The sequence below is a fragment of the Nicotiana tabacum genome, chromosome 14 (genome assembly GCF_000715075.1).
Source record: "Nicotiana tabacum cultivar K326 chromosome 14, ASM71507v2, whole genome shotgun sequence".
Lineage (NCBI taxonomy): Eukaryota > Viridiplantae > Streptophyta > Magnoliopsida > Solanales > Solanaceae > Nicotiana > Nicotiana tabacum.
The window spans coordinates 36596100-36668188 of NC_134093.1; the positions used below are offsets into that span (position 1 = coordinate 36596100).

Genomic DNA, 72089 nt, shown 5'->3' on the forward strand with positions numbered 1-72089 from the left:
GAGCATATTGACAATAAGGGATAGAGCATGTGACAACAACATCAAGTAAAGCATGTAAGCGAAATTTAACAATGGAAGATATAACATGATATTAAAATTGCTAATTAAATGCATGAAAGAGTCTAAGAGTCTAAACAGGTCAAAATACCACATATAAGAGAAATCTAACGCGTCGTTCGATAGTTTGAGGCCTTGAGAAGTTTCACTTCAGGTATTATGACTTGTACGTGTGGTTGGAATTGAATTCTGGGAAGTTCGGAGTTGATTTGGAGAGAAAATTCTAATTTCAGAAGCTTTAAGTTGGAAGAGTTGGCTAAGGTTTGATTTTTGAGTAAACGACCTCGGAATCGGGATTAGAAGGTTCCAACAGGTTCGTATGATGATTTTGGACTTGAGCGTATGTCCGGATCGGGTTTTGGATGACCCGAGAGTATTTCAGTGCCTATTGTGGAAAGTTGGCGTTTTGGAAGAATTTCATAAATTTGGGTTGAAGTGTATTTTAATGTTATCGATGTCCGCTTGGGATTTCGAGTCTGAAAATAGCTCTGCATGATAATCTTGGTCTAGAAGCGTGTCTGGATGTGGATTCAGAGGTCCGTAGATCATTTTGGGGTCTTTCGGCGAAAGTTGGAATTTGAAGGTTTTTGGAAAGTTTGACCGGAAGTGGACTTTTTGATATCGGGATCGGATTCTGATTCTGGAAGTTGGAGTAGGTCCGTAATGTTGAGTGTGACTTGTGTGCGAAATTTGAGGTCAATCAGACGTGACTTGATAGGTTTCGGCATCGATTGTAGAAATTTGAAGTTTCAAAGTTTATTAGATTTGAATTGGAGGGTGATTCGTAGTTTTGATGTTGTTTGGCATGATTTGAGGTCTCGACTAAGTTCGTAATGTGTTTTGGGACATGTTGGTATATTTGGTTGAGGTCCCGAGGGCCTCGGGTGGATTCTGGATGGTTAACAGATCGAGTTTGGACTTGGAAGGAAAGCTGAAGCATCTGTCTTCTGGTGTAACCGCACCTGCGATGTTTTGGCCGCAGGTGCGGAGCCGCAGAAGCGGTCGAGTTTCGCAGAAGCGGGGCCGCACCTGCACATGCGGAGCCGCAGAAACGAAGGCGCGAAAGCGCGTATGGGGCCGCAAATGCGGAGTTGAGGGGCCTGAAGGAGGACTGCAGAAGCAGTATTTCGGTCGCACCTGCGGGACCGTAGAAGCGGTCAAGTGACCGCAGGTGCAAGAGGTCGCTGGGTAGTGTGCTCTTTTAAGAACGGAATTTGGCCCATTTTCTTTCATTCCCTCTTGGTTTGGGCGATTCTTGGAGAGGTTCAAGTGGACGTTTTTATCATCAATGGCAAGGTAAGTTATCCCCATCTATTTTGAGTTAAATACATGATTTTTGTATGGATTCAAGCATGGAAACTAGTAGAAATTGTGGGATTATTTTGGGTAGAAAACCTTGAATTGGTATTTTGGATTTTGACCACGAATTTGGGCATGAAATTAGAAATAAATTATATATTTGGGTTTGTGAGGTTATGGGTAATGGTTATCTTCGAAAATTTTCGGAATCCGGGCACGTGGGCCCGAGTGTGATTTTATCGACTTTTCGAGCGGAGTTGGAAATTTGTCTAAATTGATTTGTTATAAGTATTAGAGTATATTTTTATTGGTTTGCACATTGTTTGACTAGTTTTGGAGCAACGAGCACCAGTTTGAGGTGTTAGAGCGGCGTTGGAGCCGGTTACGGAACTTTGGAGCGAGATTAGTCTCATGTCTAACTCTGTGAGGGGAAAACTACCCCTAGGTGATATATTTAATATGTGTAACTTGTTGCGGGGACTACGTATGCACGAGGTGACGAGAGCCCGTACATAGTTAGATTCATGTTATTGTCCGGGTAGACTTAGGGTTGTCATCATGTTGTACTTGTACTGCAGGGGTTATCCTTGCTCGTCTAATTCTTTTATTTCGTATTATGACTTGAGACTAGACATGCGTAGAGTGATGGACTTGCTATTGTAGAGTTTTCGCGAGTTTTATGATTTGCCACGGATTAATAGTGTTCCTCTTACGGATTTCTCGCGTGTTATGCGTTGTCATCGAATAATTTTTCTTAAAAATTATAACTCACATGTTCATTCTTGAGTAGGGGGTCAAGGACCCGTTTAAACTTCTTATTCTAATAGGATCGGGCCATTCGCCTCGGCAGGATTTATGTACCACACTCTCATGGGAGCGGGTCGTTCGCCTCGGCAGTTTAATAGATGTATCTATGGTTCGTGTCGTTCGACCCTCGGCAGTGCATGGTTTAATATTTATGTTGGATCGGGCCATACGCTTCAGCATTCCTATAAAAATATCCTCATGGAATCGTGCGCAATATTTGGCAAGAAGCCAGAGTATCTGTGAGATTTTCCCTGATTGGAATTATAACAATCTATTTGGTAGGTCCATTATACACACACACACACACACACACACACACACACACACACACACACACACATATATATATATATATATATATATATATATATATATATATATATATATATATATATATATATATATATATATATGCTCCGATTGAGGAGGAATTTTCTAATTAAGAGCTTGAGTTTATTGTAAGGAGGATAATTGTACCACATATTTACACTTGTTTATTTTATTTATTTACTCTGCCTCATAATTGTTCACTTCCTTACTGTACCTGATATTATTGGACCACTAGTGAGTGTCGATGTCGACCCCTCGTCACTACTCCTCCGGAGCTAGGCTAGATACTTACTGGGTACCCGTAAATTTACGTACTCATACTATACTTGCTACACATTTTGTGCAGGTACTTTTATGTCTGGTGGCCCTTTGGGCACGGAGGCACGGATGATGCGGAGAATTGCCGTGAGCTGCATTTCAGGCTACGATTCGCAACCAGCAGAGTCTCCTCCAGAGTTATTTGTATTTTTTCTGTCTAATTTATATTCCGGACAGATGCTGTATTTTAGTTACTTCCTAGTAGATGATCATGCATTCGTGACACCGGGTTTTGGGAATGATTTTGGGTTGTTCTGTATTAAAGTTGTAAAAATATTACCATTTGCTTTGTAAATTTTATCTCTTACTATTTAATTGAAGGAAATTTAGGATTTCAAAAATACATAAAATGAGTAATTAAGTTAAACTTTTATTGTTGGCTTGCCTGACAGTGGTATTAGGCGCTATCATGGCCTTTAATGGATTTTGGGTCGTGACATATAATCTCGTGTAGACATTTGTCACCTCACGTACACGTCTTTCACATAATCCAAATAACAAAAATCAACCCAAGTCCTAAGAGGTAGTTCCCCCACACAAAGTTAGGCAAGATACTTACCCCAAACAAGCTAAATATATCCACTAATAAGCCTTTCCCGCATAAATCCAACTCTAAACGGCTCGTATCTTGCCAAAATAACTTAATAACATAAATACAAACCACATGAAGCAATTCCAGATGATAAAGTTTCAATCTTTAATGAAAATTAAAAAGTCAACCCTGGGCTCGCACCTCGGAACCCGGTCAAACTTACAAAATCCGAATACTCATTCCGATACGAGTCCAAACATACCAAAATTATCCAATTCCGACTTCAAATCCTCAATTTATGGTTTAATAAAGTTTTTACAAAATTCTCTAATTTTTCCAACTCTAATCACTAATTAAATATTTTAAACAATGATGGAATCATGAATAATAAATAAATTCGAGTCAAAACTTATCCCGATCTAATCCTTCAAAAACTCTCCTCCAAAATCACCCAAAACCGAGCTCTCTAACTCAAAATGTGGTGAATGAAATAAAACCCTTGAAGAATTTATTTCTGCCCAGCGATTTCTACATCTGCGATCATTTAGTTACATCTACGACTACGCATCTACGAAAGAAACATCGCATATGCGGCTCCTACTCAAGCCTAGGAATTCTGCTTCTGCGGCCAAAAATAGCGCGCATGCGCTTACGCTTCTGCAGACCAAGGGCGCATCTATGCGTTCGCTTCTACACAAAAATCACTGCATCTGCGGAGAATAGTTCACTTCTGCAGTTGTGCACCTGCGCCCAAGTATCCTCGCGTGCGACTTTCTCCTGGCCAGCCTCAATTTGCTTCTGCGATTACCCAGCCGCAGATGCGATGACACCAGAACTCAAATTTCTTCAGCAGCCTTCTTAAGTCCAAAATGAATCCGAATTCGATCCGAATCACACCCGGGGTCCCCCGGAACCCCGTCCAAACATACCATCATGTCCCAAAACACAACACGAACCTACTCTAGGCTTTTATTTCACTGTATTTGCTCATATATTGGTTTTTGCCTTATTTTATTAAATCTTCTACTCCTTATTTTCTTAATAAATAAAATTCAACTACTTTGAAATTATTAAAAGGAACAACTACATGGTTAGATCATCGTTGACTTGCCTAGCGGTGACGTTGAACGCCATTACGGCCTATAGAAAAAATTGGGTATTTTAGCCCTATTCTCTATTTGTTGCCTCCTTTATGTTTAATTGTGGTTATGTAACTTGTCGGGGGTGGTTGGTTTGGGTTCGGGTGAATTTCGGAGTTAATTGGGACACTTAGTCCCAATGTTAGGAGCTTAAGTTGAAAGAGTTCACAGGAGTTTGACTTTTATGTAGACGACTCCGAAATAGAGTTTTGATGGTTCTAATAGCTTCTTATGGTGATTTTGGATTTAGGCGTATGTCCAGATATTGATTTGGAGGTCCATAAGTTGATTTGGTATTTTTTGGCAAAAGTTGGAAGTTGATAGGTTTGACCGAGGGTTGACTTTAGTGATATCGGGTCCGGATTGTGATTGACCAAGGGTATAGGTCTATTGTGTCATTTGGGACCTCCATGCAAAATTTGAGCTCATTTGAAGTTGGTTTGATAATATTCGGCGTTAGTTTTAGAAGTTGAATGTTCATTGGTTCAAAAGGCTTGAATTAGGTTGCGATTCGTAGATTTGATGTGAGCCCAAAAACCATAAAGTCTACCAGCATGTGTTCCAAAACCTGGTATCACAAGTGTATGAGAAACTAGTAGAATATACAAAAGTCTACACTACTGTCTGAAATAGAGTAGACAGAAAATAAATGCAAAAGAGAAACTCCGGGTGCTACAGAACGGACTAAGAAGAGCATCTCACCACTAGGCCTCGGGGTAACGGGGTGCGCACCGGAATGACTGTCAGATGCACCTGCCTCAGAACCTGTACGATTAGTACAGAAGTGTAGTGTGAGTACATAAACAACATGTACCCAGTAAGTATCCAGTCTAACCTCGAAGAAGTAGTGATGAGGGATCGACATCGACACTTACTATGGGCTAACAATAAAATACCGAAATGCTAAACAAGCATAGAATATGTGAATAATAATAATAACACAATGGCAGCGGTGATTAAATGATTCTTTAACTAACAATAAATTCCAAAAAAAGTCTTTCACTAACCCATACTAATTCCAAATAAATTCCGAATAAATAAATAAATTTTAACCTCTCAATTCATGAAAATAATATCATGTGTATTCGGGCTTCAAGCATTAACACGCACGATTTATGCCGAGATCGTATGGCCCGATCCAAAATAATATGTACACTGCCGAGGGTCGAGCAGCACGAACCATAGATGCATCTATTATACTGCTGAGGCGTTCGGCCCACTCCACAAGAAGAGAGATTACTTTATGAACATCCGATTTAAAAGCTATTATAAGGCTAATACACAAAGAAGCACAATCTCTATTAACTGTCAAGTGACCCGCCAAAACTCAAGTAAGTGAAATTCGGTCTTTACAAATCCTTTAACAAGTTTCAATATAACTTAAGCACTTTAATGAATGAGTAGGGTGCAAACATCACAAGTATTTCATAATTTAGGTCCTAAACTACCCGGACTTAAGCATAATTAGTAGCTACGCATGGACTCTCGTCACCTCGTGCGTACGTAGCCCCCACAATTAGAATCAAATAGCAATTTAAATCACCTATGGGGTAAATTCCCTCTTACAAGGTTAGGCAAGAGACTTGCCTCGTCTCAAAGCTCACTTTCCGGCCATAAATTTACTCTAAGGATCCAACTTGGTGCCGAACAAATCCGAAGATAGCCAAATGTCATATAAAATAATCAATATACGTTCAAAAGTTAATAATTTAGCTATTAGAGTAATTACCCAATCCAAATTGAAAGATTCCTAAAATTTACCCCAGGGCCCACATGCCCGGATTCCGAAAATTTTTGAAGATAATTGTTACCCATAACCTCATGAACTCAAATATATAATTTTCACCCAATTCCATAATCATTTTCGTGGTTAAATCTTATTTTTATCAAAACCTAGATTTTTTAACTAAACCCATAATTTTCATAATTTTACATGTTAAAATCTACCCATAATCTATGTATTTAATTTACATTGGATAGAAATCACTTACCTTCAATAGCTAGGTGAAAACCATGCTGCTTCACCCTTTCCTTCAAGCCCAAATTTGATCCGCGCATTGCATGAATAGCACCTGAGGCCCCCGGGGCCTCTCCCGAACATACCAACAAGTTCGTAAACATAAAACGGACTCACTCGAACCCTCGGAATGCGTAAAATAATATCAAAATTAAGAATCACACTCCAAACCAAATCGAATCAACTTATGAACTTCAAATTCTTCCAACTTGCTCCGAACGCGCCAAATCATACTTAAACTACTCGGAATGACACCAAATTTTGCGTGCAAGTCTTAAATTATCATACAAAACTATTCTCGGGCAAAATCCCAAACGGACCTCGATATCACTAAAACCTACTTCAAACCAAATTTAAAGAACTTTAAGACCTTCAATGCGCCAACTTTTAACTTTATGCGTCGAAACGCTCCTGGGTCATCCAAAACCCGATCCGAACCTACGCCCAAGTCCAAAATCATTATATGGACCTATTGGGACCGTCAAATCCAAGTTTCGAGGCCGTTTACGATAAATGTTAACCCAAGTCAAACTTAACCCTTTTAAGCCAATGTTAAGGAACTAAGTGTTTCGATTTCGATCCGAACCCTCCCAAGCCCGAATTAACCGTCCCCACAATTCATAAAACAGTAAAAGCACATACGAAAAATTTTAATTAGGGGAACGAGGATCTAGAAAGCAAAACGACCGGTATAAAAATTATTTAATTTAAGTAAGGCAATAACTTCAAATTGATTACTATTTTATAATTTAATTAGTTAAGTTATCATTTTTTTTATAATTAAACTTTCAACAAGAACACCTAACCCTTGAATATTTAAGATTTTGTTTTTATTTTTTAGACAGCTATTAATTCTTAAGTTTATTGTGAAGACACAAATCAGATATGACGTTTTTTCTATCTCGCAAGGAAAATACAAGTGTTTTATTTCTTTAATTAATAAAAAAAAAATACAATAGGAATTGTTAGGAAAGAATAAATCATTATCGCAAAGATAAAATAATGCATCTTTGAATATTGGACCAGATTGATACATGGTCGATGTGAAATTCAAGAACAGTCACGATGCATAAATCGTCACTAGTAAGGAATTTAAAATAAAGCTACTGAATATCAATTAATACCTAGCTCTAGATAAGTCTTCGATATTTTTCCTTTGCGTTCTTTGATCTTTTACTATATTAACTTCTCTTAGCTTAGAAAATAATAATAATAATTTGCGCATGAGACTACATCATGCAAAGAATAAATTGAGAAATAGTAATTGAATGTCTGCGTCCAACTCAATCTCTTTTACCAAAATCATCAGCCATTATAGATTTTTTACATAGAGATAAATACATGAAATTTTCCTTTGAAAAAGGGTTCATGCAATGAAGTAAATATAATTAATTACCTCTGGCAAGATTGACATCCCTCTGTGCGGCAATAGTTGATAAACCCAATCATTAAGAATAAATAGAATATGATATTTGACACTTTTTTTTATTTTTCAGATATACTGCTAAGCCTTTAGTGTTTAGATTTTAACTTGGACACCCCATTGCTTAGTATTTGTTCTAAATCAAAACCTGAATAAATTATCGAACAAATCACAAAATTACAAGATGAAAGTGAGGGAAACAGTCTTGCAATTGCACGTTGTAGGGCAAAAAAAATATTTATGGTCTAAATGTCTAGCCATTCTGCTAGAGTTTTCTATGGGTCCGTTTGACGATCTAGCTCAAGAGTCCAGAAGAGCTAGTTGTACATATTTTACATATGGTTAAATATAATTTTTTCTTTTGACCAAAAACCAATACTTGGTAAAAGTTTAATGATGAAGAATATGGAATAATGACTTCTTTTATAGGAGTATTTGGCTTTATTATATATTATACAAATAAGAAAAGACTTTAACTAATAAAATCATGTATACCTCAACTATAGAAAAAAAGAAAAGAAGTAGCCGACATTATTTGTAGTTTTATTTTTTATGCTTTAATTCAGTAATCGACTTTATTTGTTGTTGCTTACGATTTATATAAATAAAATAATTAAATTATGAGCATAACACAGAAACTCCTAAAACCTAGAGCAACAAATCTCAATGACGGTAGAATGAAATTAATTTTTCAGATTTCGTTTAAAGAATTTCCGCGGGTCCTTCTTTCATAATAATTGTTAAGTTATAAGTTTAAATTAAAAATAATTTACATAAGGTCAAATTTGAATTTATTTAATGAAAATAATTTAATGACTATTCCTAAATAGTAGGAAATTAATTAAATAAATATTCCTAAATAGTAGAAAATTAATTAAATGACTATTCCTAAATATTAGAAAATAATCAAATGACTATTTTATCCAGTGTGAACTCTATTTTTAAATGGTAAAACAGACGAACGATATTTCGCTAAAACCTTCTTGATTTTAATATAGTACTAGTTTTTTGTATACGTGCGTTGCACGCGTGCCTCGCGCTTATTAATAAAAAATTTATATAACAGGCATAAATTGTAATGACCCAACCAGTCATTTTTACTTTTAGAACTCCGTTCCCCTAAATAAAACTTTTCTAATGTATTTTTATTAATTTATGACTTGCGGGGATGGTTGGTTCAAAATTTGAAAGTGATCGGGTTGAAATCGAAACAATTGGTTTCTTAGTTTGGCTTTAAAAGGTCAAGTTTGACTTCGTTCAATATTTTAAGAAAACGACCCTGGAATCAGGATTTGACGGTTCCAATAGGTTCGTATGATGATTTCGGACTTGGGCGTATGTTCGAATCGGGTTTTGGATAACCCATGAGCGTTTTAGCGCTTAATAGTGAAAAATAACTATTTGAAGGTTTAAAGTTCTTTAAATTTGGTTTGGAGTAGGTTTTGGAATAATCGAGGTCTGTTTGAAATTTCTAGTTTGGGAATAGCTCCGTATAGTGATTTAAGACTTGCACGAAAAAATTGGTGTCATTCCGAGTAGTATAAGTATATTTCGGTGAGTTCGGAGTATGTTTGAACAATTTGAAATTTTTAAGTTGAATCAATTTGGTTTGGGGTATGATTCTTAGATTTGATGTTGATTTACACGTTCCAAGATCTCGAGCGAGTCCGTTTTGTGATTTCAAACTTGTTGGTATATTCGGGCGGGCCCCCGGGGGCCCCGAGTGTTAAACGGACGAGGCTCGAACCAATTTTGGAATTTTGAAGAAGAGCTGAAGCCTTCTGCTTCTGGTACGTTCGCACCTGCGCTTGGACAGCCGCAGGTGCGATCCTCGCAGATGCGAGTTTTGTGCGCAGAAGCGGAAAAGGGAAGGAGAGGCCATCGCCGCAGATGCAGAATTTTGGCGCACATGCGAACGCGCAGGTGCGAAGCAGTGTGCGCAGATGCGAGCTTGGCCCAGGCTAGTGAGACTCGCACCTGCGAGGAATTTCCGCAGGTGCGAAGCCGCAGGTGCGATCAATCCCTTCGCAGGTGTGAAAAACCTGCTTGGACAGAACCTTAAAAACGGACGAAGCTCAGTCTATTTTTGTCCGTTTTTCTTCCATGTTTGGGCGATTTCGGAGCTTTTTGAGAGGGAATTTCAACTAACAACTTGGAGGTAAGTTAATTCTACACATCTTGAGTTAAATACATAGATTATGGGTAGATTATAACCGGTAAATCTTAGAAATCAAGGGTTTAGATGAAAAACCTAGATTCTTATAAAAATGAGATTTTAACCACGAAAATGGTTCCGAAATTTGATAGAAATTATATATTTGAGTTCTTGAGATTATGGGCAACGTTTTCATCCGAAAATTTTCGGAATATGGGCACGTGGGCCCGGGGTAAATTTTAGAAATTTTACCGTTTTGGATAGGGTAATTTATTTAATAGATGAATTTCGAATTATTGAACATGTATTAATTATTTTATATAACTTTTGGATAGTTTTGAATTTTTCGGCACCAAATTGAGGTTTTTACGCGATATTTTGACTGGAAAGCGGACTTTGAGACAAGGTAAGTCTCTTGTCTAATCTTGTGAGAGGGAATTTACCCCATATGTGATTAAATTAATAATTGTTACTGATTGTGGAGGCTACGTACGCATGAGGTGACGAGAGTCCGTACGTAGCTACTATTTATGCTAAAGTCTGGGTAGTTTTAGGACTCAAATCATGAATTACGTGTGTAAATTATATTCTTTATTTAATTAAATTATGTGAAATATATTGTAAATTGTTAGGGAAAGTTAGTAAAAGATGAAAATCTCATATACTTAATTTTTTATTTAAATTAATTAATTATTAAAAAAAATTGTTCATCCTCTCTAATTAATCTCATAATAAATATACTCTCCTTCCGGAGGTACATAAGAAAATGTCCTCCTTTCTTGTGGAGCGGGCCGAACGCCTCGGCAGTATAGATGCATCTATGGATCGCGCCGCACGTCCCTCGACAGTGTACACGACACTCTAGATCAGGCCGTACGACATCGGCAGAAATCGTGCATAATAATAATAATAATTACACGATACCTTGATATTTTAAATTGCAGTTTGTGAATTTAATTAATAGATTGGAAATTGTTGCATTTGAAGGAATTTAATTATTTCTGCTGATTCAATAAAATTATTGTTAACTCTGTGAATCATGTTGATTTAGATATTCTATTTTTATTTCAATTATTATTATTGACCCTTAGTGAGTGTCAAAGTCGGACATCTCGTCTCTACCTCTTCGAGATTAGGCTTGATACTTACTGGGTACACGTTGTTTACGTACTCATGCTATACTTGCTGTACTTTTTGTGCAGGACCTGAGACAGGTGCTATCGTTGGACCTATCAGTGCGCACCCGCGTTATCCATAGGTTTAGTGGTGAGCTGCCTTTTGAGCCGTTAAGCAGCAACTAGTGCCTCTTCTGGAAATTTTATTCTGTCTATTTCAGTTCAGACAGTCTTTATAATTGTTTTGTATAATCTACTAGATGCTCATACACTTGTGACACTAGGTCTTGGCACACACACTAGTAGAATGTTTGGATTTAAATTTCGTTCTTGGTTATTTTAATTTACTAAATTTTTTCATATTGTCTAAATTCTTACAAGTAAGAAGACTTTAATTACTCGGTTAATTTTTAAAGAATTGAATATGGGTTTCAATTACTAGTTGGGTCGTGACATAAATTATTAAAAACAGCAATTGACGCTAAAATAAATACAATATTCTTTTTAAATGCTAAAAATTAATGTTATTATATTAACATAGTAATTGCATTCAATTCAATGTATTCTAAAGATACAAAGACGATAAAAGAGTTTTTAAAAAAAAGTATTCTCATAATATTTATCATAATTGAAGAGAAATCCAGTGAGTGTTAAAGGTCTACATCACCAAAAAAATATCTAACGGCAATATAAAGGATATATGGAGTTGTCACTAATTGTAACAAATGCAAAAGGAGAGAAAAAAATTAATGACAACTCAAATAAATTATCTTCTATTATTTCATCCTTATTACTTCAAGTTTGTATTATTTTAATTTGACTCTTAATACTATATTATAATTGATTTTATTTTATTTTCTGATTGCTTTAACCACCAATGCTTTTTTTGTTGAAACAAATTTATGTATCCTAAGATTTTTCAACTTGATTTTTTTTTTTACTAATATGATGAATTTAGAAAGAAATTGGATAGGATTATTTAGTTAATTAGTTAATTCAAAAACTTAATTATTTATTCTCAACACTAAAGAAAATAATTTATTTTTTTAATTTAAATTCTTTGTATTAGTTCATCTCAATTTTTAAATATTTAACTGTAATTATAATTTTATTCAAGTTTTATTTTAAGGGATAAAAATATCGATCTGTATTTTACTTTTGGATATTTATATTTGCAGAACCATTAGTGCTACCAAATACTTTTCTACCCCCCCCCCCCCCTCCCCGTCTCTCGCCCTCTCTCTCTCTTGTCCTCTCTCTATATATATCTTTTATATTTTTTTGTATATTAATTTAGTCATTTGTTTTAATTATTGAGTGTAGTTTTTAAAGATATTATACATAGAAAATTACTAAATAGAAAAGTATTATTTTGAGAGAAAATGGTTCAAATATAATATGAACTATTATAGTTCACATATAATAACATAAAAGAAATTATAATTATGTTACATTATTCCAGTAATAAATAATTTATGTAAGATAATTAAAAAAAATTAATTGGTTTTAAAGTCCAATATAAAGATTTAACAAAAAATATTAGGTGCAAGAAAGGGATAACTTTTAAAGTATTAACCATTATATTTTACATATAAATTTGTACCTTTTATTCATGATAAAATTTTCTTAGTATATATATTTCAAAATGTCGTAGTTGATATTTTTAAAACTTATACAAGAACTAAATGTGGGAAAATTATATTACTTATTTAAAGTCCTAAAGACCTTTTAAATATTAGGCATAAAAGTAGCATGATCTATTAATTACTTTAATTTTGTTAAAACACACGTTACTTTACTCTATTTTTCATAGAATCTACATCCACTAAAAGTAATATGAAAATTATTAAAATTTTGTTATATATGGACTTTAAACAAGGAAAGAATTTATGTATGGAAAAATACCAATTAGTTTTAAAATCCTAAAAATTTGGACTTTTTACTTACCTCAAATAAGGAAACATTTAGTAATCAAAATTTTAGTCAATTGTAAAGTTCTAAATATTAGGGAATTAATTAAATGACTGTTTTATCCAATATGAAATCTATTTTTAAAGGGTAAAAAGACGAACGACATTTCGCTAAGGGGCTTCGTGCTTTTAATATAGTATATATATATATATATATATATATATATATATATATATATATATATATATATATATATATATATATATATATATAATAGATAGATAGGGATTATTATCCATGTCAAGATGGTAGCTGATACTCTGAAGATGCATCCTAAGAAACATGTAACTTGTAAAAGGTTTTGCATGGGGCAATAATTTAGGACATCGAAAATAAATGGTTGTATTTGCAAAAGTATCGGTCATCCCTACATTTCATGATAAAATTTCACTTCTATTGTACACCTTAAATGTAGAACCACTAATCTATATTAGCACTAAAACAACTCCATTAACAACCTCGTTTAATGACCACTTTTTTCTCTCTAAAAGTTACTTTCTTTTGAGTTAGTCAAGCACGTATTGAACACGGATTAAGACTCTCCCGCTCTTTTGACATCCATATTATTAGCCCAAGAAAAAAAAAATCAAGAAATGTAGCTTAAGGAAGGATGGCCTCTTGGAACAAAAATGTCCCTTCTTCTTCTTCTTCTTCTAACTATTTTCCAATCTTAGGCATCCTTTCCCTCCTCCTCTTACATCCTACCACCACCACCACCTCCTCCTCCTCTTTTGCTAACGCCATTCGCGTCGTTGCCATCCAAAAACCTACCTCCGATGACATTCCTTCCTTCCGAGAGGCGCCTGCCTTTCGCAATGGCAATGCATGCAGCTCACGTGACATAGACAAAATCCAAATAGTAATGCCTGTTGATGCCAATTACATTAGGGGCACTATGGCTGCAGTATTGTCTATTTTGCAACATTCAACATGCCCAGAAAACACTTCCTTTCATTTCCTTTCCATTCATCTTGAGCCTGAGATCATTTCCCTTATCAACTCCACTTTCCCTTACCTAAGCTACAAAATCTACCACTTTCATCCTAATCGTGTTAGGGGGAAGATATCCAAGTCAATTAGACAAGCCTTGGATCAACCTCTAAATTATGCAAGAATTTACCTCTCAGATATTCTCCCTGAGGTCGTGCACCGTGTCATCTACCTAGACTCAGATATCATTGTTGTGGATGATATTGCCAAGTTATGGGGAGTGGATTTAGGAGACAAAGTCTTGGCAGCGCCTGAATATTGCCATGCAAACTTTACAAACTATTTTACATACACATTTTGGTCAGACGTGAATTTGGCGAAAACATTTGAGGGAAGACAGACATGTTACTTCAACACAGGTGTAATGGTGATGAATCTTGATGAATGGAGAAAAGGAGGGTACACACAAAAGGTTGAAGAATGGATGTTAATACAAAAGCAAAGAAGAATTTACCATTTGGGATCTTTGCCTCCAATTTTGCTTGTGTTTGCAGGAAACATTAAGGCAGTTGATCATAGATGGAACCAACATGGATTAGGTGGTGACAATTTTGAAGGCAAATGTAGGGGACTTCACCCTGGACCCATAAGCCTACTGCATTGGAGTGGCAAGGGTAAGCCATGGTTGAGACTGGATGCTCGAAAGCCCTGTACCATCGATTACTTGTGGGCACCGTACGATCTGTATCGTTCAACCAGAGTTGCATTAGAAGAGTGAGAGAGAGAGAACTGAATAGAACTCAAGATAGATTGATAGAAAGAGAACTTGCTGCATTTGAAAATGAAATGGTGCAAACATAGATGCAATATAATTGCACTGTAAGACATTGTCAGGGAAGAATGATTAAGATTACAGCTAATAGTCCTAAGGCTTGAGATGTAGAATCCTTAGGCCTTGTAATCTAAAGAATGAAGCTAAAAGAGTCTACAGGTATATTAGACATCGATAGCTAAGAAAAGGAATTCACGAAAGTGAATGAACTTAATTGTTCTCCCCTTATTAGGCTTTGTACATTCGTTGTTCTTGATTGTAAAGGTAAACTGTTAATTTTTGAATGTTTCCTTCATGAATCCTTAACGCTAACAACAGAATATATTAGGCTTACAAAGATTTATCTTACAACACAGAGAACCCTTTCAGTCAAGGGATCCAATTCTTAGAATTCCATTGTCCCCACGAATAAAAAGCAATTCACTAAGGGGTTGTTTGGTTCGGAAGATTATAATCCTGGGATTATTATGCCACATCCAATGTAGGATAAAGAATACCAAGAATATGGTATAAAATATAAACCACTATGAGCTAATACCGATAACCAAACACCGAATAAATGTGTGTTACAGCGGGAGGTACGAGACCCAGTAACCAAACACTTCTTAGAGCTAGAAATCTCAGCATCTTTCCAGTTTTATAAAATTCGAATGAAGCAAGGGGAAAACTGCTGATCAAGTTTCTCGCAAAAGCATGTCTGTAACAGCGGAAGGCACGAGACTCAGTCTCTCTAGGAAGAGTCTCTTTCACCTAATAGAAACACCAAGACAACACAAGCAAGTATGCAGTTAGTTCTCATAACCTATACAGCTAACTAATTATGTGTGACCTGAGTATCCAAAAAGTAGTTGTACACGTCTTAAATAATCTTGTCCCACAAATACCAAATGCCAAGAAACATGAGTCATCCACTTCCCACTTGTGCAATCTAACTGCAAGAGGAACTGGTCACCAAATGGTCCCACTATACATCTCTTTTGCATACAGCCTCTTTGTCGCTTGCCTCTCAAACTCAGCAGCCATCCAACAAGATAACCGTCTGTCATTGCTCCTAACAGATATATCAACAATATATTTTGCAACTCTATGCTTTGGGTGTGGCAGCAACAGGACATTTTCCTAGTGTGTTCCACAAAATATAATCCCCAGAAGTCACCTGTGACAATCATACCAAAGTCAGACAACTAAAGATTTTAATAACTCAAAAGACAGGGTTGATTGCAGGTGTCGAACAGCTGCTGTAATAAGCAGACCCAAATAAAGCTAGAGAACTATCAAGAATATCTTATTTAACTGATAACAAAAATACCTGAGTTGAAAATTCCACAGGTGCTTTAACAGCAGGGAAAATGCTTACCTGCAATGGCTCATCGCATTAAGAATAGCAGTAACTAAATATCAATATAAGCAGGAAACATAAAGCGCCTAAGAATCTCTGCGACTGAGAAACTGCTCATAGCACAAACCTAGAGCTGACAGTTAGCAGTTCAAGCATATGATGCAGTGAGTCAGTGACCGATGGTAATTTGCTTTCATCTAGATGTTCAAGGCGGAAAATAGTCCGATGCGAAGTTTGTACGCTTAAGAAAGAAATGTGAAGTGTAGAAGTAGGTTGAATCTACTATTACCTAGGAAAAGTGGGATGGGCCAATAAACACTTAGATTAATTTTCACAAACAAGAGGAAATTTATGACGCAATTAACATGTGAAAAACAAATAATTAGCAACATCAACTAATGCAATAAATGGAAAGAGAAGACCTAAAAACACCCTCCCATAAGAGCCAATTTTCACTTGGGATAAGCCCGTATTTTTTTACCCTAGTTATGAATGAGCTAACCAATAGTGTGCAAGATAAGACTTAATGGTGCATGTTATTTGCACAAGATATCGTGTTAATTAACAGCAATGCCAAGTAACTCAACTAAGAATTAGTGTGAGTAAAAGGAAGATACGACGAAAGAAATAGTGAAAACACAGCTTGATTATTCCCTAAGGCTACCGAATCTTAAATAGTGAATATAAGTGCTAAGATAGGAAGGAAAATATTCTACCTAATTACACAATCAATCAAATCAAATCTAATTAATCATAATTGATACTCCCTCTATTCCAATTTATGTGACTCTTTCCTTTTTAGATTTAATAACAATTTACTTTAAATTTCTCAATTTACCCTAAATGAGATGATGATTTATATCCATATATTCTTTCATTCTTAAACTCCCGTCCAATCAAACAGCATCACATAAATTGGGACGAGTGGAGCATACAGTATTATTTACAATATTCTTACCCCCCCCCCAAGTTGCATACAAGTGGTATGTACCAAGCTTATTACAAATGTAACTGATACGAGAACAAGTGAGGAACTTGGCGAAAATATTTACAAGCTGATCATTTGACTTCACAAATTCTGTAACAATGTCTCCTTAAAGTATCTTTTCTGTGATGAAGTGATAGTCGAGCTTGTGTTTAGTTCTCATGAAACCCTGGATTTGATGCAAAACAGCAGCTTGGTTATAACTCATAAGTTTTATCTGACTGATTTCTCAAAACTTAATTTTTCGAGCAACTGTTTGATCCAAACTAGTTCGCAAGTTGACACAACCATTGAACGGTATTTTGCTTTTGCACTAAATCGAGCAACCACATTTGGTTTCTTACTCTTTCAAGACACCAAATTACCACCTACCAGAATACGATATCCATATGTAGACCGCCTATCAGAAGGTGATCCTGCCCAATCAGTATTTATGTATCCAACTATATGTTCATAGCCTTTATCCTCAAAAAGCAATTCTTTGTCTGGGGCTGATTTTATATATCTAAGAATACAGATAACTGCATCCCAATCACTATCACACGAAGAGACCGAAAACTGACTTACAACGCTCACAAGAAAGGCTGTCAGGTCGAGTCACTATGAGGTAGTTTAACTTACCAACTATCTGTACCTTCTAGTATAACTAAGGGGATCCACTTGTCGTGGCAAAAGCTTAACATTCGGGTCCATATGAGCTAAGTTACTCGGACTCTTCACTTTCAGTGCCGCACCCGTGTCGACACGACGTGGGTGTGGGTATGGGTGTGGGATCCGTGTCGGATCTAGTCAACCGATTTTGGGTACTTTGACCAAAATCAACGGAGAAATTTGGGACAGATACTATGATTTTTGAAAACAGATCAAAAGCTAGGGTGATATGGAAGAAAATGGAATACCTTGTATATATAAATTTCTATGTCAGTCCTTTTCATTTTATCTCCTTCTAAAATTCTACTCTTGTTCAATATTTTCTCCTTCTCGGAATACCTTGTAAGTTTTTCACATGTCTCATAATTTATACATATTTTTATAACTCTATTTTTAAATAATTGAATTATTTTTAGCCGAATCCCCGCACCCGTATCCGTACTTGGATCCGTACCCCCGAATCTTTAAATTTAGATCATGAAGGATCTGACCTCTAGATCTGCACCCGTATCGGACACCCGCACTCGAGTCCGAGCAACTTAGCATATGAGTGTTAATAGGTCTACAACATGTTATTTCTATCTCTTCAAGATGTATCGAGCATACTTGCGTTGTGAATTTACAATTCCTGATTTGGATTAAGCGACCTCAATGTCTAGGAAGTACTTCAACCTGCCTAAATCCTTAGTCTGCAAGTGATGAAGGAGAAGTTGCTTCAATTTAGTTATACCATCCTGATCATTGCCCCTGATGAATATATCATCAACATAAACTACCAAATAACTACACAAATTTGGAGCAGCATGTCGATAAAATGCAGAACGATCAGCCTCACTGCGAGTCTACCAAACTCCTACATAACTGTGTTGAACTTACCAAACCATTCTCGACTGTTTCAGACTATATAAGAATCGACGCATCCGGCAAGACTACTAGACTCCTCCTAAGCAACAAAATCAGGTGGTTGCTCCATATATACTTCATCCTCAATATTGTAGTGGAGAAAAGCATTCTTAATGTCTAATTGATAAAGAGGTCAATGGAAAACATCAACCATGGATAGAAAAAAAGGACGAAGAACAAATAGTTTGTTACCATCCAGGATGAGAGAGCGTTTATCGACTTAGGGATAGAAACGGAGGACAAACAAGACATAAAGGCATCATAGTGTGATGATAGATGATGATAACTCAAACCAATATAATTAGAATTAGGATTAATAGTGGATTGAATACCTTTTCGAAGAGAAGTTGGAGGACTAGGAGGAGACAAGTCCTCAGCTAATTTGCTTCGACACGGCAGTTTAGGTGCCGCACCCGTGACGACACGACACTAGTATGGGTGTGGGTATGGGATTCGTACTGGATTTGGTCAAACAATTTTGGGTACTTTGACCACGACGGAGGGAAAAATTCCAGACGAGATACAATTTGATTCCCGAAATCAAAACCAAAACTAGGGTAAATTTGAAGAAAATAGCATATTTTATCTAAGAAATCAATCATTTACTTATCTACAACTTGAGAATAAAAATAAATCCACACTTTACAAGTTATACGTAAGTATTCCACAAAATTTCTCATAATTTAGAGATATTTTTATTTTTTGAATTATTTTTAGCTGGATCCCAGCACTCGTATCCGTACTAGGATCCATGTCCCCGAATCTTAGAATTTACATTTTGAAGGATCCGATCTCTAGATCTGCTCCCGTGTCCGAGCAACTTAGGTCCTCAGTAGGTGAAGGATCTAGTATAGGACGTGAATTATCTGGACCTAATGTTGGATGTTGACGGTGATGATACATCAAGAGTAGTGGAGTTGTAGAAGGTGTTGTAGGTGGTGGAGCTGTGGGAGAAGATTGTGGAGAGATGGTGATAGAATCTCCAAAAAGATGAAAGTACTAACACCTCAAAAATGTCTAGGTGATCAGCTAGACCTGTGAAGTATAGTTGATATTCAAAGAAGGTAACATTGGCGAATATAAGATACCGCTAGAAGTCAGGTGAATAGCACCGATATCCTTTCTGCACCCTCAATTAACCTAGAAACACACAATGAGCACGAGGGGCTAAATTATTTTTTCTGGAATAAGGTTATGGACAAAACACATACTCCTACACGAGGTGGAAGAAAGAAGAAAGATGAGTGAGGAAACAAAATAGTGTGAACTTGATTTTGGATAGATGAGGAAAGCATACGAACAATGAGATAACAGGGTGTGAGAATTGCATTTCCCAAAAAATGCAATGGAACATGAGATTGTATGAGCATAGTACAGTAGTCTCAATGTACTATGCCGCGTGAGAGAGATGCCATTCTTCTTTCATTCCCCCTCAACCAGATAGTCCTTATCTTTTGTATCTGAAGAGGCTTCTGCCTCTGTCACAATCTCCTTTCCTTTCCTAGCTACTTCTCGTGGTCTTTTTGCTTCTTTTTTTTTTATGTCGATCACCTTCATTTATCATATATGGTTTACCTTTTGAGGTGAAAAAATACCTGCAAGGTCATCAAAAGCAGTGATATTGTTCAGATCTGGAAAAATTATTAAAGAAATTACTGCTTTGTGTTGACATTAGATCTGAACCATTTGGTACAACCAGTGGTAGCAGTGGCGTTTCATTAGCTAGTGGTTGTTGGTTTTCTAAGGTAGCTTGGTTAAAAATCTGTGGAATTCCCAAGCTGCCTTTGATGGATCTGCCCATTCAAATGGCAGAAAATCTAGCAAATAAAGAAATTCCCGAGATCCACCAATAGTGAGCATCATATTAGAAAATTCACAGATCACAGTAAAATCGTACGCTGTGTCTTGCATTTTTCTCAACTCCATGAAACCTCCGCTCTATTTGTCTTCCAATCTACGCATCCTATCTTTCATCTTTTCTTCCAATATATCAATTCTTCCATCAACTTGAGCAAATTGATGTACCAGTCCATCCAATTGAATTGCCAATTGCCATAATTCCCAGTTGTACATTAGTTGTCTCACAATTCCCAGTTGTACATTTGGTAGGGCGTGCTTGACTTGGTCTTTTATTTTGCCTAGTTCTTTTTTTGGACCATTAGTTTGTCACATTTGCTCAAAATAATTTTACTAATCATTCTTGAAGAAGCTGTGACAAATATTTAGGGGAGTAGGTATATATCAAAGTATTTTAACAAAGATGTTATTGTTGGAGTGAAGAAAATACTCCTCACATTTGAGTCAGTTACACATGCCTTGATATTGATATTGAATATTTTTCCAACATTAAGTGGCATATGAGTGCAGATGGCATAATGGAGAAATACTCTAGTTAAACTAATGAATTATTTGTATTTGGTATCAATCTACTACTTATGAAGGTCACTCATGGACTATTACTTTAGCCAATATATCTTCCAATCGCGTTCCATTAGGATTCAATGCCCAATGGGCACCAAATGGACACAATTTCCCTTCAACTTCCTTCCCATTAGGTGTTGCGGAAAGGATATGCATCAAAAGCATCACTAACTGACTCTAGACCAAAAAGTTGGTCCATGCTTTCAGGTGAGAAGTTGATTGTCTTCCTCTAACAATATATTAATTTGGATCTTTGTTTGTAGAACTCTAGAACAAGGTCTAGACAGAAATCTCCAAGAGGGTGCACGAAAATTTTCTAGTTGTAATACTTGATGGTATCAACTATGATCTCATCAAAATCACCATCCTCAGCATAAAAATCCATCCCTTTTTCTTCAATGGGTTTTCGGCCCTTCAATCCTCTATTGCGTGAAGCTTTAGGATAAGGATTTTTTTTGTTTTGCCATTTGATAATGGTGATAGGTGCTTTGTGAAGAAGTGAAGAAATATACTTATATGAAATACTTATGTTTTTTTTTTTAATGTATACTTATGTCTATCTAAATCTTTAATATTTTTAGGCACATATTTATATATGTAGTAAGTGTCAATTCATATATACATATATACTAGCTTCAGAGTACGCGCGTTGCGCGTGTACTTCATATTAGTGAGTACGAATTTTTAAAAATTACACAAACATTATTAACCTATGTAATTGAGTTATAAAATAAAATTAAAAAAAGCACAAACTCTTGAAAATGATGAATGATGATCATATATAGCCAAGCTAATAAAGAAAAAACTAAGTACATCACATAAAAATATTCTAATGTCTTATCATGATTTTGGTATATGAGTTATGCATTTGCTTTAGTGGCTCAAACATAACAGAAAAATATGCTGACTCCTACTCAAATATATCTTGTAATAATTTTATATTCCTTATGGCCTTAAAAAATAAATTCTATTTGCTCAAGTACGTAATATGAATTTCATCTTATTCCTTAACAGAACTCAAATTGAAATAATAAAAAAAGACTCCATATTATTAGGTTTAAGTATCATACTAAGAATTCAATTGGATGGGTATTGTTTAAACCCAAGTACATAGTATGTTTTTAGAAAAAAAATAAAATGATTATTATAAAAATTAAGATAAAAATTAATATTTATTATTATTATTATCTTAACCAACATGAAGGTATCATGATATATAATTCTCAAAAGATATAAAAATCTATTAACATTTCATGTAAATTTAATGTGCATTCAGATAAATCATTACAATAGTGTTTGTAATATTTATTTTTATCTGCACATACTTTTTAAATTTTTGAATTATAAAAGCAAACTATAGTTAACTAATTAAAAGCTATTAATTGTTAATATTTAGTGACACGATACTTTAATTCAACTGATTGGGTATTATATCTCTTAATTCACGAATAATGTTGCTGAAATATGGTCTCGTTTGCTTTTTAAATGGCTTAACCATGAGAATCTTACTATTAATACTGACATTTGTCACGAGTTTCATAGTTATATCAATAATTAAAGGTAATCATGAATCAGAATACACACGAAGTATAACAGACAACAAAAACCTAAAACCAAGGAATTTTAAAAATAAAATTCAAAACTAAATTCAAAATAAAATTCATAACTAATAGCGTTTGGATCTTTTGATTTAAAGTTTTAAACAATAAATCTACTCTTTGTCCCTCAAGTGAGTTCCACGTCCATCAAAGAATATAATACATATTATCTCAATATGAAAAGTATGTTAATTTAAATAAGGTAAATTTTTTATTAATTTTGTTAGTTTATAGATATGTATAGTGTAGTCTTGTCCCACATTGGAAGAGGAGTAATATCTCCTTGTAATGTATAGCTATAAATAGGGACCTCTTGTATTGTATTTATCATCCAATATCAATAACATATTTTCTCCCGTGCCTTCTCACATGGTATCAGAGCATTAGTGAGAAAAGATCGATGTGCATCATTCCAGCGTTAACCGGGAAGAAAGAACTTAGTCATCGTGCAATTTTTCCGGTGACCTAAGGTTTGTCTAAGTGAAAGTCACTTTCTGTCGGTGTTGTGCTAAAACCAACACCACCACGAGGTAGATCACCCTCCGACTACCAACCCCTGAAATTTTATCCGGCAGAAAAGCCGTCACGCTCCTCCATGCGCCGGCAACAACTTTTCCGGCGAGGGTTCTGGCCACTTTCCGGCCATTTTTTCGCGAAACTTCTTCAGGACAGTGTGCTCTCCTCAAAATTCCGAGCCTACCCATCTAATTCAAATCAAATTCCGGCCACTTTTATATTTTTCCGGCGTGAACAGTGACCTTTCTGGCCATTTTTTGAAAATATTTCTTCAGGACAGCTTGCTCGCAAAGGAATTCCGAGTCTATCCATCCTGGTTACAACAAATTCCGACAACTTTGAAATTTTCCGACGAGCTACAGTGTTTCCGGCGTGAACAGTGTTTCCGGCACAGAACAATGTTCTATTTTCCGGCTGCAAACAGTGTTTTTCAAACTATTTCTTCAGTTTTCTTACAGGAGTTACTTATTTCCACTATTTCAAGTTAACCATACTACTACAAATTGTAGCGACATGGGAACCGATGCTTTGAATAGTCTGATGGTTTCTTTAGCAGAGTATATTGAATTCCTTCAGTATAAAGCATATAAGCAGACATCTTCTGAAATAGCTTCTGTTGTTCAAACAGGTAATAGCGTGACTTGTTTCTCCCAATCTTCATCCTCTGAGTCTTGGGTCATTGATTCAGGTGCATCAGATCATATTTCTGGTAACAAATCTCTTTTCACTACTATTTCGTATTCTCAATCTCTTCCAAAAGTCACGATGGCCAATGGGTCTCAAACCATGGCAACTGCAATAGGTCAAGCAAGCCCACTTCCTTCCTTACCTTTAGATTCAGTCCTTTATGTTCCCAATAGTCCTTTTAATCTCATACCTGTTAGTCGCTTAGCCAAATCACTTAAATGAGCTGTTTTATTTCTTGATGACCATGTTTTTATACAAGAACGCAGTACGGGGCGGATCATTGGTACCAGGCGTGAATCAAACGGACTTTATTACCTTATCCTTGCTAAATCACATGGACTCACATCTTGTCTTCCTTCTACAACTTGTCCTGTTACTGATTCACCAGATTTATTACATAAACGGTTGGGACATCCCAGTTTGTCAAAACTTCAGAAAATGGTATCTGGTTTATCTCACTTGTCAGCTCTAGAGTGTGAGTCATGTCAGCTCGGTAAGCATACCCGCTCCCATTTCCCTCGGCGTCTTGATAATCGAGCAGAGTCACCTTTTACTTTAGTCCATTCAGATGTTTGGGGTCCTAGTCGGGTCAGTTCCACCTTAGGATTCCGCTACTTTGTCAGTTTCATTGATGATTATTCCAGGTGCACTTGGATATTTTTGATAAAAAATCGATCTGAGCTGTTTTCTATTTTCTAGACCTTCCACGCTGAAATTCAAAATCAATTTGGGGTTTCTATTCGCACATTTCGTAGTGATAATGCCCGAGAGTATTTGTCTTCCCCATTTCAGCAGTTTATGAAATCTCATGGGATTATTCATCAAACATCTTATCCGTACACATCTCAACAAAATGGGGTAGCTGAAAGAAAGAATAGACATCTTATTGAAACTGCTCGTACCCTACTCATACAATCTCATGCTCCGTTGCGTTTTTGGGGGATGTTGTTCTTACATCTTGCTATCTTATTAATCGTATGCCATCTTCAGCTATCCAGAACCAAGTTCCATTCTCTGTCATGTTTTCCCATTTACCTTTGTTGTCTCTTCCACCCCGTATCTTTGGAAGCACTTGTTTTGTCCATAACCTTACTCCAGGAACACATAAGTTAGCTCCTCGTGCTCTTAAGTGCGTATTTCTGGGTTTCTCGAGAACACAAAAAGGGTATCGATGCTACTCTCCTGACCTCCAGCGGTACCTTATGTCCGCTGATGTTACCTTCTTTGAAACCCAATCATACTTCACAGATTCGGGTCATCACTTAGATATTACTGAGGTACTACCAGTTTCATCTTTTGGAGATTCAGTCACTCCAGCACCACCACCTACAGCTCCAGCTGTAGCTCCACCACTTATAGCTCCAGTTGTAGCTCTACCACCTATAGCTCCAGTTCCACCACCTACAGCTCCGGTTGTAGCTCCACCACCTATAGCTCTAGTTCCTCCACATAATCCAGTTCAACCTTTTGCAGCTCCACCACTCTTGACTTATCATCGTCATCCACATCCAGCATCAGGCCCAGGTGATTCACGCCCCGCATCAGATTCTGCACCTACTGCGGACTTGTCTCCTCTTAGTCAACCAATTGCACTCCGCAAAGGTGTACGATCCACACTTAATCCTAATCCCCACTATGTCGGTTTAAGTTATCATCGTCTGTCGTTACCATATTATGCTTTTATATCTTCTTTGTCCACTGTTTCTATCCCTAAGTCTACAGGTGAGGCACTATCTCATCCAGGATGGCGACATGCTATGATTGACGAGATGTCTGCTTTACATGCGAGTGACACTTGGGAGCTTGTTCCTCTTCCTGCAGGTAAGTCTATTGTTGGTTGTCGTTGGGTTTATGCAGTCAAAGTCGGCCCGGATGGCCAGGTTGATCGGCTTAAGGCTCGTCTTGTTGCAAAAGGATATACTCAGATTTTTGGGCTTGATTATAGTGATACTTTCTCTCCCGTGGCTAAAGTAGCATCTGTTCGTCTCTTTTTGTCCATGGCTGTTGTACGTCATTGGCCTCTTTATCAGTTAGACATTAAGAATGCTTTTCTCCACGGTGATCTTGAGGAAGAAGTTTATATGGAGCAACCACCTGGTTTTGTTGCTCAGGGGAGTTTAATGGTTGTGTGTGCAGATTGCGCAGGTCACTATATGGTTTGAAATAGTCCCCTCGAGCTTGGTTTGGTAAGTTCAGCACAATTATTCAGGAGTTCGGCATGATTCGTAGTGAGGCTGATCACTCTGTGTTTTATCGGCATTCTGCTCCTAATCTGTGTATTTATCCAGTGGTTTATGTTGATGATATTGTTATTACTGGTAATGATCAGGATGGTATTACTAATCTGAAGCAACATCTCTTTCAGCACTTCCAGACTAAGGATCTGGGCAGATTGAAGTATTTTCTAGGTATTGAGGTCGCTCAGTCTAGCTCAGGTATTGTTATTTCACAGCGGAAGTATGCTTTAGACATTCTTGAGGAGACTGGAATGATGGGTTGCAGACCTATTGACTCTCCTATGGATCCGAATGCTAAGCTTCTGCCTGGACAGGGGAGCCTCTTAGAGACCCTACGAGATATAGGAGGTTGGTTGGCAAATTGAATTACCTCACAGTGACTAGACCTGACATTTCTTTTCCGGTGAGTGTTGTAAGTCAGTTTATGGATTCTCCCTGTGATAGTCACTGGGATGCAGTTGTTCGCATTCTTCGGTATATAAAGTCAGCTCCAGGCAAAGGATTACTATTCGAGGATCGAGGCCACGAGCAGATTGTTGGGTACACAGATGCTGATTGGGCAGGATCACCTTTTGATAGACGTTCTACGTCTGGATATTGTGTTCTAGTAGGAGGTAATTTGGTCTCGTAGAAGAGCAAGAAACAGAATGTAGTTGCTCGATCTAGCGCCGAAGCCGAATATCGGGCCATGGCTATGGCGACGTGTGAGTTAGTTTGGGTCAAGCAGTTGCTCAAGGAGTTAAAGTTCGGAGAAATCAGCAAGATGGAACTAGTGTGATAACCAAGCTGCTCTTCATATTGCGTCAAATCCGGTGTTCCATGAGAGGACTAAACACATTGAGATCGACTGTCACTTTGTCAGAGAAAAAATACTTTCAGGAGATATTGTTACAAAGTTTGTAAAGTCGAATGATCAACTAGCAGATATTTTCACTAAGTCTCTTACTGGTTCTCGTATTAGTTACATGTGTAACAAGCTCGGTACATATGATGTGTATGCACCGGCTTGAGGGAGAGTGTTAGTTTATAGATATGTATAGTGTAGTCTTGTCCCACATTGGAAGAGGAGTAATATCTCTTTGTAGTGTATAGCTATAAATAGGGACCTCTTGTATTGTATTTATCATCCAATATCAATAACATATTTTCTCCCGTGCCTTCTCACAAATTTTAAAGTCCTAAAATATGAAGAGTTTTTATATATTTTAAATAAGGAAAGATTTAAAAAATGTAGTTGCTTTCAAAGTATTAGGCAATTAATTAAATGAGTATTCCTAAATATTAGGAAAATAATTAAATAATGCTTCCTAAATATTAGAGAATTAATTAGAACGACTATTTTGTCCAGTATGAACTCTACTTTTAGAGGGTAAAAAAGGCGAATGACATTTTGCTAAAGGTCTTCGTGCTTTTAATATAGTATGTATGTATGTATGTGTATGTATGTGTGTGTGTGTGATATATATATATATATATATATATATATATATATATATATATATATATATATATATATATATATATATATATATATATACACACACACACACACACACACACACATATACTATAAACTCAAATTTTATATATAGAAGTGTATTTCTAATGTATAAAATTTATATCGATAGAAAGTATCTTTATAAGATTGGGGGAACCCAAATTGTGGAAGGACGATGTTCAATGCGTAGTAGAGAGGGGAATAAATAATTACAGCAATTCAACAAAATTGAAAAAAAATACTTTTCAAGAGCCCAATGCATTTGAACTCCAAATCATGATTGCATGACACACCATGCTAAAAAATAGTGCCAGGAATAGAGTTAAGGAAAAAAGGCCACAGTGCATTGCGCTTCTGCTATGACGCAAAGCGATGTGACGCATCAGACTCACCCACCCCTGCCCAACCCCCTGCTTGTAGCCAGCCATGTCTGTGGAGCGTTCGATTTTTCCGTCCATTTTTAGTTCTTATAAAGTAAATCTTTTGGGACCACAAGAATATTTTAAATCTTTTCTTTTTCTTCACTTTTCTGCGGCGTACACCACCCCCAATCATCTTTTTCACTTTTCTTCTTCACAAAGCACCCATCACCATTATCAAATGGCAAACAACAAGAATCCTTATCCCAAAGTTTCACGCAACAAAGGATGGAAGGGCCGAAAACCCATGGAAGAAAAAGGAATTGATTTTTATGCTAAGGATAGCGATTTTGATAAGACCGTAGTTGATACCATCAAGCATTACAACAGGAAAATTTTCGTGCAGTATCCTGGTATTTTTGTCTAGACCTTGTTCTAAAGTTTTACAAGAATCTTAACAAAGATTCAAATCAATATGCTGTTAGGGGAAAGATAATCAGCTTCGCACCTGAATGCATTAACCAACATTTTAGTCTAGAGTCAATTAGTAACGAGTTGACGCAGATACTTTTCACAACACCTAATTGGGAGGAAGTTGAAGGAAAATTGTGTCCACTTGGTTCGAATTGGGCATTGAATGTTAATGGAACGCGAAAATCTTTGATTGGAAAATATTGGTTTAAGTAATAGACTATGGGTAACCTTCATAAACAGCAAATTGATACCAAATACAAATAACTCATTGGTTAAGTTACCTAGAGTGCTTCTCCTTTGTCATCTACACTCATATGCCAGTTAATAGGAAAATCAGCAGTATCAATATCAAGGCATGCATAACTCACCCAACGAGTTGTAGTTGTTACACTTATATAAGTTCCGGTATTTGACAGGAATCTTTCTGGTATGATTGGAGATTTGTTGGTCATTGCAGAGATAAATTTAGGATATAGAGAACTCTAGTTTTAGAGAACTCTTAACTTGCCTCAAACGATAAGTTATCTACTATTGGAATGAAATGGGCCGAATAGACTCGGAATGGATATAAAGGATTCAAAAAGCCAACCCGGAGTCCCTAACTAGTTTGGGATTGAGACCAAGTAGATCGATTGACTAACTTGATGGTTTTGAAGAGAAGAAAAAAAACCTGGATAAAAATTAGTAAAACTCGGATGCAAATACATGGACTCACCAACAAAAAAAAAAATGAGACAATTCACATAGCTTTTTTTGCCAAATGAAAATTGAAGGGAAAGATTTTTCAGATAATGATATTCAGAAATTATTGGTTTCATGCTACTTCCAGATGATAAATTAGGATAACACAGGTTGAACTATTCATGATTTATTTCCATGATAATGTTCCTCTCTAAAAGAAAGAATCAACTTGACAACAGATGATTTATAGAGGACTTACAGATTTTGGATCAATAGACATTCCTGACAATGATCCTCCCATTATCTTGAACGAAACCTGCAATCACATGATGAGTATAAATAAAATACTTTTCACAAAGCAATTAATTTCAACAACTTAAAGAAATGTTCATATCCACATCAGCTAATTGTCATACTATTAAAAAAATAATATATCTTGATTATGAGGTTGATGAAGTACTTTTGACTATTAAAAAAAAATCAGTAGAGTCAATTTGCACTCTGCGGACTCGCCTAACCTTGTTACTCTTCTGTTCCTCTTTTTCTATTTTGAATAGTCTCTCTCTCTCTCTCTCTCTCTCTCTCTCTCTCTCTCTCTGTGTTCCTCTCATTATTCTCTTCTTGTCTGAGGGGACAGAAATGGAAACTCCCAGGGATGGGGAGTGCTGATGGTTATGGGCTGTGGTAACAAATTGATCGCAGAAAGCTCCTCGAACATTCTCTCTCTCTCTCTCTCTCTCTCTCTCTCTCTGGGTGGTGATCTTGTGATGGGTATCAAGTTCGATCCCAACTCAAAACATTAACAACAAAAACATCATATCCAGTGTTCTGGGGAGGGTAGTGTACGCAAACCCTACCTCTACCTCGTGAAGGTAGAGAGGTTGTTTCCGATAGACTCTCGACTCAAGGAATGCATAATCATAGCAGTTTTGGAAAAGAAATACAGTAATGAAGAAGCCATGGAAAGAGAAGCAGTAACCACAGCCAGAAAAAAAAATAAGATAACCAAAGCAAAGACAACAGGTAGTAATAGAAATCTAAGAATAAGAAACACGAGAATAACACTAGTACTACAGGTATAAAGAAGTCCTTACCGATTAAAAAACATATACTGATAAAAAAAGTATGTCCCCAAGTCTAACAGTTTTCACGAAGTCTACTATATATATTCATTCTTTTTTTTCAAACGGTTAAGTTGTCTCCATGTGACCTATAGGTCACGGGTTAGAGCCGTGAAATCAGCCATTGTTGCTTGAATCAGGGTAGGTTGCCTACATTACAACCCCTGAGGTGCGGCCCTTCCCCGGACCCTGCATGAACGCGGGATTCTTTGTGCACCGGGCTGCCCTTTTTTTTCAGTCAGCTCTATCTAGGGCCACATTCTCTGCTAAGACAATATCTTCCTAACTTTTCCATGCGACTTCGCCAGCTCTTTGCTTAATCTTAAACATTTGGTTACTTAGTATACCTAAACTCACAGTAAATCACAGTACTAGCATGTTCAAAGAATAGCCCTCTTATCCCTAGTTTCTTTTTGGTGCACCAATGAAGTTCCAGTGTGTAGAAAAGCTTGGTTGTTATTCATAGAGAATCGCATTATGTTGTAGATTCTCTACCTTTTAGTATACTACTTGTATACAGGAATTTTTTTTTTTTGATAAGGTAAAACATATTGATGAAACCAGCAGAAACTGGGAAATATTCATTTAAAAGGTACAGATATGTGCATCACAGAGTGTAATGAACAGATAAAGTTCAACATAGCTTCGGGCTCTAACAAGTTTGGGCCAGCCATGTTGCACCAAAAACTAAACAAGAATATACATTTGGGTTTAAGCTTAAGTACAGTGTCATTCTTGTCTGCAAAAATCCTAGCATTTCTTTCTTTCCAAATGATCCAGCATATAGCAGCAGGAAGCGAGGTTTTAGGGAATTTTCCCCACTGCTAATAGAATCGTTTACCTTACAAAAAAAAGGAGTTTATATGGAAAAATAAAAGGAAATCTTAGCTGTCTGGACAGCTCACATCAAAATAATCCATGAAAGAGGAAACATTACAACTAAAGTTGCTATACAGAATACTTACTTTAGCATAATCGTATGCTTGCCAGCAAAATGGCTCCTCCAAATCAACTGCTTGAAGATCCTTATTCATTTTCTCCATTAAAAAGTCTTCCACGTTCGCCATATTATTCGTCGACTCTGTTTCGGCATCACTCTCTTCATCTTCCATATTCCCAAGTACTGCCCCTGAGGAAGGCAATCTTTGAGGTTGCCATGGAGCAAACTTTACTGTCCCTGGAAATGTTGCCTCAACACTCTTTCCTGATACTCCTCGACCGGTTGTTATAATTTTCCATTCAACAAAGTGTTCAGCAACTGAAACTGTTCCAATAGAAGGTGTCCCTTCAAAAGAAAGCACCCTTCTCCTAGGGAAAGGTATTGTCACTGTGCAGAAATCCATCGACAGAGGAGCTCTATAACCTTCCATGAGCCGTAACCTAAACAAAAAAGCACCTTCATTTTCTGAAACCATTGAAAGCTGATAAAAACCCTTGATCGGAGGCCGCATACCACAAAGTGCCTGATAACGCATCAATACGAAATTTCCTAATGGTGGTGAGAACATAAGTGTTTGCTTCTCGTTACCATGCTCTGGAACTTGAGCACAGGGGTGGAAGGATAATAGCTCAACACGAGCAGTGTCCAAACCTATAAGTGGGAACATCACATCGGGCAACCCTTCTAATTCCGCTCGACAGTTAACTTGACCTGAAATTGTTATGCTATCTGGAATTTCATCGCGATCATACATGGCAGCATGGACTGTCTCGTGAATTGTGAACAGAATTCTCTGCTTCCCTCTATAGAGATAAGGCTTCCATGCTGGTTGCTTCTGGTCTGCAGGAGGGATATCTGCTGAAGAAAATCCATTTATCTTGACAGCTGAAATGTTGGTGTAGTTAAGATCCAGAGGGGTGCCTACATTTAAGGTAGACGGCTTTTTTCAGCGAAGAGTAAATCCTTCAATTAAATCACACAAGCATGGACAAAACAATTGCAATGGTAGATACCACAATAAAGATTACCAACCAAAAGGCATCGCACTGCTTATAAAAGAGCGAATAGCATCTCTATCTAGGGGCCTCAAACCAATCTTTGGAGCATCAGATGTCATTGCTCCACTGGTTGCAGCTCCAGAAGCTGTGGATCCTGCAACTGGAGCAGCTACAGGTTTTGCTCTTGCTGAGATACCAATACTTCCAGTGAGAGAATCCAACAACCCACCCACTGATGGAGATGCACTTATGACTATTTCAGGTTCTGTCACATTGCCTGTTATGATGTCTCCTATCATGTGACCCACCATAAATGCCCTGTATTTGGAAAGTATTGCAATTTTAGTAATAAGTGGAACTGGAGAGATCTAACTACGCAAGATCTAAACCAACTTGCATTAGCCATAAAAGAACCTTGCGATGATTCATATTAGACCAAGCTAAACCCCAGCTTCAAAGCTAACTTCGTGGAGCGAAGTTCATGTATAAGTATATGATTAAGTACAAGAAAGAATTTAATATGCTATACTCTAATGAACTGTCAAATTAACTCCTATAAACTAATCAAATCCCCCCCCCCCCCCACACAAAAAAAAAAAAAAACCAAACCCCAAAAGAAAGAAACTAATTCCTCTACACACAGCAAGGAATAGTAGGTGGCGATGACAGGCTCAAAATCTTTTTGATAAGTCAATGACAGGCTCAAAGATCTATAATACTGTACCTAGAAAAGGAAATCTATGATATTTTGGCTGGGCAATTCCCGGGCGATTATCAGCATCACTATTATTAGCTTTAATACATATTCCCCTCCCCCCGAACTTGAGAAAAATCCCCCTTGCATACCTTAACTTTGCAGGTGCCCCGTTATACACCCAAACTTGTAAAAAAAGTGGATCCGAGATCCCCTTGAACTGTGTTAGACCATTGTAAAGTGGAGGGTGTGATTCATATGCTTAACACGTATCAAAGACAAAAAGAGAAGGAAAAAAAATCAGAAGTATGCCCCTTACAATGTCCAACATACATATATCTACCCCATGTCCATGGAAGCACCCTTTCAACTTCAGTCTCCAATTAAAACATCACTACCGAGTGTTCGGACCCGGGAAAATTCTCCAGCCACTTCTCTTTCTCTACACTCTTAAATCGCTGTGGGTGGTACTATTTCTCTCTCTCTTTCTTCTTTGAGTATATATGACTTTGTTCTCATTGTTTGCTCTAAAAAGCAGGAAGTCTTTACGGTGCTGCAAAATGGCTGGAGTTTCATTAGGCAAATGTAATTAACTTGCGTGCTTTATTGTAATCAAACATTACTGGAAATAATAATTGATTTTTCTGGATAACTTTAAACTAATTAAGCAAGAAGGCCGTAAGAAAATATGGAAGAAGATGGTGAAAAATAGAAATGGAGGTCTGCAGAAAATGGGGAAGAAGATGACCCTTTTAAAAGAAAGAAAAGAAAAAATATAAATGTTGGACACATGGTAGTGAAATGAGGTCTCAAACACACATTTTAACATCTCATGCCATTCCATTATCTACTAAAGACGCGCAAACAACGTGGCAGTGTAAGGGGGTCTCAGACCACTCCTTTTACATGTTGGGGTGTGTAATGAGTCCCCAGCAAAGTTAAGGCGTGTCTGAAATTTTTTGCAAGTTCAGTGGGAGAGTATGCACTAAATCATAATATTATTACTATTACTGTTGTTTTTAAAATTATCATTTCATTTTTTTGGGTCAAAGCAACAGATTAATAGTAAAGCATGTTCACATTAAGATTAATTGGCAAACAAACTGTTACTAGTTTAATGTCAAAAGCATCTTTTACCTTCCTACTCTTTCACTATCTCAAGCATTAATTTTCTTTATTTCTCTCTTGGCAGGGGTTACAATTTCGAAAGATTTCTTTACTTGTACAATTTCTTGAAACTTGAAGAGAAAATAGCTGACCTGAAAGTTGATGTTAGTCCACCTATAATACATATTATGGACCAAACAAGATTACGAAGTCAAATGTTATTACGACAGCACCGATACCATCAAACAAAAAGAAAAAAAGATACCAGATAAATCTTTTTTTTGGTAGTTACCAGATAAATCATATAAGTTTAATATGGAAGATGAAAAGGAGGAGAGATGATGAATGTGTACTCCTGTGCTCAGATATGCCCATTTATACATGCAAAAGTAGCGAGGGAATCAAGGAGCCTCTATCAATTTTAATGGCCTTCCTTGAATACTGTACATGAATATCTCAAGCAAGAGAAAAGGAGGGAAAATAGGAAAGGAATAACATATCAGGTAAAATGAAACAACTCAGAGAAGCATCACCAGACCCAAGAAAACCAGAACCAATAACAGCCATATGGTGAATTAATCTTATTCTGCATTCAGAGACTTGTATGGCAAAAACTTATTTGAAGATTAAATGGCAAACAGAAAGCATGCCAAGTGGAGAAGTTTCATCTGTAAAATAGATCCTTAACAGGATAGATCACTGAGGATAGAATTTAGACATTGGAAACTCGGGTTGAGACATCAAATATATATAACTTACAGTTGTTGCACTTAAGATGAGAAAATAGGAAAGTAATCTGCCTGTATGAAAGAAGGCAGCATTCATATCATAATGTCAGTGAGAAAATGTGTCCAAGGATAAAAGGGGTAAGAGAATTAATAGCATCAGTTGAGCGCGGAGCTTTATGATTGATCAAGCAGTGAACAAGAAGGAAAAAGACAACTAATGAATACTCTTACATCAAAGGAGGAATCAACTTAAGCCATAGATAGATGCCAAATGTCAGTTTTACCTCTTAACTTGAAACAGGTAAAGATGGAACTTACCCTGTGATGGATGGAAGATTAAGCAGGAGGGCTGATAAACTTTCATCTGCTCCAACAGCATTTCCACAGTCAGATCTTTTACACATCCTTGTATATGTTTTTAGATGATGAGGTTCCACTAAAGGCAGTACAAGGATACAATAGTGGTCCTTTATGTGCAAAACAAGCGGCCACAAAGTACGATTTGTTTCCTCCTGTTCATTTTTAGTGTAAAGACTTATTATGTGACGCGTAATTGGATCATCAACCCAGGAATCTGAACCTTCAACTGAATGGTTTATCCTAATGCCAAATCCACGAGCAGATCCCTCCCTATAGAAAAAGTTATACATTGTAATTCATGGAAATTCCGATGGCTACAATGTAAGGACATGAAAGTGAAGAAAGATAAAGAGAACAATGGAAACTAAGTCAACAATAAGTAAGATAACGGATTTGACATGATAAAGTCAGATAGTGAGCAGTTGCATGCCATTTCACTCTCCATGACAACTTCATCAACAGTCATAGCTAATAACACCAGACATCTTTATAGAAGAAGTTAATAGGAAAATTACTAGAGGTTTTCTTACCTAAATCTTTCATAACCAAGAAATTCACAAATCTGACAGAATCTGAAAGAAAATGGACTTACGAAAATGGAAAACATCTGAGTTTTTCCATCCAAAAAAGAGATAAGAGCAACAAGTTGAGTTTAGATTTTAGAAGATGGTTTCAAGATGTCATTCAAATCTCAACTTGCAATTCGAGGAACCAACCTTTCAAACATGAACCTATCCCCTCGGGCCACAATCATAGAAATACACAGAGAAAGAGATAGATGTGGGAGGGGTCCCCCTATAGTCATTTATCTCCATGTAGTACTGATCAGATTTCTTTATTTTTTATTTGTCATAGAATTGGAGACCAGAAAGAATTGAACTGAAGTCTAACAAATAAAAATGATAATCGAAAGTCCAGTGGCTTCCTTATCCTTGGGAATTCTTCAACTTTTTGCTGATAATCCATCTTTTGAACTGAATTCATTTCTCCAACTGAACTACAAAAAACCATGTGTTTCACTGGGCAAGACTTGCATCTGGCTTTTAGTCATGAAACCAAAATTTCATAATGAAAGGCTCAAGAATAAAATCAAGCTAATTGAAGCTCCACTTTCTCATTTGGCCTAGTTCTTTAAACTGGATTATTACCCCCTCACATCATCTCTAAGATTATAAAATTAGGAAACAGAACTAAATAAATGACTGTAATGAACCCACAATTTTTTATTCCTAAACAACTTATATCATAATAAGCATTCAGTAGATTATCCAAAACCACACGCATCGGCTTGATTAAAAGAAATGAGCTTAGATCCTAGAATTTAGTGGGCGTTGGGATATAAGAATTGTAAAATTCCAAAATAGGGGGAAAAAAATTTTCAAGTGAAAATGGTATTTGAAATTTAGAGTTGTGTTTGGTCATGAATATAATTTTGGGTTGTTTTTGAAGTTTTTTGAGTGAAAATTTTGAAAAAAAGCTTTTTGGAGTTTTTCAAATTTTCGAAAATTTTCAAAATGCATTTTCAAGTGAAAATTGGAAATTTTATGAACAAACGCTGATTTCGAAAAAAAGTAAAATTTTTTTGGAAAAAAGGGAAAAATTTCTTATGTCCAAACGGGGTCTTAGAGTACCTTTTTGAGAGAAAGGTAGAAATACGGGCGTTATTATCTACGGAGTTTTGAAACCCAGGAACATAAAATTTCTCAATTATCCACAAAAAAAAAAAAAAAAGATGTTGCTATTTTCTATTACTGTAGTTTTCGAGCTAAATTAGTGGGCGTTTAGACATAAGAATTGTAAAATTTCGGAAAAAGGTGAAAAAAGTTCAAGTGAACATGATATTTGAAAATTAGAGTTGTGTTTGGACATGAATATAATTTTGGGCTGTTTTTGAATTTTTGTGAGTGATCTGAAGTAAAAAATTTGAAAAATAGCTTTCTGAAGTTTTTCAAATTTTCGAAAATTCCGAAAGGATCGACACTCAGCCCTTTTTTGTTTGCCCTGGCAATGGACGTACTGACGCGCCACATCCAAGGGGAGGTGCCGTGGTGCATGCTATTTGCATATGATATTGTATTGATTGACGAGACGTGAGGCGGTGTGAACGCGCAGTTAAAGGTATGGAGGCAGACCCTGGAGTCTAAAGATTTCAAGTTGAGCAGGACCAAGACAGAATACTTGGAGTGTAAGTTCAGTGGTGAGACTCAAAGAGGGGAAGGGGAGGTGAGGCTGGACTCGCAGGTCATCCCTAGGAGAGGAAATTTTAAGTACCTTGGGTCTATTATTCAGGGGGACGGGGAGATTGATGAAGATGTCACACATCGTATTGGGGCGGGATGGATGAAATGGAGACTCGCTTCCGATATTTTGTATGACAAGAAGGTGCCACCGAAACTTAAAGGTAAGTTCTACAGAGTGGTGGTCAGACCGACGATGTTGTATGGGGTTGAGTGTTGGCCAGTCAAGATCGCTCATGTCCAGAAGATGAAGGTAGCAGAGATGAGAATGTTGAGATGGATGAGCGGGCACACCAGGTTAGATAGGATTAGAAATGAGGTTATTCGCGACAAGGTAGGTGTGGCACCTATTGAGGACAAGATGCAGGAAGCACGGCTTAGGTGGTTTGGCCATGTGAGGAGGAGGAGCACAGACACCCTGGTGAGGAGGTGTGAGTTATTGACATTGGAGGGCCTACGGAGAGGTAGAGGTAGGCCAAAGAAGAGATGGGGAGAGGTGATTACGCAGGACATGGCGCAGCTTCAGCAAACCGAGGACATGACCCTTGATAGGAAGGTATGGAGGTCGAGGATTAGGGTAGTAGAGTAGGTAGTCTAGAGTGTTCATAACAGTAGTATTGGCATGTAGTCTTGCTTTCTGTTCGTAGTAGGTTTTTATGACTAACCGTTGTTTTCTTTCATTGTTGATCACCTTACTATCTTGTTGTTTTTATTCTGCTTTTATATGGCTTTTTGGTGATGTCCCTTCTTGTCTATATTTTTATTATTGTGGTGCTTATACTTTCCTGAGTCGAGGGTCTAATGGGAACAGCCTCTCTATCCTCCAAGGTAGGGGTAAGGTCTGCGTACACACTACCATCCCCAGACCCCACGGTGTGGGATAATACTGGGTATGTTGTTGTTGTTGTTGTTGTTGTTGTTGTTGTTGTTGTTGTTATTGTTGTTGTTGTCGAAAATTCCGAAATTCATCTGTAAGTGAATCGAAAATTTCATGGCCAAACACTGATTTTGAAAAAAAGTGAAAAAAATCTCAAAAAAAAAGAAACTTTTTTTATGGCCAAACGGGTCCTTAGTCACTTAGATCAATCCAGTGTTTGTTATCTCGCACTAAAGCAGGTACAAGGCAACTCTATTCACCAAGACTTAGGCAAATAGGGAAAAAATCACCTAGTCTCTGCTAAGATCTAAATCTTGGTTCCCAATGTTGTCATTCGTATTCTTCATAGTGTTTTAATTGAATCCCCTTCGCTAAAAATTTATATTGTGTAAAGAGCGTAAAAAATTAGGTTATTTGGTTATATACGGGTTGTTGAATCCCCTTGACATGAGGACAAATTCTAGTAAAGTAGCAAAGGGGATTCAAAAATTATTTTTAGGTCATAGCTTCATATCTCAAGTATGATATTTTTGAATTCCCTTGTATGGCTCCACCACTGATTCTTCAACAGCTAAGTCATCCGGAGGCGGATGTAGAGTGTTGACGACCGGTTCAATTGAACCCATAACTTTTCAAAAATTTATATGTAAAAATTCCTTAAAATTATAAAAATAGTAGATATGAACTCATAACTTAAAAAATATAATAGCCCCAATGCTAAAACCTTAAAAATTAAACCCATAAAGTATAAATCTAGGATCGTCTCTCAAGTGATCCCTTGGGGAGATGAGGATAGTACATTATTATGTTCACTTCAAGTATAAATACTACTAAAACATAGTATAAACTATCATCCCAAGCTTCAAACTTTATTCAAAAAAGGATTAAAAAAACCTTTTCTTGCGGTCAATGAATGCAGCAGCTATCTCTGAATCTGTAGGAAGAGAAGGCACCACAGTATACTTCAAATCATCCTCGATTAAACTCTTATCTCTCTCACACGCCGCCCGCCACCTCTTCTCTACAACCGGAAATCTCCTGCAAATTCATCACACCACCACCATTATCAAAATTAAGAATGAAAGAACACACACACACACACAGGGAGAGAGGAAGTACCGGGAGAAAACAACAGTGTCTTGATTGGCGAGGATCCAGAGAGCTCTAATACTACAAGAGCCCGGCATTTGCGACACCGGAGATCAACTCAACGGCGGTTTCCTCCGAGCTCAACTAATTTCACCGCCGTTTGCGCCACCGTTTTTCTGGCGTTTACTGCATATCTGCGACGACGTTTCGTTTGACATATGGATTTGAGAGAATTACTTAATGAGGCACTTGAAGATTAAAATGAGATTTGGTGAATATATTTTGGGGGAAATTCTCCAAAGGGCTGAGAATAATAATGGAGTTAATTTTATAGTCAAAAAAATTTTAACTAGAGAATTTGATAGAGTCAAATCCTAAATTTTTAATATGAACTAAGGATGCACTGGCAGCACTGCTGTCGTTACAATGATTTTTTTTTTTTGTTATCCAATTTTATATTCTTAGAAAATCATTGAAACTCTTATAAAATACTACTAAATTTTTTTTAAAATTAAGATTCTAACACATCATGTCTTATATATCCCATGTCTTTTGAATTATAACTTTATCATTTAAGTAGAAAAATTACAAATTGATTGCATAAACTTACTAGTTTTGGACTGAACAAAGAACCAGATGCAAAGTAATTTGTCGAATATGATGAATATTGTTGATGGTTAGATTAATCATAAAATATTGAAATCCAACTTCACGAGATATTGCATCGTTTACACATGTATTACGTAACTTTTTTCCTAGAATATCACTCTAAGTCAAAAATGAAAGAAAACATAAAAGTTGCTCAAGACCCTCGTCTCCTTCCAACATAAGACATGAGTTATAAAATTATGGAAAAGGGTCAAATTTGCCCCTTTACTATGAGAAAAATATCAATTTCATTTGTCGTTATACTTTCGACACAAAATGCTCATGCCGTTACCCAAATGGCTTAAATATACATCTACTTCATTAAAACTATCCTAGGTGGACTCTCAGTGGCACTACCATTTTGGTGAAGTAGATAACACATGACTTTCCACTTTACCGCCCAAACCCATTTACCCCCTCGCCTCCGTTTTTTCTATCAACAACATGTCCTACTCCTTTTCCATCACCATTAACATATATATAATTTACCCGTAAAACTGTATATTTAAATTTATAACGTGGTTTATAGACAAGCGAATCGATTTGATCCAAAAATGATTTTTAAAAAAAATATAACAAAAATAGGATTAGCGATTTAAATCAAAAGGAAGATAGCAAGCATGATTATGAGCTCGGTCTTCCCTAGAGCAAGAACAGTAACAATGATAAAACAATGATAAAAAATGCTTTTCATTGAGCTTGAACAGTATATTATAACTTTTGTGTGCAGGATTTGTCGTCTCCTTACAAGAGTTGCCAATCTAGTATTTATAGCTATTCCTAGAAAGACAAGATCCTAAAATCATGCTCTTCTTGAATGAGAATAAAAGTGGCACTGATGGGTGCATAACGGCTGGCGTTGAATGTAAATATTCTTTGTAACGGCAGTTCATTTAATTCTATCCGATGTCAAGCCTCTGAATCTTTGCCATCAGTTATGCTTCATTCGAAATTCACTCTGTATCGGTTATGTACCTCATAAACGATATCAATCATTTACCGACTCAAATTCTGTTTGTTCTCGATTTCACGTGTCACCTCGCTATTCAGCCACCTGTAATCAACCAATTTTACCCCATACAGATAGTCCCCCTACTTTCTAGTGACGCAACTCAGTGTTACCGGAAAGTATATAAATATCCTTTCTTCGCAGAAAAGTTCTTGAACGGTCTTTGACATTTGAAATACTCCTTACACGTGTTGCCCCGTGATTCAGTGAGTATTCTTGTCGGGTTTTGAGGTAATGACCACGATTTTGTGCCGTCTATATCTTCTTCATTACTCATCATTTTTACTTCTTTACTTTTACTACTCTCACAATCAATCTCTTTCTCTGAACTTTCTTAGAGCCTTTTTTACAGCATTCAGCTTTCTCAATAAGAACCTCTTTGCTAACCTTTTACCACCATGTCTTCTTATTCTTATACTGCTTCATTCGTAAACACTAGACTTCTCTTCAGTAGAGGCCCGGAGAAAAACAAAACTAAGGAGGCTAACGTTGAGTCTGATCCTCCAATCGTTAACACCATCACACTACTTCATCTCAGTACTACAAACGATCTTCAAGAAAAAAAACCCTCTGAAACCATCGATAAAAGACATCACCTCGTATCCGGTGGTGCATCGATCATAAGCTTGGGGATAGCAGCGGAAATCATCCTTAGGACATGCATTATTGAGATCCCTAAAGTCGACACTAACTCAAATTTCTGTTCTTCTTCTTCACATGGACAATACCTGAAATCAATGTGGGGTACTTAATTTCACGGATGAAGCTAGCTTCAATAAGCTTATTAACTTTAGTTTCAATTAAGGGAACCAACAGTGGCCTAAAGCGTCGTTGAGCTTGCTTGATGGGACAAACACTTTTCTTGACCACAAGATGATGGACTACCACTTTGTGGTCTAAGCCAAGAATCTCCTTGTAACTCTGGGAAAAGACATTCTTATAGTACTTAAGTAGTTTAATGTAAGCAATTTCTTCATCAACTTCTACTAAAGCACTTACATAAGTGGACCTTGGATCTTCTTCAGTGCCAAGGTTTACCTATTTCAATGCACAGACCATCATTTTAATCTCTTCTTCAAGTTCAGGCAGAGCATCTTCAGCGTCTTCATCTTCTTTAGGATCAATATCGTTGAAAAATATGTGGTAACAGGAGGAAATATCATTCAATTCTTCATGAACATTTTTGGAGATACAACAAAAATCATATCCTGTGCACTAACATGATATGAAGATCCAACACTTTCTTCGTCTTCATCATGTTCTTTGGTGTAGACCACAACATGCGACTTTACTTTTAGTACCTCTCCGCATGAAACCACAAGGTTTGTTTATCGCTTCATTCTGGAAGGGATCAAACTTTAACAATCATTGGAGAGCCTTTGAGATTTAGATAAAGAAGATGATTTCATGATTTTATAGTTTCTGTGCAACTTGCTTTTCTTCTTATATGGCCCTAATCTCTCAAATACGAAAGTTCTTGCAGTTGATTTTCCCAGTAAATCAAACACAGAAGGCCTATTAGAAGCGGCAGACTCGTCTTCTATAGTGATACAATTACTGCTCGCCCTTCTTATAGAGATGCGGACTGGCGAAGGTTGTTTGTATCCTAAACCTTCACGTGATTGACTTGTAACAGTTCTGAGGGAAGCTTCCCTAATTTTGATAGTTCATTAGGATTGTATCCAATATTTACAAGTAGTTTTTAAGCATTTGGATTGAAACCTTCATCCTTACGCTTCCTTGAGAGTGTATCATTTTGTAGTGTATTGCGGGTCACAAATTGTCCAAGTGATTTTGCAGATAACTTTACCATGTCAATTTTCCTAATAGGAAGGGTCAGTCCTCCTAATGCATTTCCTAGCAACTTAAGAGATTGTTCTTCTACCTTCTTAAACTTGGGAACATAGTGAAGAGCATGTGCTACCCTTTTACTTGAAGATGAGATATCCAATTGAGGTACCTTATTCATTTTGGCGAGTATTTAATCTTATTTAATGACGACCTTCCCAACTCCCACCTCGGCTCTCTTGGAAATGGGCTCTGCATTCTTAGTCGTTGCAATGTCATCACTTTTCCCTTCGTGGCGTTGCCAACTTTGACTTCACTCGTGGACGTAGTTTTTCAAGTAGAACTCTGCATAAGCAAAATATGACTCAGTTTCAGTGAATGGCTTATCATAGGCAACTATCTCTTTTTTGACTCCGTCGTTATGATATTTCAAACATTGATAGTAGGTGGATAGAACAACTTTGTTCTCATGTATCCACGGCCTACCAAGCAACATGTTGTATGAAGTTTTTGAGTCAATCACATACATCCATACACTTGAATGCATCTCCGATGGTGATCTTTAATTTTATAGAACCTATTGACCTTTTCCCCCTCCCCGATTAAATCCTTGAATTATCAAGTGGCTTTCAAAAAGTTCTTTAGTTGAAATTCCAAGTTCCTTCATTATGCGGATGTGAAGAATATTGACTCAGGATCCGTCATCTATCAAGATTTTGTTTATCCTATGGTCAAGCACATACCCTACCATGAATAAAGAACAATTGTGCAGCGTTTCACTAAGTAGAAGATCATCAACAGTAAATGTAATTTTAGCCATGCTAACATCTACGACTTCACAAGAGGACCTTGGAGGGTCCTCTAGCGGTGGCGGACACAATGCAATTTTTGCTTCTTTCTCATCAATGTTACAACACAAAGCTTTGACGTTGTTACGAACTAATTTGGTGCTAAACCAACTTGGTAATCAATTTTCCAGTGTTACTAGTCGACGTACTTTTCGGTGGTGGTGCTCCTCCATGTTCTCCTTCTTGGAGCACTTAACTGGATTTTTCATTTTGGATGTCCTCACTATTTTCCCCCTAGTTTGTTGTTTGGACGACTCCTTTAGTGAACATGCTTTATGGAATTTACGGTGAGTCACGAAAGTCCAACCCTCGTCATCAAGTTGATCTACTTGGTCTCAATATCTATTTGTGGATCCTTCTTATACTAGCACTAGATCACTTGGCATGAGATGAGATAGTAATTCATTTACATCGAGAGGTTCAAAGTTTCCAAACTTGATCATTCTTCGCAGAAAGATATTTGGCATGTCTTTCTCTTCATGTCCCTTAGCAACATTGCAGGTAATGAATGGATTGAGTGAGCCAATAGTGATACAAACTTGGTTTATATTTGCTTTCTTATCTTCAAGTGTGATTTTTCCTTCAATAGCTAGTTCCATAAATTTATCCTTGAAAATAAAGCAATTCTCAATAGGGTTGCTGACCAGTCGATGGTACTTGCAATAATTTGGCTCATTGGTTCTCCCTGCTTCATCTGGTTATTTCATCTCTAGCAACTCGAGAAGTTTTAGCACAAGGAGTTTATCAAAGATTGCGCAAATATCAGAATCAAGGAATGGGTACTCTTTCTCTTGCATTTCCTTTAGGGTCAGTTTTTGATTTGATTTATTCTCCAAAGAAGTCATCTTCACACTCTTCTTCTTGCTTACCTTAGTAGTGAACCTCACGGGCGAAATATTGACATTCATGGATTTTTTTCTTTCAGCATTGGGTAAAAAAATCATTTTCTTGACCTCTTGATTGTCTCTTTCTTTGCGAGGTTCATGGACAAGTGGCCCTTCACTCCCAACTGTAGCCATGCATAACTCTATATCATAAGCGTGATTGGCCAGTTCTTTGAAAGTCTTAGGCTTTATGCATGGCAAGATGTAACAGAGACCCTAATGCATACCTTGCATGCACCTATATTCTGAAAGCTTCACTAAACTTATCTTTATAGTTAAGACTTATATGCCTCCATCAATTAATGAAGTTAATAACCAGCTTTCCCTTCTATTGGCACATGTTTGTAAGTTCCACCATGATTACAATATGTCTAGTGTTATAGAAGTGGTTGAGAAATTCTTGCTCCAATTGCTACTGGCTATCAATAGAACCAGATTCAAGGGCTTGTACTAGTCAAAAGCATTCCCTTTAAGGGAACGAAAAACTGTTTGACTAGGTAATCACCATAGACTCTATCATTGTTGCATGTCTCGACGAAGCGCACCATATGTTAGTTCATATTTCTTTTATCCCCACTGCTAAAATTTTGAAGGTTGATAACCAGCAGATATATTCAAGCTATCAATCCTTGTGGTGTATGGTTTTGCATATGTATGAGAGGATTTGATAGTCTCCTCGTACTTATCCTTGATAGTCCCCATGATAAACTCATTCAATTGATCAATTGGAGCAGAAGAGACTTGAATTTCCTTAGCAAGTACCACTTGTCTTGCTGGAATATCAATTCTCTCTTGATTTTCTGGACGCTTCCCATGTGCATGACTGGAATCTCCTTCCATTAGGCCATTCACCCTATTTGTAAACTTGTCATACATTTGGTTAAGCCTTCGATCACTTTCGTCAAGTTTGTGAGTTGGTCCTCTGCGGGCGAAACATTGGTTATCATTGCATGCATCACTATATTAGACGATGGAGAATAACATGGATTCTCACGAACATGATATTTGGACATGTTACGCGAAGTGAATCCAGTACTCAAGATATCATCATCGATTTGTGCATGGGATTTCTTGGACTTAAAAAAACTAAGTTGGGCAAGAACCTTATTGATCGTTTCGGCGATGTTATTCCCTTCTGCAGTCGTGCTTGCTGAACATCTTATGCCTTTTGAAGACAACGAACCGAAGACAATAAAAGATTTGGATTGTGCTTGATATGTTTGTTGTCCCAACAATTTGGCTTGATTCCTTGTGATTGGTCCCACACTTTCCTTAGTAACATCTAGGAGAAGTTTTCCACAGCAACAGAAAATGGATTCGGCAGCCTTTGCGGAAGCAAACTTTGAGTTAACCTTTTTAGGAGCCATCTTAGTGTTCTTGGATTCTAATTGTTGGAGAGAAAAGATGAGAGGCAAATATTGGTCCCACTAGGTGCGCCAAAAAATGTGTAACAACAAATTCTTGCGTCGAGAAAAATAAATAATCAAGACTAGAAAATTGCGTGACAAATGTAGTATTTGATTTCGGTAAGTGATGAGTATCACAATATCTATGGTATTCCTCTGATTCTTCAAGAATGTAAATTATCTTGATGAACTTGATTTTGATTTTGATTCAAGGGCTTGTAAAACCTGGTCTTGAATCTTCATCTTGAACTTGAATAAATTATCTGCCACGAACAAGTAATTTGATCTTGAACGTCTTGGTATTTTATTTGCCTTCGTTCTTGATCTTGAACTTGAACTTGTAGCTTGAGTGCTTGAACTTGTAGCTTGTAAAGAAATATGCAGCTTTTGATCCACGAGCTCTTTGCTTGCTTCTTGTTCTTACTTCTGGTATCTTCTAGCTTTATGAAGACCTCTATTTATAGTTATGGGGAGTGGTGTGGCTCTGCGATTTTATTGGTCCATTTGAACTAACCAATACCATCCAGATACTTGGCACAACTCTATTGGTTGTTGATTTGACTTGGTATGCCACCCTCTCTTGACACATGGCATGATTTCGTTGGCTCACTTATTTATCTTGGATCGCCACATCAGTTGACACATGTCTTGATGTTTTTTGGCTCGTTCTTTTGACTTGGATTGCCACATCACTTGACACGTGGCATGAGCCCGAGATTAAGATGGGCTAATAGCCATCTAGACCTTGGGCCAATAAAGTGGACTTATCATTTATTCAATTAATATTTAACTGACTCTAATACTCTCCCCAAGAACTGGTAGTACAAATCATTAGCTTCTAAGATTAGAATTTACAAAGTTGGTGTGAAATAAGAATATGTCATATGTTTAAAATATATACATTAACAGATTTAAATTCTAAAGCTACCTAGAACAAGAGGCAGTTGTGACTGATCGCATGTACATCTTCAACATCCAAAATCTGCACGCAAGGTGCAGAAGTGTAGTATGAGTACAACCGACCCCATATACTCAATAAGTAACAAACCTAACCTTAGGTTGAAAGTAGTGACGAGCTTGGGCAAAAGTCAGAGTCCAACTCTAATAATATCTCATAACAATGCAATTTAAAGCAACACAAGTAATAACTCAATAATAAAATGCTCAACTAGTATAAAATTCTGGAAGATAAACATTTTCTTTTCAATATAACAGTAAAACTCAAATCTTTTGCTGAAAGTCACCGAAAATATGAGTAAGTCTGAAATATGTGATTTTTCTCAAAAACTTTAATGACACATAAGAAGTCTCATTATCAGATGGCATGAGGAAAAATACTCCTCTATGCCTACATATCAAGTATGCATGTCTAATGCAATGCAGTACAATGATGAACTCATATACTCACACTCTCAGAGTACTCAATCCCACAGTACTGTATATGGTCAATCCAGCCCAGGGAAGATCCATCCCAAATATATATATATACATAATAACTGACATTCAGTCACTCAGTACTGTACAGGGTCAATCCAGCCGAGGGAACTCCATCCCAAATATAATTAAATAAGGCAACTCCATGCCCAAGGAACTCCATCCCAAATATAAATAAATAAGGCAACTTCATGCCCAGGGAACCCCATCCCGAATATAAATAAATATGGCAACTCCATGCCTAGGGAACTCCATCCCGAATATAAATAAATACGGCAACTCAAATTGCACATCGAATAACGTGGAAATTATAAATTGCACCTCGAATCGAACTTATAAGTTTTCCAAATTTTTAAATTCTTTTGCGTACAAGTCATAAATGACATAACGAAGCTACAAAAATTTTCGGAATCACAATCCGGACCCGATATCATAAAAGTCAGCTTCCGGTCAAACTTCCAAACCTTCAATTTTTTACTTTCGCCATTTCAAGCCAAATTCAATTACGGACTTCAAAATAAGTATCCATACACACTCCTAAATCCGAAATCACAATATAGAGCTATTGGAACCATCAAAACTCAATTCTAGAGTCGTTTGCTCAAAAGTCAAACGCCGTCAACCCTTTTCATTTAAGCTTCCAACATGAAATTCATTCTTCTGAACTAATCCCGAAATATCTGAAAATCAAAACCGACGATTCACACACGTCATAATACATCATATGAAGCTATTCAAGACTTCAAATAGCTGGAAGGAGCATAAATGATCAAAACGACAAGTCGGATCGTTACAAAATTATTTTATGAATTTAAATCCGATAAAATTTAATTGCTTACCAATGAGAAATAGCATCAATTTTCATATATTTGCTTCTTCATTTTTTCTGAACAATAATTGCTTGTAGAATCACTGGTGAGTTGTTCTTTTCCATGCCAAAATTTTACTTTATGTCATTTTCAGAAAGTACAATATAAAGTTACTTTTGTAACATAACATGAAGTGGTTTACTTTGATGACATCACGTGAAAAGGTCTTGAATTTTGTGTCTTTTATCATATGCTTTACCATTAACCCATTAATTTTGACAATATTTTAGTCACAAACTCTGTCTTGAAAAGAAAAAGCCAATAAAAATGTCCATGTAAACGTCATTCATGGTATCTTTTTCTCATGATATGCTTTGAAGTTAGGATTTGAATCCTCTCTTCTTCTTTTTCTTTACTTAAGATAAAATGTTTATGCATTCTTGAGAATATACATCTTTAAATTTGATCCAGTGGATGATATACTATCATTTTTAAAGGCATTTCTCTTGGACATGTGATGTAAATAATTTTTTTAGTATACTACTTCACCTTTATTTACATCAAGTGGCGGAACTCTATGATAACATTAATATCCTTTTATCATTATTTTTGTGCACATTTCAAAATTTTCATCACGTGGCCCAGAATATTTTTCTCTGGACTTGTATTGCATCTTTTTTTTGTCCATTAAGTATTTGTTTGGCTTTAATACTCTCATAGTATTTTAAAAGCCAACTTTACATGTCTTTGGAAATTTTTTGAGTTCCTCCTTAACCGTTCAAAATCAATTAGAGCATGTAAATATTTTTTTCTCCTTTTCTTTTTTATACTCTCCCACAGGTTCATGTACTTCTTTTATGTAATTTTTTTCTTTAATTATTTTATTTGAATCGGTGCAAACCACATCGATCATTCACTAAGCAAACCAAATAACTTACTAGACTTTTGATTTGTTGTAGGCAACAAGAATAGAATATACTTTCAGGAACTAAGGAGTCTTGAGTTGTTTAGGCTTTTTAACAGGTAACTCATCTCCTTCGCCATCTTTGAAATTATTCGGTATTTTTTTCTTCCAGAGTTTTGATAAAGCAACAATATGAAGTGCTTAAAATTTACCCCATCTCAAGTAGAAGACGTTTTTTTAGGCGGAGGCGATTACACCGTCTAAACCAAAATTTTACTTTATCTGAGGCGAAGACCATTACACCGTCTAAGCTAAAGATTTTATTTTATCTGGAAATTTGACTTTATTTTATCTGAGGCGAAGTCCATTACTCCGCCTGAGCTAAAGATTTTTATGTTGTCTAAAGTGAAGACCCTTACATCGTCTGAGCTGAAAACTTTATTTTGTTTGAAGATTTGACTTTACTTTATCTGAGACAAAGACCATTACATCGTCTAAATCGAAGATTTTACTTTGTCTTTAGGTGAAGATCATTACACCGTCTGTGTCACGACCTAGAATTTCCACCCTCGGGACTGTGATGGCGCCTAACATTTTACTTGCTAGGCAAGCCAACGTTAAAGTAATCCTCAGCAATTTTTAACAAAACAAGTTAACTGATACCAATTAAACTGAAATAATTGAAATACAGTGCGAAAAGTCATAACAACCGCAAAATATAGATACAACCCCGGATCTGGTATCACAAGTGTACGAGCGACAAGAATAATACATATAATGGTCTGAATGAAAGTAAAACTATCTAAAAAGAAATAAACAGGTAGGATAAAGTAGAGGAGGACTTCAAGGCTGCGAACGCCGAGCAGCTGTACCTCAAGTCTCTGTAAGATGTCCGATCCGAGTAATCTACTGACCGCCGATGGGACCGTCTCCAAAGTCTGCACAAGAAGTGTAAAGTGTAGTATGAGTACAAACGATCTCATGTACTCTGTAAGTGTCGAGTCTAACCTCAATGAAGCAGTGACGAGGCTAAGGCGGGTCACTTATAATAACTTGTATGCAGTATAATAATAATGACAGGAAAGGAAATAAAGGAAAATAAAGCACTTAACTCGTGAAAATAACCTCAATCCTCGAGAATCAGTAAAATCAGAAATACAAATCCTCATAATCTCGCATGAAAACACCGAAGCCAAAACACAATAACAAGGAATACAAAATACACAAACCGTTGCGGCGCGCAACCCGATCCCACCATACAAACACGACCCTCCCTTATTTCACCATATAAATAAAAATCTTATTTCACCCTATAAATAAAAATAATAAGTAAAACCCGTTGCGGCGCGCAACCCGATCCCACCATATAATCAGAATCAATATCATTATTCTCCCTTATTTCACCATATCAATCCTCCCTTATTCCACCTGTTGCAGCGTGCAACCCGATTCCACCATATCAATATCAATCCTCCCTTATTCCACCTGTTGTGGCCTGCAACCCGATCAATAAACACAAATTAATAAATGAATCAATTCAATAACTCGAATCAAAAGAATCTCTACGATTAACAAATATGAAAGCGGAACCATAAAGGAAATCTCGTACCAAATCAAGAATTTGCTATAATTTATACTAAGTGGCAAGACAAGTTAAATAAATGACAACTAAAGGGTACAAGTAAATCAATTAAGGAAAGTTGCATCTAATCATGAAAGCATGGGAGAAACTAACATTTTAATACGAGAATAATAAATGGCAAGTAACAAAAGGCATAAGAAACAATTAAAACATGTAACAGTTAAGACATGGAATACAATAATTAACGAAATACGGAAAAATATGGAAACAAGTATTTCGGTGGCGCATAAACACTCGTCACCTCGCATATATGCCGCTACACATGAATTTCATATAGCACATAACTCAAGGTTCCTAATTCCCTGAAATCAAGGTTAGACCCAATACTTACCTCGCTTCACAAGCAAATCAAAGCTCTACCGGGGCCTTTCTTCTAAAATCCGCCTCCAAACCAATCGAATCTAACCGAAATCGACTCAATAACATCAAATAATGCTAGGAAAATCAATTACAATACATAAAGTTAAGATCTTTATACTTTTTCCAAAAAGTCAACAAAAGTCAACTTTGGGCCCGCTTGGTCAAAACTCCAGATTCGGACCAAAACATGATTATCCATTCACCCCTGAGCCCGGTTATGTAATTAGTTTCAAAATTCGACCTCAATTTGAGGTCTAACTCCTAAATTTACAAAAATCCCTAATTCTACCAAAATCCCTAATTTCGACCATAAAAATCCTAGATTGAATGTTGAAACCTTATGAAATGTAATGGGCAATTGCAAAGAAAAAGATTGAAGTTGCTTACCAAATAATTTAGGAAGAAAATCTCCCCTAGGGTGTTTAGGGTTGAGAGTTTGAAAGAAATGAGCTAAATCTCGTTTTCCCTTCTTTTGTCCAGGCGTAGATGTCGCAATTGAGACCTAGGGTTCGCAATGCAAATACGAAAAAGTACTCGCAAATGCAAAGAATTCACACCTCTGCTGCCATCGCAATTGCAAACTTGGGCTTTGCACAATTGCGACCATTTTGATCGCAAATGCGAACTAGTTCACACCCAGCACTTCATCGCATATGTGAACTATCTGTTTGCAAATGCGAGCCTAATACTATCGCAATTGCGACACAAGATTCCCAAATGTGATAACTGTTCCTGTGCAAAAACAACCAGCAATCCCCTAACTTTATCAACCAATCTGCCACGCGTCTGAAACTCATCCGATCCCTCGAGGCTCCAAATCAAACATGAACATAGTCCAAAAATATCATACAAACTCGCTCGCGCGATCAAAATACAAAATAACACCTAGAACTATGAATCAGACACCAAAACGAATGAAATTTTCAATAAAGCTTAAGAACATGAAATTTCTCAATCGGACGTCTGAATCACGTCAAATCAACTCTTTTTCGAACCAAATTTTGCAGGCAAGTCATAAATACTGAAACAAACCTATACCAAGTTCCGAAACCAAAATTCGAACCCGGTAGCAACAGAATCAAACTATGGTCAAACTTGTGAATTCTTTAAACCTTTACATTTCTAGTTTTCAACAAATTACGATAAACCAATTTAGAGACTTTCGTATTCGATTTCGGGCATACACCCAAGTTTTAAATCACGATATGGACCCACCGGGACCGTCAAAATACTGATCCAGGTCCGTTTGCTCAATACGTTGACCGAAGTCTACTCAAATGAGTTTTAAGTAATGATTTCACATTTTCATCAATTTTCTCATAAAAACCTTCCGGAAAAAGGATACGGACTGCGCATGCAAATCGAGGAAGGCTAAACAGAGCTATTCAAGGTCTCAAAACATAGAAATGAAGGGTGAAACTATAAATGACCTAACGGGTCATCATATTCTCCATCTCTAAGACAAACGTTCGTCCTCGAACGGATATAGAAAAGTACTTGGACTGGTGAAAAGGTGTGGATATCTACTCCGCATGTCCGACTCGGACTCCCACATAGCTGCCTCGATCGACTGACCTCTCCACTGCACTTGAACTGAAGGATAATTCTTAGACCTCAACTGCCGGACCTACCAGGCTAGAATAGCCACCAGCTCATCCTCATAAGTCAAATCCTTGTCCAATTGGACTGAGCTAAAATCTAACAAATGGGACGGATCACCGAGATACTTTCGGAGCATGGATAGATGGAATACCGGATGGGATGGTGATAAGCTAGGTGACAATGCGAGCATGTAGGCCACCTCACCCATTCTCTTAAGAATCTCTAAGGGTCTGATATACCTAGGGGTCAACTTTCCCTTCTTTACGAACCTCATCACACCCTTCATGGGTGAAACACGGAGAAATACCCTCTCTCCAACCATGAATGCAACATCGCGAACTCTACGGTCGGCATACCTCTTCTGCCTAAATTGAGCGGCGCGGAGTCAATCCTGAATAATCTTGACTGTATCCAAGGCATCCTGTACCAAATATGTACCAAGTAACTGAGCCTCTCACGACTCAAACCAACCAACTAGAGAATGACACCGCCTCTCGTACAATGCCTCATAGTGAGCCATCAAACTACACAAGTGGCAATAACTGATCCCAAGAACCCATAAAATCCATAACACAAACGCGAAGCATATCCTCCAATATCTGAATAGTGCACTCGGACTGTCCGTCCATCTGGGAATGAAATGATGTGCTCAACTCAACCTACGTGCCCAACTCACGTTGCACGGCCCTCTAGAAGTGCAAAGTGAACTGCGTACCTCGATCAAAAATGATAGACACGGGCACACCATGAAGACGAACAATCTCGCGGATGTAGATCTTAGCTAACCTCTCTGATGAATAGGTAACTGCCACTGGAATGAAATGTGTCGACTTGGTCAACTTGTCCACAATGAAACATATCACGTCGAACTTCTTGTGAATTTGTGGGAGTCCGACAACAAAATCCATAGTGATACTCTCCCACTTCTACTCAGGAATCTCTAACCTCTGAATCAAACCACCAGACTTCTGGTGCTCATACTTTACTTGCTGACAATTTAGACACCGAGATACATATGCAACTATATACTTCTTCATTCTCCTCCACCAATAATATTTCCGCAAGACCTGCTATATCTTGGCATCACCCAGATGAATAGAATACTGAGAATTGTGGGCCTCCTCAAGAATCAACCCATAAAGTCCATCCATATTGGGCCACAAATACGACCTTGCATCCTCAAAACCACATCATCTCCAACAGTAACCTACTTGGCACCCTCGTGCCGCACCGTTTCCTTAAGGACAAACAAATGGGAATTATCATACTGACGCTCTCTGATGTGCTCATACAAGGAAGGCCGACCGACTGTGCAAGCTAGAACCCGACTAGGCTCTGAAATATCTAACCTCATAAACTGATTGTCCAAGACCTAAACATCTTATGCAAGGGCTCTCTCACCAACTGGGATATACGCAAGGTTACCGATACTCACAACTTTTCTACTCAAGGCATCGACCACCAAATTAGCCTTTTTCGGGGTGATACAAAATGGCGATATCATAGTCTTTTAACAGCTCCAACCACCTCCTCTGCCTCAAGTTAAGATCCTTTTGCATGAACAAATACTATAGACTCCGATGATCCATGAATACCTCGTACGACATGTTGTAAAGATAGTGCCTTCAAATATTCAGCGCATGAACAATGGCTGCCAACTCTAAGTCATGAACATGGTAATTCTTCTCATGAACCTTCAATTGTCGTGATGTGTATGCAATCACCCTGCCATCATCAATACTGCACTGAGCCCAATACGAGATGCATCTCAATACACTGTGTAGGATCCTGAACATGTGGTCAACAACAACATTGGCGCCGTGGTCAAAGCAGTCTTGAGCTTCTGAAAGCTCAACTCAAACTCATCCACCATCTGAATAGGGCACCTTTCTGGGTCAATCTAGTCAATGGGGCTGCTATGGATGAAAAACCCTCCACGAACCGACGATAATAACCCGACCCAGGAAACTCCGGATCACTGTAGCTGAAGTAGGTCTAGGCCAGTTCTAAACTGCCTCAATCTTCTTAGGATCCACCTTTATGCCCTCTGCCGATACAACATGACCCAAAAAGGCGACTGAGTCTAAACAAAACTCACACTTTAAAAACTTGGCATATAACTGGCCATCTCTCAGAGTCTGAAGTACAATCCAAAGATGCTGCTCATGCTCCTCTCGGCTGCGGGAGTAGATCAAGATATCATCAATGAATACAATCACAAAAGAATCCAAGTAGGGCTTGAACACCCGGTTCATCAAATCCATAAATATTGATGGGGCATTTTTCAACCCAAATGACATCACTGGGAACTCATAATGACCATACTGAGCCCGAAAAGTTATCTTAGGGACATCAAATGCACTAATCTTCAACTGATGGTAGCCACACCTCAAATTAATCTTCGAATACACCTTGGCACCCTATAGCTGATCAAATAAGTCAGCAATCCTTAATAACAGATATTTGTTCTTGATAGTGACCTAGTTCAACTGCCGATAGTCTATGCACATCCTCATCGACCCATCTTTATTCTTCACAAAAAACACGGGTGCACCTAGGGCGAAACACTAGGTCTAATGAAGCCCTTATCAAGAAAGTCTTGCAACTGCTCCTTCAACTCTGGCGGGTCCATACGGTATGGTAGAATAGAAATGGGTTGAGTTCCCAGAGCAAAATCAATACAGAAGTCAATATCTCTGCCGGGTAGCATCCCCGGTAGATCAGCAGGAAACACCTTTAGAAACTCACAAACAACTAGTACATAATCCATGGAAGAAACCTCTGCTGGTACTGAATCCCTTCTCAACCATACATCGAGCCTTCATATAAGAAATAACCCTGCTGGTAGAATGGCCAAGAGTCCCTCTCCACTCTAATCGAGGCAACCCCGGCATGGCTAAGGTCACCGTCTTGGCATGACAGTCCAATATAGCATGATATGGTGACAACAAATCCATACCCAAGATAACATAAAAATCTACCATATCAAGGAGTAGAAGATCTACACTAGTCTCAAGACTCCCAATAGTAATCACACACAAGCGATAGATGTGATCTACAATAATAGAATCTCACATAGGCGTGGACACATACACAAGAGCACTCAAAGAATCACGAGGCACAACCAGATATGAAGCAAAATAGGATGACACGTAGGAATAAGTAGATCTCGGATCAAATAGAACCGAAGCATATCTATGGCAAACTGGAACAAAACTTATGATAATGGTGTTAGATGACTCGGCCTCAGGCCTAGTTGGGCAAGCATAACATCAGGGCCGGGCCCCACACTCAAAACACCCATCATGTTGCTGTGGCTGCTAAAGCTGAAGCTGGCCCGAACTGGCCAAATAACCACGGTGATAGCTCTGAATCGGAGGTGCACTGATAGGAGCTGATGGTGCACTGATAGGAGCTGATGGTGCACTGTAGGCTAGCTGTCCAGAATAAGGCACATAGGGACCACTTCCCTGAAGCACTGTGAGATGCCTGAAGCGCTGAATGAAATGGCTTGAGAGGATGGCCTCTACCAAAAGCACCCCTGCCTCCAGATTAGGCACCACTGACACTACCGGAATGATGAGGCCTCTTATCTGACACCAGACCCCTCTCCTGAGCACGAACCAACTCGATCCGTCTAGAAATATCTATGGTCATCTGGAAAGAAATATCACTCCTGGTCTCCTTGGCCATCTGAAGCTTGATAGTGTAAGTGAGCTCATCAATAAATCTTTTCACTCTCTCCCTCTCAGTAGGAAGCAAGATAGTGGCATGTCGAGCTAGGTCCACAAATTGAGTCTCGTACTGGGTAACAGTCATACTACCCTTCTGAAGACACTCAAACTGCTTGGGGTACTCATCTCTCAGGGTGACAAGAATGAACTTTTCTAGAAATAGCCGTGAGAACTGATCCCAAGTAAGTGCAGGCGACCCAACTGGTCTAGTCAACATGTAATCTCTCCACCATCTCCGGGCGGAACCAGTCATCTGAAATGTTGCAAAACTCACCCCATTGGTCTCAACTATACCCATGTTGCGCAATAGTTCATGGCAACGGTCTAGGCAATCCTGTGAGTCCTCAGAAGATGCACCACTAAAATGAATAGGATAGAGCTTGGTGAACTTATCCAACCTCAACATAACCCTAGAAGACAAAGCGAGTTTATCACTGGCCTGTGTCATAACAACCGGCTGAACTACCCTAACTGGCAAGGTTGCTGGAGTCTGATACTAGGGGGCCACCTGCTCTGGGGCGTAAGTAGCGGGAGTCCGTGCTCCTCCCCTAGCCCGAGAGACGGCTGGTGCCACCAGAAAGGTAATGGTTTAGGCTACACACTCCATAAGGCCCACCAAACGGACTAGAGAGTCCTGAAGTACTAGAGTGGCTATGATCCGCTCCAGAACCTAAGCTGGTCTGACGGGAACAGTCTGAGCTGGAACCTCCTCCTCAAAATCCACCCGAGGCTCCACTACGGGTGTTGTTGCTCGAGCTCTAGGCTGATCTCCTCTACCTCTACCTCTGGCGTGACCTCGGCCTCGACCTCTGCCCCTAGTCATAGCTGCCACAAGGGGCTCCGGCTCCTGTCCGGCGGTAAATGCACTGCAAGTTCTCGCCATCTGCGAGAGAACAAGAATATAAGGTTTCAATCATCAATGATAGAGTAAGAAAGAAGTGATATTTTTCCTAAACTCCATAGCCTCTGAAAGATAAGTACAGACATCTCCGTACCGATCCTCTAGACTCTACTAAGCTTGATCGTGAGTCGTGAGACCTAGGCAACCTAATGCTCTGATACCAACTTGTCACGACCCGAAATTCCTACCCTAGGGACCGTGATGGCGCCTAACGTTTTACTTGCATATTCTTGGTTGTTGTATTCCGCTACGGTGTTATGTTGTAAGACAGTGATATGATGATATTTTGAGGCCCTTTGTCATTTAATTTTACGTTCCTTTTATTAAGTAGTTATTCGTTTCTCTATCTCGTTATTGCTTCTCTTCTTATTGCTCCTGCAAGTTTATAGTGAGTGTCTTGTCATAGCCTCGTCACTATTTCCTCGAGGTTAGGATCGATACTTACTGAGTATATGGGGTTAGTTGTACTCATACTACACTTTTGCACTTCTTGTGCAGATCCTGGTGTTGGTCCCTGCAGCATTCAGGTGATTGCTCAGAGCTACTTCTTCCAGGAGACTTGAAGTAGTGCTACTTGACGATTGAAGACCGTGAAGTCGCCTTCCTATATTTATCTACTTGACGATTGAAGACCGTGAAGTCGCCTTCCTATATTTATCTACTATTATTTTTACCAAACATTATTGTATATTTCATTCCAATCTTGTATTTAGTATTAGTAGTGGCTCATGCACTTGTGACACCAATTTCTGGAGATAGTTTTAGACAATGTTGGTTGTACTTTCATTATTTGTTTATGCTATTTCACCATTTTATTATTATAATTTCCTTTTTATTGTTAAAATGTCTAATATTAGAATAATCCTCAGCCATGTTTAACAAAACAAGTTAACTGATACCAATTAAATTGAAATAACTGAAATAAAGTGCAAAAAGTCATAACAACCGCAAAATATAGATACAACCCCGGATCTAGGGCTGTTCAAAACTGAACCGAAACCGTTAATCGAATTGGGATGATGACTTGTTGGCTTATTGGTATCAGATTATTGGGGTAATGGATGGTGAACGAATTGAGATTTTATAATTAATGTCTTAACGGTTTGGGGGCGGATTACTCTATTTTCTTATTGGGTAAACCGTTAACCCACTAAGAATTTTTGTATTTATACTTTTACCCAAATGTATATAAAGTACTATTGTAACACTATGGTAGTTGACTCTACTCTCTAGAGATAAAGTCTATTGTGGTAGTTTTACCGGCATTATCAAGGCCTAAAAATAAGATATTAGCATCTTTCTACCACAGACCATGCGATGCGAGAACTCCGTAGAACCAATTGACCAAGAACATTCTTTTCAAATTGATTTTGATTGACTACAAGCCCTAAGATACATATTTAAGAAAAGAGACAAAGGTGTTTGATGGATCGAATGATATAAGAACAAAAGGCGTATCACAATCTCTCGATGGATTCAAGGGAGAATCTTTCCTCGAAATGGTAGACTTTATCGCTAGAGAGTAGAGTCAAGGTAGACTTTCTATTTTTATTCTTCATCTGTTTGGTAATGATTGTTCAAAAAATTTCAATTTGGTTTAGCCGATAAACCGCCCACTAATCATTAATCTGATACCACTCCGCTCATTGTCTTATTGGATGGCTAGCGAATTACTATATTTATAATTTGATAACCGATAAGCTGAACCGTTAAGCGTAATTATCCGCCCGATCAGCCCGATAAGCAACCCTACTCGGATCTGGTGTCACAAGTGCACGAGCGACTAGAATAATACATATAATGGTCTGAATGAAAGTAAAACTATCTAAAAATAAATAAAGTCATGAGATAAAGTAGAGGGGGACTTCAGGGCTGCGGACGCCGATCAGCTGTACCTCAAGTCTCCGTTAGATTGCCTCATCCGAGCAATCTACTGACCGTCACTAGGACCGTTTCCAAAGTCTACACAAGAGATGCAGAGTGTAGTATGAGTACAACCGACCCCATGTACTATGTAAGTGTCGAGCCTAACCTCGACGAAGTAGTGACGAGGCTAAAGTGGGTCACTTACAATAACCTGTAGGCAGTATAATAAGAAATACAAGAAAATAAAGCAGTTAACTCGTTACAATAACCTCAATCCTCGAAAACTAGTAAAATCACAAATACAAATCCTCAGAATCTCGTATGAAAATACATAAGCCAAAACACAATAACAAGGTATACAAAATACACAAATCGTTATGGCGCGCAACTTGATCCCACCGTACAAACACGACCCTCCCTTATTTCACCATATCAATAACAATAATAACAAGTAAAAACCGTTGCAGCGCACAATCCGATCCCACTAAATAATCAGAATCAATATCATAATCCTTCCTTATTTCACCATATCAATCCTCACTTATTCTACTTGTTGCGGCGTGCAACCCGATCCCACCATATCAATATCAATCATCCCGTATTCCACCTGTTGCGGCGTGCAACCCGATCCATAAACACAAATCAATAAATAAATCAATTCAACAACTCGAATCACAAGAATCTCTATGATAAACGAATATGAAAGCAGAACGATAAAGGAAATCTTGTACCAAATCAAGAATTTGCTATAATTAATACAAAGCGGCAAGGCAAGTCAAATAAATGACAACTAAAGGGTACAAGTAAATCAATTAAGGCAAGTAGCAGTTAATCATGGAAGCATGGGAGAAACTAACATTTTAAAATAAGAATAATAAATGACAAGTATCAAATTAAGGCATAGGAAGCAATTAAAGCATGTAACAGTTAAGACTTAGAATAAAATAATTAACGAAATACGAAAAAACATTGAAACATGTATTTTGACGACGTATAAACACTAATCACCTCACATATACGCCGTTATACATGAGTTTCCATAGCACATAGCTCAAGGGTTCCTAATTACCTCAAATCAAGGTTAGACCCAATACTTACCTCGCTCCGCAAGCAAATCGAAGCTCTACCGGGGACTTTCCTCTAAATCTGCCTCCAAATCAATTGAATCTAACCAAAATCGATTCAATAACATGAAATAATGCTAGGGAAATCAATTGAAATACATAAAGTTAAGATCTTTACACTTTTCCCAAAATATTGACAAAAGTCAACCATGGGCGCGCTTGGTCAAAATCTAAAATTTAGACCAAAACCCGATTACCCATTCACCCCCGAGCCCGGTTATGTAATTAGTTTCCAAATCCGACCTCGATTTGAGGTCTAAATCCCAAATTTATAAAAATCTCTAATTCTACCCAAATCCCTAATTTCTACCATGAAAGTCCTAGATTTAATGTTGAAAAGTTATGAAATGTAATGGGTAATTGAAAAGAAATAGATTGAAGTTGTTTACAAAAGTATTTAGGAAGAAAATCTCTTGGGAAAATCGCCTCTAGGGTGTTTAGGGTTGAGAGTTTGAAAGAAATGAGCTAAATCCCGTTTTTCCCTTCTTTTGTCCAGGCGCAGATGTCGCAATTGCGACCTGGTGCGAACCCTGCAAATGCGAAGAATTCACACCTATGCTTTCATCGCTATTGCGATGGTTTTGTTCGCAAATGCGAACTTGGACTTTGCACAATTGCGACTATTTTTATCGCAAATGCGAACCAGTTCCCTCCTAGCACTTCATTGCAAATGTGAACTATATGTTCGCAAATGTGAACCCGATACTATCGCAATTGCGACACAATATTCGCAAATGCAATAACTGTACATGTGGGAAAAAAATAGCAATCTCCTAACTCTATCAGCCTCTCCGCCACGCGTCTGAAACTCACACGAGCCCCCGGGGCTCCAAACCAAATATGCACACAAGTCCAAAAATATCATACGAACTCGCTTTCCCGATCAAAACACCAAAATAATACTTGGAACTACAAATCGGACACCAAAACGAATAAAATTTTCAATGAAGCTTAAGAACATGAAATTTCTCACCCGGACGTCCGAATCACGTCAAATCAACTCTGTTTTGCACAAAATTTTGCAGACAAGTCATAAATACTGAAACGAACCTATACCAAGTTCCGAAACCTAAATTCAAACCCGGAAGCAATAGAGTCAAACTACGGTCAAACTTGTGAATTCTTTAAACCTTTACACTTATAGTTTTTTACAAATTATGATAAATCAAGTTAGGGACTTCCGAATTCAATTTCGGGTATATGCCCAAGTGTCAAATCACAATACAGACCCACCAGGACCTTCAAAATATTGATCCGGTTCTGTTTGCTAAAAATGTTGACCGAAGTCAACACAAATGAGTTTTAAGGCACAATTTTACATTTTCATCAATTTTCTCATAAAAATCTTACGGAATAATGACACGGACTGCGCACACAAATCAAGAAAAGGCTAAACAGAGCTATTCAAGGTCTCGAAACACATAAATGAAGGGTAAAACTATAAATGACCTAACGGGTCATTACAGTCTGAGACAAAAAATTTACCTTGCCGAAAGCGAAGACCATTTGTCTGAAGCAAATATCATTACACCGTTTTAGCGGAAGACCTTATTTTGTTTGAAAAATTGACTTTACTTTATCTGAGGCGAAGATCTTACTTCGTCTGAGCCAAAGTTTTTCTATTTTATCTAAAGCGAAGACCATTACACTGTCTAAGCCAAAGATTTTGCTTTTTTCGTGCTTGGTAGGATTAGTCTTGAGATAGGACATATTATATTAAGGATTTAAGACCACAAATATTATCTTTCTAAGTTAAGTGCTAATAAATATTTTTCTCTCTTTTCGCAGTCTAAACATGGTTTACTTCAAAGACTCAATACTTTCTTCCTCCAATTCACAATACCTTGTTATTTCATACCATAAGGGGAGCAAGATGGAGACGAGATTATTAGTTGATAGGCCACTAGTCGGACAATATGCTGCAGCTTCGTGGGTACCTTTGAGGGATCCACCTTATTTGGCAGACTAGACACTTGAATACAATAGATGTCCTCCCAAGACATGGATGCTTTGCAACCCTAATCATCATGCTTGGAATGTCGCGAGTACCCTACCATTTTTGGGGTGACGAATTATTAACAAGGAAATTTATTGGGGTAATGATTTTTCGTTCGGCGGTGAATTTGATTACGTTCCTAGGCTACTGGAAAATGGAAGAAGATGTCTTAAGTAGGTGTCATCTAACCCTGGGGGGCGCAAGCATTTATGACATGGTATATGTTTCACTCTTCACATATGACCGCAATACAAATATTATGCAGGCTTTCTATGAGGCATGGTGTCTTGTTACAAATATATTGCTTACCTCTGCTGGATAACTATCCATATCAGTTTGGAATTTATACAAGATCGTTGGTCTACCTATAACAGGATCTCCTTACGAGGAAGTTGTGAAAAATGTTGAAGAACTTACAAGTACGTATGATAAGGGGAGAAGGTTTCTTCCCCAAACTTGTGAGCATTTGTTTGATGCCTTCTATCAGTTCGAGAGGGAAGTGGCAATGACCCAAAGGTTTCTGTGAAAAAATGGATAGAGTTTTGGTTCAAAAAGACAATGAAGTACACTCAACCTCCACCAAGGAAAGAAAAGAAGTCTGCTCGTTTGAAATCGACGCACGATCCTAGTGGAGTTATAGAGGAAGCAGTTAATTGATCGACTGTTAAAGAAGCCCTATTCCATTAGCTAGGAGTTATTGGTGACAAGAAAGATGAGACATACTTGGCTACTTTTCTATCTTGTTGGTTATGTATTTTTGTGCTCCCTCAAAAGAAGGCGACTTCATTCGTCGTGGGACCTTTAAGATCGCGTGTCATCTGGCTTGTAAACAAAGAGTTAGCCTCATAGTCCCAGTCTTAACTAGCATATATAAGGGTTTAAACACGATTTCAAAATGCTCGTTGCAACCAAGCTTACTTTCTAGTCCATTATGTGTATGGTGTGTTATCCCATTACTTTAGGACTCATTTCCGGTACGCAAAGGGGCTAGCTATTCCTCTTATAGACGCATGTTCTGGTGAAGGTGCTGCTAAATATTATGGGTAAGAGGAAGCAAGGAAGCGTATCCATAATGGAGAAAATATCATTTGGACTTCGACGATTCCCCACATATCTGATCTATACCACTACTATGACGATGGTAAGGCAGATATGTTTAAATTTCTTTATGAGTATTCGCTCGAATTATCTTCCATTGAAGGATGGAGTCAACTTTATTATTGAATCTTACAGCCCTCATAGATTTAGCCACCAATTTAGGTTTTATCAAGATACCCCTGGTTGCTTGGAGCGAGATTTTTGTGAGGCCTTATTAGAAGAAGGGTTAAGACTTGCACGAATTTGTGTGCTGAGTAGATCTAAGTCAAGGACAGTATTTCCTCCTTTTGGATCTAACATGAAGAAATTTACATTGTCTAACTATAGATCTTGGTAGGCAAGGGCGTATGAGAGCTTTCTTGAAGACCACTTACAATTTCTGATGAATACTGTTGAGACAATCACAAATACTCTTCAAGAGCGCAACAAGGATGTCCTAGTGATTGATAAGCTTCATGCTTTAAAGTCTAAGATAGTTGATACACACACATGTAATGGACCGCTTCTACCCAAAGAAGTTCAAAGAGAAGAGATCCATGCTCCAGTTGACAAAAGTCTCATTCTATTCGATGTAGTCGTTGATGCCTCTAACAAGCAACTATCCCAAGAGGAAAGTGATAGCAACAAAGGAAATTAATGTTGGAAAAAAGAAAAGGCCTAATCTATAAGAAGTTGTAGAGGTCCAAAGCGTCGATAGCCCTTCAAGAACACTAACAACTTGTAACGAGAAGGTAAAAGAAAACGTAAACATTTTATTTTTTAATCACAGCCAAATGACTTTGCTAAAGTGTTCTTACATTTTTTTTTGCAGCCAAATAACATTGGAACATTGAAACGAGGAAGGCCACAAGAGAGGGGTGAGTCTATAGCAGGACCAGACCCGCAAAAATCATCTTTCACAACTAAGGCAGATGAAGAGACAACTTCTATTTCTCGTGATGGAATTAGGACAAAGTTAGGCTCTGAATTGCGTGAACAACCAACAATTGCAGTGTCCGTTTTTTTTATGGAAAGAAGGTTGTCTTGGATATTCAAAAGGAGTTTATCTTGAAGCTTTTGACTTCGATCCAGCGTAAGCTGAAAGGTAGTGATGCAGACAAGGTCTCTGAGCTTGAAGAGAATAGTAAAGTGATCCTTAAGGCAATGGATGGGGATGATGCGGATATTTCCCCTTTGAGAAACTTACTGGAGTCCCTTTTTGAGCTTGCTACTTCATATAACAAGATAGGATCTGATTTATCTGAGAAGGTTGAAGAGACTGCAATATCAGAAGTTGAGGTACACCATACAAATGCTATGATTAAAGAATAAGAGAAGTCTAGAGAAATATAATTTATCCGTCAGTCTCTAGTTATACTGAAAGAGCAGATAGAGAAGCTCTGTGAAAAAGAGAAGAACTTAGAAGCCCTTCTAGAAGTTGAAGAAGCCAAGTTAGGAGCCTCAACTGCTAGAAAGGAGTATGACGCATGTTGCAATGTTTCCTTGTTGAATGCTGATGACTTGGGCGATTTGGAGAAGAAGAAATACTTGGAAGCTATGCTCAAGGATTTGGCCAACTACAAGTTGTGTTTAGACTAGGCTATAAACAATGTTTTATCTGTTTTTCCCTTTCTTCTTGAAAAGATAAACATTACCCATAACACTACGAACTCAAGTATATAATTTAAGCTTAGTTTCATGTCCAATTTCGTGGTCAAAATCCAAATTTAACAATTCTAGATTTGTTTTCAAAAATTCCACAACTGCTACCAATTTTCATGTTAAAATCCATATATATTTAACTCGATACAAGTAGGAATAACTTACCTTATGATATATGGCAAAAATGGTCTCAAGAATCACCCCAAAATCGCCCCATATGTGCTCCAAGAACTTTAAAGTGAAGAAATAAACTCAAAATCACGAAATTAGATATTTAATACACTTGCCATGCCTCCTTCTTCATAATCGCGATCCTTAGCCATGTGATCGCGGTTAACAAATGTTCCACCATCATTTCTTTATCGCGATCGCGGCCAAAATCCCGTGATCGCAATGTACAAATTATGTTTTCTTCTTCACAGACACCCTTCGATATAATGGCCATAACATTTCGTACAAAATTCCAAATGACAAACGGTTCAATTCTGAAAACTAGATTCAAAGCGCTACAACTTTAATTTTTTGATCATCCCTAAATTCCTTATAGATTACAAGATATAAGCTCTCGAAGTCACACCACTAACAACCGAAATTCCTTATACGCGATCGCGACCCTACATTCCACGATCCGATTCACAAGGCCTGAAATGCACTTTGCTCTTTGCGATCGTAGCCCAGACCTCCGCGATCACGATTCACACCCCTAGCATTAGTTATCAACAATTCAAAAGGGCCTAAAAGTGGTCCGAAACCACCCCCAAAACACACCCGAGGTCCGAGAAACCCCGTTCAATCATTCTGACAAGTTTATATACCATATGTAAACTTGTCCAAAAGCTCGAAATACAAATTACAACATCGAAACCAAGAATTAAAGATCAAACTCAAATTCTCAAACTTTTTTAACTTTCAAACCTTCATCCTTTTTTCGAACGCGTCTGAATCACACTTAGATATTCTGGATCACGAAAAAACTTCACGCACAAGTTCCAATCAATAAAATAAACATATCCAACATCCCGGAATACCGCCCGGAGTCTGATTAATGTTCCCTTTTGTGCTATCTTTCTTTTTTTAAATTTATGTGCTTCAACGATCACGAGATGGTAGTTTATCCATGTATTCTTAAGAAAAAACCTCACTTTTCTTTTTATTAAGGGGATTAAACTTAGAATAAAACTCTAAGCTGCCTACGTACCTCGGTGAAGATGATCAAGTCATTACGTAGTTCATAACAAGTGAGTTGTTTTTTAAATACTTTATGGATTTGAAGATTTGGCAGACTTGAAGACTGTAACTTTAAGACCTAGCGGGTTTGAACACTTCAAATTGATGATGTAACAGACTTGACAAAATCAACTTGACTTATAATTGGAGACTTTAACTTGAATACTTAGCCTTTTATTAAAAAAACTACAATCATTCCATCAGAGATCTCAATTTGACATGGATGGCTTACCCTCATTGAGCCATCAAGATAAGACAGAGAGTTCAATGAAGGAATACATGTACACCTAGTTTTCAAGTGTCAATCAAGTGAATTATATTCCATCATACCTCATTGGAATAATGCCTTGGTTAATATTTATTTTTGAACTCATATGACTGAACTTAGAATGAAACTCTAAGCTACCTACGTACATCGGTGAAGAGGATCAAGTCATACCATAGTTCGAAATGGGTGAGTTTTTTTAATGTCCTAACTTTTTCCTAGGCCGCTTCTTTTGAGGTTTTCAACCTAGCAGACTCTTATTTTTAGGGTCGTGCACAGTTTATACTCTTGCGGTCCAAGAGTATCATGCATTTTATGCTCATGCGTCGATGAGCGTATTTGTTTTCTTTAAGGATAGTATCTCTTCATGAATTTCCCATTGAAGGGGCCAATCCACAAACCTTATGAGTCAACTATCTTGTAAGCGCCACTTGAGTATACCTCTCGTATAACATATGGTCCATACCACTTAGCAGAGAATTTGCCTCCAGATCGACGAGAGGTAATAATAGGCTTTGACCATAAGAACTTTGTCACCCACTTAGAAAGATCTAAGGCGCACCCTTTTGTTAAAAGATCGAGATAAGCGAGCTTGATAACATTCAAGGTTTTGTTATGTTTCTAGCCTCTTTTCATCAAGAGCTTCCAATTCTTCAAGGCGTAAACGAGCATTTTCTTCATTAGTGAGTTCTTCTTGAATATCAAACCACAACAATAGGATTTGACGCTCAAGTGGAAGGACTACTTCAACTCCATAAACAAGAGAATAAGGAGTCGCTTGCATTGATATACGATATGTGGTCCTATATGCCCAAAGAGCCTCTTCCATTCCCTAGTGCCAATCTCTCTTAGACTTAGAGACAAACTTTTTCAATAAGTTGCAGAGCGTCTTGTTATATGTTTCAACCAGTCCATTGGCAGCAACATAATACATGGAAGAATTGCGTTGCTTGAAGACAAAAAGATCACATATTTTATTCATCAACTTGTTATCAAATGGCTTACCCTTGTCTGTCAATATATATGGAGGAATGCCAAAATGATAGATAATATTGACTTAGATAAAGTTAGCCACATTTTCCTTCTTTACTTCCTTAAGAGAAACAACTTCAGCCCACTTCGAAAAGTAATCAGTTGGGCCAAAATGTATAAATGTCTACCATAAGACTTTGGCAATGGACCAACAACATCCAAACCCCAAACATCAAATAGCCAAGAGGCAACAGTTGGGTGCAATACTTCATATGGTATATGTTTGAAATTAGAATGGAATTGGCAAGATTTACACCTTCGAGTGTAATCTAAACAACCTTTCACCATGGTTGGCCAATAATACCCCCTTTGTTTAATGTGAAAATAAAGTTTTGGCCCAGATTGATGCGCTCCACATAATCCAGAATGTGCTTCTTGCAGGGCTTGAAGGGATTCATCGGCCCCCAAACAATGTAAGAGCACTCCATCAAATGATCTTCTATAGAGTGTATCTTTGTAATAAAGAAAACAAGGGGCTCTCCTTCAGATTTCTGTCTTCCTTCGGGGATTTTTTAGGTAAAAACGATAATCGATTATTGGTTGTCACCAATATTCAATTTCAACCTCAAGAATAGCAGCAAGATTAACTTTGCTTTCTCTTCTTCTTCGTAGTTATTTGGTGGAGGAACTACCCATCTTTGGCAAATATCGACTTGCGTTTCATCAGGAAAATGTAATGTGGAAGCTAAGGTTGCTAATGCATCAATTCTCTTATTTTCCTTTCTCGACACGTGTTGAACAGTTACCTCTCCAAGGCAACTTACCAATCTCTGAGCATATTTGTGATATGAGACAAACTCTCGATTCTTGACCTCATAGCTACTTAAAGCTGATTGATCACTAATTTGGAGTCTCCATAAACTTGTAGTTGTAATTATTTCATGTCCACAAGCCATTTCAAGCCCAAGTATGAGCGTTTGATATTCAACAACATTATTGGAGCAACGTTGTGTAAGAGTGAAAGAATATAGCAAAACTTCTCCTTGAGAAGTGATAAACACTAATCAGCATCAGCTCCTTCACGATGTGTAGCGCTATCAAAATACATCTTCAAGGAGGTTGAATTTCGATGACCATTGCATCTTCATTAGGCAATTCATCAGACAACTCTCAATCATCAGGAATCAGATGGTCAACTAGGAAGTCTGCTAATGCTTATATTTTTACCGCCTTTTGAGGAACATACACAATTTCAAATTATTGAAATTGGAGATACCACCTCACTAGTCGATCACTTAGGAAAGGTTTAGACATGACAAACTTGATAGGATTCACTCTTGAGATGAGACGCATAATGTGATCTTGGAAGTAATGTTTCAGCTTCTGAATAGAGAAGACAAGTGCCAAACATAACTTCTTGATAAGTGAATACTTGAGCTCATTTGCCGTCATCATCCTACTCAAGTAATAAAGTGCAGTTTCTTTTCCTTCATTGTTTCCTTGAGCCAGAAGCGCTCCTACTGACCTTTCTTGTGCTGAAATGTATAACATTAATGGCTTTCCAAGTATGGGGGCTGCCAGTACTGGAGGCTTCATCATATACGACTTAAAAGCATTTCTACAAGCTTGGCCCCATTCAAAAGGAACCCCTTTCTTCATGAGGCGACTAAACGTTTGGACATGAATCTTCGTCAATTCAAGCGTTATATCGCTAGTAAGAAAATAAAATCTACGAAACAAGCTACAATTATAAAGTTCTTCCATAAATCTTGAAAGAATTTATTTTTCAAGGTAGCTTTAAAATGTCTGCCTTAGCGTTTAAATCTTTATATGTTTAGTTGTGAATTTATTAATAATGTATTAGCTTTCTTTAGTATTTAACTAGTGAAATATACATATCTTTTGAGATTTGAAATTTGAATAATTTTGTTTTATCTTTTATATGTAACAAATATATGATTAATTCAAATACATTAACCCGACAAGAGTTCATCATGCAGGGGAAGTGACTAATGAGCGGGGTATTTTATTCCTAATATTTTTCATCTCTTTCTGTTTCTATTTTCTCCGGATCTACTTACTTTCTCGCTTAGATGTTCTTTTGGCTGATCTTTCATTGAAAAAGGAAAAATAATTGATTTTTGGAAAATTTTAATATTTTACAGCCAAAAAATATTTGAACATCAAATGTTGTTATATGTGTTTAATATTCATTCACTATAAAATCTAAAAAATATCGGAACAAACAAGATTGTTATAGAGAGGGTTGTTTGTACACATATTAATATTCAAGTGTGTATTTAGATTTAGACATCTTAATCATAATAAAAACAAATGAGGCCTTAACTGTGTTCACCCGTAAAAAAGTATAGTTGAATCTATATCGTGGTTTATAGACAAGCGAATCGATTTGATCACAAAATAAAAAAATATTAAAGGAAAAGTATAAGATTTAGTGTTAAAATCAAAATAAAAAGTAGGCAGCCTTGTTATAGAAGCAAGGCTTCTGAAGACAGCGATAAGAACAATATTAAACAAAAGTTGTTGAAGTCACTATTTATAACTATACCTAAGGAACAAGGTCCTAGGATCAAGCCCCTCTTAAATGACACAATAATGGAGGTCATTGATGAATATGTAACGGCAGGCCATGAATGCCAAAATTTTCTAAAATGGTTGTGTATTTAATACTGAGGAATTTTTTTTCATTAAATGTCGTCTGGTGACAAGTATTCATTTGCTCCTGTTGACTATGTTCCCTTCGGGATCTACCAGTGCCAACTGAAGCTGTTATCCTTAGTCTTGGTTTTTACTCGCTTTATCTTTCGTCTGCCTTCAGTTCCACGTGTCACACTATCATTCGAGAATTTAATATTAAATTGATTTTACCCTATACATATAGTCCCCCTGCTTTTTGGTGGCATATCTTTATCACCGGGAAGTTGGAGAAGATTCCTTTCTTGGCAGGAAATTTTTCTGAACCATTCTGAAAAGTTTTCGACGCTTGATTAGACGCATGCCTCCTCACATTTAATACCCCGAACACGTGTTACTCCACGATTTAGCAAAAATAATTTCAGTTCTCGAGGTAATCATAGCCACAATTTTAGTCGCCTATACCTTTACTTATACGTCTCATTCTTCTTCTTTTATTTCGATTAGTTTCATAAACTCTCTCAACTTCTTTGCATTTAACTCTCTTCTACTTTCATCTCTCCTTGTTCATTTTTCAAAAAACTCTATTATCTCATTCTCATTATGGCTTCTTATACTAATTCTTCCAAGAACTTTGGTCTTCTCTTTGGTGGGGGGCCGAAGAGGAGTAAAGATAAAGAAGTCGATGTTGATGTTGATCCTCCCACGGTGAGAACCATCATCCCCAAACATCTCAACACTGCCAAGGACTTCGAAGAGAAGCTCCCCACTTCAAACCCTCGAACTTGGGCTGTTGGTAAATATCCTTCTACCACTCGCCTTTCCAGTACTCCTGTTGTGAATAAGGATTGTGACTGTCATACCCTAAACATCATTGCTCCCAAAGTGGCGGAGCGAGTGACCTTCACTAAGAAGGGTTTTACGTACGTGTACACATACCCCTTCACTTTGAGTTCATTTTCTTTGAGCGGGGGACTCGACCCCATGATTTTGGAACTGGGCCACCCGTAAAAGATCTGTTTGGCTCAGGTGGGACTTTCGGTATGGTGAACGGTGGCATGTCTGCAGTGGTTGTTCCTGGAACAAATAAGCCCCTCACCTTGGCTCATATGATGAACCTCTACTCCCTCAAAATCTTCTGTGGGGGAGTAATAAATTTCAGCAAATGCGACCACCATGCTCTGCTCACCAACATAAATGATGACAATGACCGTGGATGGATGGAGCGGTTTCTTGTCATTGCTACCAGGGACATCATCCCGACCACAACATAGTCTTTCCCTGAATCCTGGAACCATTCATGTAAGTTCATAATTTATCTCTTTCTTTGAAAATAAGCCATTTCATGTCATTGCTAACCCTTCTTCTTTTGTTGTTTCACCAACTTGGTGGACACCACCAAGGGTCGAAAGCCTGGATCGATGGGTTTAGAAGATTTTGGACATCACTACGCCAGAGACCCGTATGTGGAAGGAGTTAGCCTCCAAGTATGGGTGGAGGGCCAAGAACCACGATAAGCTGGCTCTTCCTTCATTCTTACCTTTGTACATAAGAAAACCTGCTAAACCTCTCCATTTTGTTTGATTCAGGTCTCCTGCAGGATTTCGTTTCTATCCATGATGAGGATGTTTTGGTCGATCCCGCAGAGGCTGCGAGGTTGTTGCTGGAGGCTCTCACCCGAACTGGTGCCCTCGGGTCCGCTTCCGATGGAAATGCTTCTCGGAGTCCCCGACTGGAGAACAAGTAACCAAACAAATGTCGTTCTTCCTCGACTTGGAATAAAAATAAAAATAAGAAAATCAATAAGGTCGCGCCCGAACAAGCCGCAACCATAGTGGTCATCGATGATGA

General features: G+C 37.6%; 2 protein-coding genes across 3 annotated transcripts; one reads left to right on the plus strand and one right to left on the minus strand.

The window, feature by feature from the left end:
- Nucleotides 1-13651: 13651 nt before the first annotated feature.
- LOC107791017 (putative galacturonosyltransferase-like 4) lies at nt 13652-15209 on the plus strand. Its single transcript, XM_016612999.2, has one exon. It carries the CDS (start codon nt 13774-13776, stop codon nt 14869-14871), a length of 1098 nt encoding a protein of 365 aa, XP_016468485.1. The 5' UTR covers nt 13652-13773; the 3' UTR covers nt 14872-15209.
- On the minus strand, nt 15178-39723 carry LOC107820885 (AP-5 complex subunit mu). Of its 2 annotated transcripts, XM_075229500.1 has the most exons (8): nt 39456-39723; nt 39231-39374; nt 35181-35492; nt 32368-32651; nt 31361-32256; nt 29534-29590; nt 16235-16282; nt 15178-16081 (listed from the first exon to the last, which is right to left on the minus strand). In XM_075229500.1, the coding sequence occupies exons 1-8, from the start codon at nt 39521-39523 to the stop codon at nt 16010-16012; spliced, it is 1881 nt and encodes a 626-aa protein (XP_075085601.1). In that variant the 5' UTR covers nt 39524-39723; the 3' UTR covers nt 15178-16009. The 2 variants fall into 2 exon arrangements, with proteins under 2 accessions (XP_075085601.1, XP_075085602.1); XM_075229501.1 differs by lacking the exon at nt 35181-35492.
- Between the last annotated feature and the right edge of the window lie 32366 nt (nt 39724-72089).

Coding starts and splice junctions, on each gene's coding strand:
- LOC107791017 (XM_016612999.2), top strand. CDS start 13,774: ATGGCCTCTTGGAACAAAAATGTCCCTTCTTCTTCTTCTTCTTCTAAC.
- LOC107820885 (XM_075229500.1), bottom strand. CDS start 39,523: ATGCCGGGCTCTTGTAGTATTAGAGCTCTCTGGATCCTCGCCAATCAA. Junction 32,257..32,367: donor AAGCAGTGCGATGCCTTTTG/GTTGGTAATCTT, acceptor CCTTAAATGTAG/GCACCCCTCTGGATCTTAAC. Junction 16,283..29,533: donor TGTCTATTGATCCAAAATCT/GTAAGTCCTCTA, acceptor GAGCCATTGCAG/GTAAGCATTTTCCCTGCTGT.